The sequence below is a fragment of the Pelecanus crispus genome, chromosome 10 (assembly GCF_030463565.1).
Source record: "Pelecanus crispus isolate bPelCri1 chromosome 10, bPelCri1.pri, whole genome shotgun sequence".
NCBI classification, from domain to species: Eukaryota; Metazoa; Chordata; class Aves; order Pelecaniformes; family Pelecanidae; genus Pelecanus; species Pelecanus crispus.
Window position 1 is genome coordinate 27,810,008 of NC_134652.1, and position 72,089 is coordinate 27,882,096.

Consider the following 72,089-nt stretch of genomic DNA (forward strand, 5'->3'; position numbering starts at 1 on the left):
TCTTAAAGCTCTGCCACGTTAGGCATAGCTGAAAGTGGGTGGTAGATGTGTACGGAAAACAGAAGTCATTTTTGTGATAGAGCAGATTGCTAATGCCTTTCTCAATCAGTTCTGAATTTGTTGTGCAGCATATTGGTACCAATATACATTTTAGAGAAGAGGCAAAGTACAGATCCTGACCCCATAAGGTCCGCAGCAGTTTTTGCAAGATTAAGAATGCTAGCCGCAGTGGAAAAGCTTTAATAAATATGAATGAAACAAAAATAGTATGTTATCAGGAAAGCAGGTATCCTACTTTCAGCACAACTGTTTTGCAGTGTGTGTGTAAATATCAAATTTTACTATCTCTCAGAATTAAGACAGTGTAATTCACAATATCTAGAGGCTTTCTTTGTTCCCCAGAGCACGCTCTCAAAATCTGAGTGTCTTTAACCCACTATATAGCTAAATCCCTAGATTTTTAATTTTCTATTTGTTTTTAGTTCTTGTTTACACCTCTCTTGAAGCTTTTTGTCTTCAAAGGAAGTCTGTATCCACCTATGCATTCCCAAGGTGTTAACCCAGGGTTTTTTTAGATACTACCAGACTACTAAATTCAGCAAGTGACTGAGTTTCCTGGCTAGGAGTTATGTCAATCAACTTGAAATGTGCATTACAAATTAGTAAATGAATGCAAATTGATTCACTGTCAGATGATGTTTCTTGTCAGATTAACTCGTGCAGCTCCCCAGTCACAGTGATTCATGATAGTTGCATCTCTTACACTTTATTCCTTGATTTTGTTATTAGTGCTTCTCATGGTTCTGCAACATATGTAAGATATCAGTCCCTTGATATCTGAGTTCTGTACCTTGGTAAGCAATGAAGGAAATTTTGAATTCAGTGCATTTTCAAAAAGATAATGATGTAAGCACTGAACTGACTGCTACTTCTGTTTTAAAACAGTACTTGACCACAGAAGAGATCGCTCTAATCCCATTGGGCATGTAAGCTTTACACTTCCTAAGCAGATAGTACTTACCCAGACTGAAGGTCACAAGTACTTCATCCATTCAGGCTCCTACAGAAAAACTTCCAGCACGCACACCAAATTTTAATAAAATTTTATGAAATTCTTAATGAAATCACAGTGACAGAAATAATAATGACATGCTTCTATAATACTATTTTCCAAATGAATTTAGTATAGATTGTTTTGTCTCTTCCTATATAGTTTAACTTGCTTCTGAGTTATTTATGTTTTATCTTTCCCTTTATCATTTACCTAGACAAATATTTCATATAAGCAGTAAATTCGTAATCTATTTTATCATACTTCTAATATATACTGAAAGTGGAATGGAACTGAGATCCACTTTGAGTTGCTTGCTATCCAATGAACCAATTAGGTATTACATCCTTTAAGTAGATATGAGTATATAAGTAATTCAATATTAATCATCTGCATTTTAAAGCAGCCCACTTACGTTGAGGTATAAAATTACTCTTTTCTATATACTTGCTTGACCTAAGCAGATCATGGGATTTCATTTTCTCTTATATAATTGTCCATGAACTTACTAATTACTGACTTGTTAAATGAGATTTTGTAGTTTTTAAATTTTCATGTACCCTGTTGCTTTTGTATGCTGAGGTGGGAGTGAGATCAAAGGTATGAGGCTGGTAATGTAACAGCATTAACAAAGGTGGTAAGTCATTGTATCTCTTAGGGATGGTCACAATTTCACATACTCAAACCATCGATACGTGACGCACTATGTCCAAGAGCCACAAGAATTTTAAAATGTTTGATGGGTGTTTTTGAAGGTTTTGGGTAGTAATTACTACAGGTGTACAACTCAGTACTGAATGCACCTGAATTACTACTTTGTATAGAAAGCCTCTATTTGGTTTCTTAATGGATGAAGTAGCCATTAGAAAATCTATACCAATAATGTGGGTTTAAATTCCATCAAACTGCCATAGTATTGTAAGGCATTTTCAGCAGAAGAATCAGGCTTATATTCTGTGTCATTGTTTTATATTTAGAGTTATGAAAGTATTCTCATAACTCAGATTTGAACTTTCCCTCTTTGCTGGTCTGATGCTTCCTACTATGTCCTCATTCCCCTTTTAGCTCTGCATTGTTTCTCCTCTACCCCCACTTTTTCCTGCTGGTCTTTCTGTGTTCATTTTTCTCTCATTTTCCTCCCTTATTCTAGCCCACGGCCTTCTCGCCCTCCACCAACACAAGCATGGGGCCAGGGCAGTTGGTCACATGGAGGAAGACAAATCACAAGCCGAATGTTGTGGCAGCCCGCAAACTGCTGCCTGTCAGTCAGCACTGCCTGCTCCTGCCCGAGCTGATTGATTAGGTACGCTCTCAGTTCAAACTACCAACTCACAGTGCAACCGGCCAATACAGACTGGATGCAAGCCAGACGCTGCCGTTGTTTCAGACTTCCTGTTTCATGACAATGCGTTCAGGACCTTTAGACACTCCGCTAGCAGGAAATGTTTGCAGAAGATGCATTTTCAGCTGAGAAGACTTGCATGTGCCTCGTAAGATATCCATTGTCTACAACCCATATGAAGTCAGTGAAAATTGTATTTGCATCACAAGAATCCATATGTGAGTTATAATCTTAACACAGATCTCCTGGGCTTCTGCTTCTGTGCTTCCTTCTCCTGCCTTCCTACCAAAAGGCTTTTCTGGTGGTATTTTAGTAATTCCCATGCTGGTCATTTCAAGGAAACATAAGAGTAAAGAGGAAGCAATCATTTGCAGAATTAAGATCCTTTTTAACCCCTAGAATACTTTCTACAGAATCTTAGCTCTAAACATAAGAGAACAATTTATTTTGGGTAGATAATGCACATACAGAAGCAAGGTAAATTTCTAAGAAATAAAAGCCATGTTCTTGACTCATTTCTGACATTTTCTTCATCCTTTTCTTCTTGATGAGCTGACTGCAGCATGTTGTACACATTTGCAGACTGTGTTCAATTTGTCAAACACTTCTTTATCAAATGGTTATTTTTACGTAAAAAACAATGCAGCTCTCGTTATTCCAGAAGAAATAAACATGTCAAAATACTTAAGCACTATTAGAATAAAAGCATGGTCTGAATGTGTTTTTAAATGCAGATAGATTTTGACCGCATGCAGTGAATACTAAGGCCTGCACAATACATTTCCTTCTCACCACTTAGATTTGAACAAATATAACAACTCTTCTGATAGAAGTGGCTAAAGGGCTGAACCGTCACTGCAAGTCACATCACAATGATCTATATGTAGTTCAGAATACTAAATTGTAGCATTTGGCTTTAGAGCCAAATTATGCATAGTTGGTGGTTTGGGGTTTTTTTTCTTTTCTTTTTTTTTTTGTTTTTTCCTCCACTGCTCCAGAACTGCTGCCCTATGAATTTTCTCTGTGTTGGGAAGGAGGACCGCACAAACGTGCTGTTTCAGAATTTAATAACTGTGTTCAAGGCAAGTTTGAAGCTGTGTGTTGAGCATTTTTGATTTCTACACTCTGTAAGGTCCTGAGCTGCCAGTAGCAGACAGCACTGCCTGGAACCACTGTACCCAAAGACAGGCCTGGCTCCGTATGCTTGGGGAAGGTGGGATTGGGAAAGATTTGAATTCTCCAATGGGAAAGCATTTTGTTGGAAAATTTCTCATTTTATTGTCATCCACTTCAAGGTTACCTAACACAGAATATAAAAGGTGCTAGGAACAAGAGTTTTTTCTGTGACATTTTTACCTGGATTTTACTGAGCCTGTTATTTGCAGTGAACATTTGTGGATCCAAGTTTGGATTTTAAATTCAGCTTTCCCCAAAATCAGATTCTGATATCTTAGTTCAGGCCTGTCACTTTTGAAAAGTTAGATCCTACTTTGGGCTCAAAGGCTATTTCTGATATTTGGAAATACAAAGACGGTAATAACTTGATAGAGTAGGAAATAGTCTTATTAAGCGCTGTCTTGTTCTAGCAAACCATACTCCACTTGATCTAACGTTAGGCCAGCTGTTAATAATTTTACAAGCAGAGCGTGAAATAGCAGCTTGATACCTGACTAAATGGGAGCTACAACATTGCATGAGAACATTTAAATATACTACCCTTAGTGAGCAGATATTAATGCTATTTTAAGGAGTGCCAGTGAAGAGTCTTTGATATTGTGATCGGGATACTTGCTATTACATCCATAGTGACAGCTCCAATTGACAGGATTAAAAAGGCAAAATTAAAAAAGGAATTATTTCATGCCCTCAAGTGCAGATAAGAACTGTTACATCTCTGCTACGTGTCTTGGCTTAACAGTGGATTTTTTTTCTTATGGCTTTTCATACCCTGCACAATTCTTAAATTCTCTGTGTCATTTCACTTAGTCTTCTCTCTTACAGTTTCTTCTTTCCTGCCACGTCTTTTTATTCTCCTTACCCTCCCTGCCAAAACCTCCATTCTTTCGAAATGTCTCTTTTTTGTGACTTTTATACATTCTGTAGTCTGGAAATCTTTTTTGTCCTCATTATTTCTTTCTGCAGTGTTTTTTCTAATTCTTGTCCCATACTTTAAGGTGTTCGTCTATAAGATTACAGTGAGAGATAGTGACAAAAATCCCACCCTTCCCCCCCCCCCCCAAAAAAACCAACACAGAAAAATCCTGATATGTTTGAACATGCAGAGAGACTTATCACAAGCTAGAAAAAATCTTCATTCCTTTCTATGTAAATTTTTTGAGATGGTAAGTGTTGAGGCTAACGTGGATGCTTTTTGGCATCTTAATATGAGATTATTTTGAATAAGATTAAAATATGAGATTAAGAATAATTGTATTGACTTTGAAAAAGATACTTGGATGGGTAGTGTAAAGCAGTGTAATTAAATGAGATTTTTTTTTTCAAAATTCTAACATTTTCTAGCTGATAGTGTCACATTATCAAAACCATTGTGACTATTTTAATGAAAATACCTATTTACAGGAAATAAAAATAGCAGGCAGACGATGTTACATGGCACTTTCAGTCTAAGATCTTGGACCGCTGTGTAAATGACACTTTGATTTCCACCATTTAACAAATAGGTAAACTGAGGTGCAGTAAGGTTAAGTTTTCCAAAGCTGCTCAGCAGACTAGTGGTATAGTCTGGAGCTTCTGAATCCAAATGCCCTAAGGAAGTGTGCTGGCAATCCCTCCTAAGCAAACAGAAATTACTCTGACAAGTAAAAATAGTTGGGATTCATAAGGGCGATAGCTACAGCTAGGCCACATCTTTCAATGAAGGTTGTTTAAAATTTACAGACACATCTTGATTTTGGGTCCCTAAACAAAAGGACAAAGTAGGTACGTAAGACCAGTCAGAACCGTATATTCATGCAGTCAGGATGCACATTGATGGGAACTAGCTGGGGAAGGCTGAAGTAATGAGGGGAGGCTGGAAGAAGGGGCTTGAGAAATCCCAAACAGAATACCCTGTGACTGAGAGAGTATATACTTTTATTTGTTCCACTTAAGGAGCAGATCAAGTTGTTAGTTAAGACTCATACTAGACCAAGGACTCAGACAGTGGGTCTGGTAGGGAGGTACCACTTCAGCTTTTGGCCTTGCCATCACTGTTCCTGCCACTCATCTCAAGACTCTTGTGGTGCCTCTTTTGGCAAGACAAAACCCCCTGCAGAAGACATTAGGGCATGTTGAACTTTGTGGTCTTAGATCTGCTTCAGGTACTAATAGGTATCAAGCTACTGATAAAAGTACTTTTTAAACTGATGATTGTAAAACTTGTGATTGGAGATTGATTATGATATTAAAAGCCCTAAGAGGTTTAAATTCCTCTTACAAAAGGAATTATCTCTCTTCCAGTGCCTTGCAGTCATAGCTGCAATCACCATAGATGTCTGAGCTGGATCATCTTTGTTATGAGGAGGTGTTAGAGGGGGTACCTCTAAGGACATTTTTTGTGAGGGATCTGAACATTTGTAGCCGACTGCCCCATTGGCACCAAGTAGCCTGAATTTTCAGTCTCAGGTCACGCATCAGTCTGTTACAGCTTTGGAAAAGGACTGTGGATGCTTCCTAGGTGATGAACTTTACAGGTAGCTGGCTGCTTGGCTTATTTTCTGTGGCTGGTTATTTTAATGGTGCTGATATTTGATTTCATTGAATTGCTGTTATTGGGTAATTAATTTTGCTGGGATGCTTAGTGGATCCCTGAAGAGACATCTTTATTATTTTATATCCAAATAGATTATTTTATATTCCTTATTATTTATATTTGTAATGAAATCAGTAAACATGCATAATTTTTACTTTTCTGTATTGTTATAGTGTAAAAATTACAAGAAATTCGAAAATCAGTGCATGACTTCATAGCCTGTAATATGTAATTACTTTTGCAGCTCAGTTCTTGGCTGAATTTTTGTAAAACTCAAAGATTGAAATCGATGCTCAGACAGTGACTTTAATGATTTTTTTCAGATGAGCCAAAACTTTACCAGTGTTTTATGTCATTAAATAAGCAGTATGGTGCAAATTTTAGAATACCAATCTCTCCTGTATTTTTGGCATGCAAGCATCAGGTTAAAATGATTCACAAGACAAAATTATGGAATAAAAATACATCTGGGAAACATAACATAAGTTGTGGAATATTCCTCAAACAGTGAAACTCTGGTGTAGTAAGAAGCATTCCACTTTTTTTACTATTTTTTGCTTAGTTAAGGTAAGAATTCTTTCAGACTACATTACAAAACAAAGATGATTTCTGCCTGATCTGTAGATGGAGTAACAGATTTTTTTTTTTTTCTGCATACAGTGACATTTAGCCTTGCCATGTTTGCTTTCAATTGCTATTGGAAGTTTGACCAACAGGTCAGGTGCTGTAATATCCTGCTTCTGTATTCATTAATAAAGCAAAAGGTAAAATATGTACAAGGAGGACAGCCTTTGCATTGTGTGACCTGAAGTGAGATATGAAACTAGTCACAAAATAATTACGTCTCGACTTAACAGAATATAGAATGTTCTGTTTAAAGTTTGACACAGTTTCTAACCAAATATGGGTTTATATGGAAAATAATAATTTGCCTAAGAGAAAGTGACATGCAGGAAAATGTGTCTTAAGATCAAATTTTCATTCTAAAAAGTTGGAGAAATTTTCCAACGTGTTTCAAAACATTAAAATATTTGAAAGCACAGTTAAATACTTGAAATTAATCAAATAAACATGTCAACTGATCCAAACTTTTTTTTTTTTTTTCTTCCAAATGTGGTGTATGGTGTGGAGAAAAATCAGAATTGTAGGATAGGATTTTGGGTTTGATAGAACTAAATTTGCTGCCCAAACGTGTTAAGTAGTATTTTATAAATACTGTTTCATGGTATATTTTATAAATTTAAATTTAGCTTTAAAACATTTAATGAGGCAGGAAATTCTGTGTAATAGATTTTAAACGTGACCGAAAAATTAAGCCATTTGCTCATGGTCTGAAAAGTTGGTCACGGAACTCTCTTTGTGCGAGGAGCATCGGCTTTCCCTCTTAGCTCTTGTTCCAGTGTTCACATCAGCACTGTAAAGGCTAAGAGATACAAAACAACTGGAAAATGTATTTACTCAATGGGCCTTTGTGTTAAAAATCCCAAGAAATTGTGATATAATTCAGTTCCAGGTTTTTATTCTGTAATCACAGGTCTCTGCAACCATACAACGCCCTGGTGAATTTAGGAGGGCTACCTGTGTGTGAGGAAGTCTGCCTGCACCCAGCTGTGCAAAGCAGCTGTTTGGAATTGATGGTGTGTCTTTGCAGCATCTCCTCGTCTGTCCACATGCAATCCAAGTGGAATCCATGCACCTCTTTGTAGCCTTAGGAGGGGCAGTGGGATAGAATTGAGAGATGCCCAGCTGCCCTTTGTCATCTAATTGTCATCTAATGTCATCAAATATGTTTCTGTATTAGTGTAAAGCAACTTGCATTGTTTCAGCTCTTCTGCAACTGTAGAGTGATTTCTAGTCCTTAGGGCTGCAGTTCCAACACCTTATGGCAGTTCAGATTTAGCAGGAAGCGTGAAACAGTAGAGCTGTCCTCAGGAACCCTTGTGAACTGAACTAACTGCATACGTATGTATCGACTGAATGAAATTAGCTGGATGACAATAGAGCGGGTGGGTTGCAAAAAGCTTGAGCTAACAATGTGGACTGTTAGGAAACATGCTAATTTATTTACAGTAGGTTTACTATGATATATTGGTCTCCACTAGGGTTCAACTTCTTTTCTCTGTTGAAATTTTTCTAAATGTAATTTGAATAGACCTTTTTCTTAATCCTGTTTTATTTTATTAAACTATTTTCTCTTCCAATTCCTGGTTTGGTTTGGGGTAGGTTTTGGGGAGATTTTTTTAGATACCATATTCTTTACGTTATCCTTGCTTTGGGAAAATGTTTACGCATCACAGACTTGCTCATTTGCAAGCATTAGCTCTGCTGCATGTCTGTGTTTTACTTTATGCATTATTAAATATTTCAGTTCAAGAGCCTGTGTAATTGGCTTATTTATGCCAAGTCTTCTCTGATTTCTTTAGTTTTATTCATACTCCTTACTTGTTCCCAAACGTACCTATTCTCTTCTACATAAATATTGCCCATTTCAGAAGTAAAAGAATACCACTTCCGGGCACAACAATGTATTTATTAAGTCTACGTAAATTTAGTTCATTCTCTAATATGCAAGATTTTCATCCCTTTTTTTTTTCCTTATGGCATGCAGCTTACTGTGCATGGCTGGAATTCTGGTCATACCTTAGGAATGCTGGACCAGGTAAGCCTGCTTGTCACCTTTAGTGTATGCATACGAGCAGGACTACATCTATAAATAGCTAGACGCAAGCACAAATACCAAGTCTGGCATGACAAAAGAGTTAGGATGCTGGGCCAATAACAATTGTTGTACTAACGTTTGTGCAGGACAGCATTTGTGGGAGTTGTCAACTGCATTGAAAGAATGACATTCAGATGACCAAATGATGGTCCAGTAAGAACCTTGAAGTGGACCTGCCTATACCTTTTCTGTGTGCGAGCACGTCAGACAGATCAAAACCCCCCAAATTTTATTGTAGTTTAAAGGGGGATTCTTAATACCAGGAAAACCTTGAAATGGATAGGTGAGACAGAATACAGGGTTTATAAACCAATCTCATCCTGCCTAATGTGTGTTTATATGTATCCTTAATTCTAGGCTTGGTTTCAGTCACCTCAAGCTACATCCATGTTAACAGGTACTGTAGGGCAGTAGGAGTGGTTTTGTAGAGCAAAATACTTGATGCTGAGGCAATGACGTCCACCCATACACATTTCAGGGGGTTATTTTGGTCTAGCTCTAGTCTAGTCCTATGTACTGAATGCCCATTAGCTGTCAGAGCACATTAGAGGTGCTCCTGGAAAGTGTTTTCCAGTTTAATTTCATGTAAAAGGAATCCAACTTGCATGTTCTAAACCAGCTTTGTGATGTGAATCAATGCATGGTAAGTGTGGAAAATCAGGAAATTTGTTTTAAAAAAATGCACTTTTGAGCTAGTGAAATGCTTCTGTGGATACACTGTGGTAACGTTCTGAATTGCAACAGACTGTCCAATCCCTTGTGAAAATTGCTGTCCTCTAATGCATTACTATCTGCTCCCTGGGACGCCCAGCAAACTCTCTACTTCTGCATGTGAGCATCAGGTCCCCTGTTCCTTGTAATGATCCTCTTGTTCTCTTCCCCTGCCACCTCTCACAGCCTGTTTTAGCTGTCCAAGCTTAAGCAAGTTCCGTTCTTTACCAGGAAGAGAGCTGTCTCCCTCACCAGTGTTTCATCTGACCCAATCACTCTTTTTAAAGCACATACATAATTTGAGAATAAACAAATAAAGCAAGTAATGTCCATGATAATCTTACAGTACAAAGTATAATCTGAAAAGACAGACTGTTTAGCAGTATGGAAATAATTTGCCTGGCAATGTTGTAAATAGCATTAGAATTAGTGTAAGCACAGCAGAGGCAGGAGGGCCAGTGGTGACTCTCCAAATTTCAAGTTTGTGATGCTGGGCCACAAAGCTTAAAGAACTATAAAGACTTCGCTCATATGTTTATCTTTTTTTTTTTTTCCCGGATGATAAATTGTCTGTCAACTGGATGCGTTTCAACAAATTTGTTGATTGCAATTACTCAGCAAATGTTTGTTCATATATTTCAGGCAGTGAATTGCTGACAAACTGTTTTCTGTCAGTGGTCCTTTGAGTATTTGCTAGTCATTGTTTATATTTGCAATTTGAATTGTTTTGACTGCCTACACAGGTGACTTTTTTTCCCCCTGATTGAATATAGTTGTTGATAGGACCGGGTTTCCACATTGGCTCATTCAAGTTTCATTTTCTGTGAAAATATTGTTAACTTCATTTATGATCGTCGTTCTCTCTAAACTGAAGAAACTTGGCTGAATTCACAAAAGTGAATTCAAAAGCAAATATTTAAATACAGCTTAGTCCCTATAGGTGAGGTTTTGTTTGCTCGGCTCTTCAGTTACGTGAACAAGCTATTCCTATGAAATTTGTGTTGTGTCTTTCTTTTAAGAGGTTAGTATGTCGTATCGCATTGTTCTTAACCAAAGGGTGGTTACGTTACTTTTGGTGAATTGTAGAGCTTAATAACTGACTTTTCTGATTATGGACTCTCTAACTTTGTTCAGAATAAGACTTTCCATCTGTCTAAAATAGGAATGTGGAAGTCATGCGCTGAACAGTGAAGTCAGAATGGGTCAAATACACACACTGAATGGCTATCTAAACATCTACTGTGTGAATGCACATATTTTATATCAAACTTACACTTTTTTGGGCAAATCCTTGAGTTGTCAAGGAATTGTGGGTAATGAATTCGCAAATGGTTTCAATTCATTGAACTGAGCTGCTTTTTGGAAAATAATTTTATTTAAAAGCAAGCAAACAGGCCTTCTGATTGTTGTTGTAATAAGCAAGCAAATTATTCTTCTACAGTTCACTTAAAACTGTTCAGTTTTGGCAAAACGAGGCTTTCAGAAATTATTAATCTTGTCTACCAAATTTTTTGCATGTGTTTTAGAATATCATCATCATAAGACTGTTAACATTAGGTACGTTCTTTTTTGATTTTATTATTTTGAGCTTTCAAGTTTGAATACTCAATCCACATTCTTGATGTCTTTCCTTGCAAAGAGATTGAAATGTGCTTGTATTTCAGTGGAAAATGAGGTTCCCATGTAACTGCTTAGTATCAGATGTTGGGAATTGCCAGAGCTGAAAACTCTGTGTACCACTTGTGAGGTCCACTTCAAACACGTTCCAGAGAGAGTAGGCTCAAAACTTTGTACAGAAAACTTTTCACAGCAACCTCTTTTCACGCTTTTATCAGGGTTTCCACTGATAAATGTCTTAAAGCATTCTCTGTTCCTTCCAGTTTCTTCTTTCCTCACTAGATAAATCCACAGTTCTTTCTGTCCCATAACTAATAATTAAATTGCACTATAATATTTCCCATTTCCTTAGTTTCCCAGATGTATCTTCTGTTTATTTCTGTTTGCAAGTCATCAAGAACTAACATTCTTCACCCAAAATGAACTCTAGAAAGCCTCTGGTCTGAATAGAATAAGAGCAACTCAGACATAGAGCTAGTATCTGCCTTAAAGAAAAAGATTTTAGTGGGCTTTTTCCCTGTTGTGGTGTTTTTTGTTTGGGTTTGTTTTTTTTTTTTTTTAATCAAAGTTAATTTTCCTAGTACTTTCAGGGAGTGCATGCTGTCATTTTTCCCTGCTGGAAGAACAGGGATGTCAGATTAAGCCTTACTGTGATTTACGAATATGAAATAGGCAAGAGAAGAGATTCTCGCTCTTTTGCAGCTCCTGTTTACATCTGTGCCAATGAACAAGAGAGATAAAATGTCAATATGCCCTTAAGGAAATTTGTCCTGATTTCCATTGTATAATGATTAATTTAATTCTCTGCATGAGTCTAAATACACTGGAGTTAAATGAAAAGACCAATCCTGGAAATGTGCTGAGACACCAATATTATCACAGTAATAGTCATTTTCCCCTCTTCTTTTTCTAATTTGCTTAGAACTTTCTCAGGACTTTGAAGCACAGAAAATCCTCAACTATCTTTATGTTTTAAGAGGTGTCCTGTCTTCATTGAACTTCGCAATATTTTTAAGGTTCTGAAGTGAGCAAGCTTTTCCTTGTACCTTACTTACTCAGGTCAAGGTCTTGATGCAAATCAGTACCATAGATAGGGAAGGTTTGCCTCGCACTCTCGGATTTCAGAGCTAATCCAGTACTAATATGAATACCTTTATCTCTGTCTTCTGAATTTCCATCGAGTCATGCATTCAGTTCTGTAGCTGTTTTCTGTCCATGTCATACCACTGGCATGGTAAAATACCTATTTTGAGTCAATCCCTTCAACTGAAATAAACTGATGTACTCCACTGAAATAAGACCATTGCCCGCTGGTGTTCTGACTGTGTATTTCTCCTGAGTAAAAACAAAAAGTAAAAGGAAAGAATTCTAATTTTGCTTTATAAAGTATCCTGAATTTTCAAATTTTTATATAGTTCTTCTACTACATTATTTTTCTGATGCTTAAAAAACCTGAACATTTACAATCTATGGGTGGCAATAAAACCTTTGAGAAGTGTTTCTAGTAAAAGAACAGTAGCCTGTGAAATGTGCTGCTGTGGTGTGCAGTAAGTATAGTGGTTCACCTTGAACACTCCTTTTATTGAATACTTTGGGGCAAGGATGTCTGATTGTGTGTAAAAGCTTCTCATGTATGGTATGGAGACCTTGTGTGCTCCTTCCTTCGTGCCCTTTTCCTCCTCCTCTTTTTATTCAAGGATGCAGCTGCCAGACACAGAGCTGTGCTCCTGTACAGTCTTCCCAGGAGGCCTTGTGAAATCAAGTTGCTAGCTGTGTGCCAGCATGGCTTTTGTTCCTTCGAAGACAGAGCTAGGAGCCTGCTTCCACTGCCAAGAATGCAAGCAGACTATGCTGAAAAAGAAGAAGAAAAAAAAAAACCCCTCTATTTTATTCACTGCACTGTTTCATCTTTTTAAGTAGCTGGCATCTGCAGCTGGTTGTGGCAGGGAAAACCTACAAACATCGCACTTGATGTTAATAAATGTGTTTGCCATTAAGTGGCTGTTGTAATGCTTTGCTTGTTTGCCTTTCTGTGTGCACTTTCATCCTTCACTGTAACACTACTGCTGCCTTGTAATTTGTCTCAGACATTTACATTGCTGGTTGCAGGTATACAATCCTCTTAGATCAAGTAACTGCTCAGACACTTGATAAAAGGATCCGCTTAGGGTCTCTCCTATTCTGTCTGCCAAATTCAAGCACAGCCTTGATGCGTGGAATACAAACTGCCTTATAGTCATAGACGACATTTCACTTCTCCTTGACTCCTGAGTGAATGGTACAAACCATTAAGGAGTTTATGTGAGATCTTTAGTGCAGCCGCTGATTTTACCAGAGTCTAACAATGTCTCCTGTGACAGCTTTCTATCTCTCCAGAACAGCTGGAGCAGCTATTCCTAGAATCCTCTGAGTGAAGTCCATATTTCAAATAACTGAAAGAGGATCATATAACAGCACTCTCGCTGGGATGGCAGCCATTATCTCCTCTGGAGCATGCCTGCTGTAGAGAGAGAAGGCATCTCAAAACAACACATCTGCAGTTCTTTCAGCTATTGGGGAAATGTTTTCATATATATGGAAGGGACAGGACTCCTCCCCTCTCAAAACTACCCTCTCTTCTTTCTTCTCCGTGCAAACTGTGACAACATGATAAAGTCGGGCTTGTCTTAAAGACTGACTAATGAAAGTGCTTGCAACAGTTTGGACCCGATCTGTACATCGAAGAGGATGCAGGCTGCTCTCTGATGCTCTGCTTAAGCAGCCTGTCTCTTTTCAGCAAAACATACAAATGTATGCTTAACTCTTAGGGACTTTAGCAGGACTCAAGTATAAATTTGATAAGATTAAGTGCTGTACTGAACTGGGATGACTTCAGTGTGCAGGAGCCTGAATACAATGGTATGTATGAGACAAGGGGAGGGGAGATGAGTGGGAAGTCCTGCTCACCTTCTCTCCATTAGATCTGGGCAAAGGTTGTACACTATGAATTAACAAAAGGAGAGATGGGAAGATGTGGGTCCTTTAAAGACTGTCTTTTGCATCGGCTCAGAAATTTGGCCCTGCATGTAGTAGAAGGTATCATAGCAGGTAAGTGTAAGTGGAAGCGAATGTTCTTTGTCATAAAAGTGTCCTGCTTTTATTTGACGAAACACAAGACAGTAAGTTATGACAGTTCCATTGGTTGCCATCAGTAACCATAAGCTTAGTGTTTTGTAACTGTACTCCAGCTTATGGCAGCGTGCTTATAGGAAAAAAGAGAAGTTTGATGGTTGAAAGCAATATAACCAAGGTAACTGAAATTAAATTCCCTGTACTGGAAACTGAACACTTACTAGCATTCCAGCCTGTGAACTGTCTAACTTCCAGTGTTATGATAACCTCCTTAACATATGCTATTCCGGGCTGAAAGAAGATGTGCTGTTTGCAAAGGAATAAGCAGGTTTGCATTGCCCCCATGTGCATTCTGCTTTGGTAGTTTTTCTTCGGCTGAAGTCACTTGCTTTTTTGTCAGGCTGGCCTCCAAGGGGGAGAGAGAGAGACTTCCTGTGCCTTTCAATTCAGCAGCAGCAAAGAAGCTTTTCATAGTGGAGCACATGTAAGTTATATGCTAAAGAGTGAATGAGTAGCTAAAATACCTCCCCAGGAATTACTTAAATTAACTTAATGACCTATGGATTAATAGTTTAGCAATGTAGAACTATAACAAGCAGGAAACTTCTCAGACCCATGCAACAAAGGAGTATAAAAAGAGAGTAGTACTAGGAAAAAATAAGGCAGAGACTGCATCATATTGTAAGGGCCTGGGGACAGATTTACAGCCCAATGGGAAATCAGGAACCAAGGTAAAGAGGGAAGGAAATCCAGAGCAAAATGACATGCTATGGATCCAGGCTTGCCTTATATCCAGTTTCTCAGAAAACACCTGAAGACTAAGATGGATTCCTCAAAACTGCTTGCCTCCCTTACACCAGAGAGCAAACCAACAGCAAGGAACCTCTCTAACAAGTGTTGAAATGGCTCAGAGAGACCTGTTTGTCTCTCCCCATCTTTAGGATTCCTTGTAAAGCCAATCGTTCCGGGATGAGACAGAGGGGAGAGCTATCTCCAAGCTGCAACAGTGGTAAAGGGCCAAGGGGAGCTGACAATTAGGGATGCATAACAGGTGCGAAAGACTAACGTCCCCAGAAGAAGGGGTCATTAGTTGCTTTTGCTTTGTCTTGTCTCCAAGGCACACCTGAATTCAGCTCTCTGTTCCTATTATTTTCATTTGCACTGATATGTTCTTCTAGATGTTATAGGCAGTTCAGCTTTACTGTCTTGTCACCTGTCCTGTCTTGATGGCATGGCATGAAGGTTTACTTGTTCTTCAGGCTTATCCAAAGATCTGTAAATTGCAGCTAAATAACTAGAACTATTATTGCATATTCTGAGAGAAGGGAAAGAAGAATCTTGAGCAGTGTCCTCAGCCCTTCTCTGCACTTTAACCAGGCTTTGCTATCTGACATTTTCTGACTGAGAATTTTTACTGTTCTAATTCAGTGTTTCAAGACATGTGAGTGGTAGGAAGGATATGTTTTGTAAGGTGTAATTATCTCTTTTTAGCAGTGAGCTCCTCAATGCTGCTTTGATTGTGATACCTCCACATTGCCTGATTAAATCAAAGCCAGGTTAGAGCATTAGGATTAAGGACGTAAATTAATTGTAATTACATCAGAGCCAGCCAAATTAGCGAGTCATCAGTAATATAAGCAATGCTAAATGGCATCTAATTCTGTATAATAATTAATTGGGTTCTTCCACTAAATAAGACCCGACACATTGGTCCTTTATCAATCCACTAAAGGCTGGTTAGCCTTGGGCGCTTCTGACATGAAACAATTACAAAGGTTCTAAAAAAAACCAACATGTTTTTCCCCATTTTCATTTTAAGCTCCAACACTCTGCATCTACATGCTTTTCCTAGTTTTCTATTAATTAGGTCCTTCCACTCTTGGATTTCTCTTATTGTCTGTGCCCGTCATCCTGGACAGCTGATTGCTAAAATTATGCTGCCCACAGAGCTTGGAGAGAAATAGCCTAACAAGCTGGAAAGGGCAAGCAGAAAATGACCAGTGCTGGTCATTTGACCAGAACGGCCATTCACGGGAGGGCTGTTTTCTGAGGCAATGTCTAAGCCGGGTAAATAAAGGCAAAAAGAAGACCTTTCTGTAGGCGAATAAACATAAAGAAAGCAAGAAATTAATTAAATGGACATCCAGTTACAGACTAAGGAACTCATAATTTAGGTTAGATATCAAGCAATCCCCTCTTCTCCCCCTCCCCTTGACAGGGAGATATGTGAAAATTGGAATAAAACCTCAAGGGAACTGGTGGGATCATCAATATGTAGTCTTTTGAAACCAGTCTAGAAAAAAAACGAATAGCAGACATCCTGTAGAGTACAGTCTTAAATTTGCAGGTGGCTGGGCTTGCAGATCAATAGGTCTTTATCTTTTCTAATAGCAGCAGTTCTGTTCCATATCTATTCTAGAGATGCTGCTGTTGGATTCTTACCACTGGAAGTGATTTGTTTCTTGTTTGTGTGACATGCACACAAAATTAAATGCACTAGCTAGTCTCTCAGAACTGCATGGTTGCACTCCTGCTGCTCCAAAAGCTCTCCAATTACACATCCTGCAGAAAGAAAAACATAGTAACTGTTCTGAGACCTTGGATGTAGTCTGGCTAACCTTTGTTCAGGGCAGGACCTCAAGGGAAGCAAAGCAAACCCAAAACCACATTCGTATTCTTCAGGTCCATTGAGTTGCCAGGAACTTGCTTGGCATTGCTCCTAACAGTCGCAGAGTACTTGAATAGTGTTTACCATAATGGTGGGTGCTATTGTACTGTAAATATTAAATACCACAGATCTTCCTAAATTACTTGCTAGTTATATAATGGGTAAGTTGAATTCATATGTTTCCTTTTAAATTGCAACGTTTAGTATCAGTGCCACATTTAGTATCAGTGTTCTAGAAAAGTGGGTTTGGATATCAAACTCAGAATCCCATCCTTCCTGGGTGGTTTTGCTCAGAAGGAGGTTACCAGAGCAATCAAAGCTGAGACACAGAATTGTTATCTGTTCAGTTTTTCACTGTATTCATACTTAGCTATTTACAAATATAGCAAGAACTGTACAACTCTGAGTTTGTTTACTGTCTGCTTACTCTGAACAGTGCGTCATTTTTCTCTCACTGTATCTGGGTTTAGAGCCAGCCAGTGGGGTGGTGTCACCTGGTGAACTCAGAACTCTGGAACGAGCTTCCTGCCCCACTGCTGTCCTGCTGAATGCAGCGAAGCTCACAGTTCCCTCCGCCTGCTCACAGAAGTGCGTATCTCTGACGGAGATGATGCTTAAAAGGAAAGTAGACCTGTAGTGCAGAGATTCAAGGAAAGTAGAAAGAGAAGGATCTGGAATCATATAGTCTGTAGGGAACAGTGTCCGGAGACCACTTTTAGAGTGCTTGAGTTGGTATTTCTGAGAGAAGTAGACTGAGCAGATTTGTGACAAGTGCTGTGGAGTGTAGCACATTCTTCACCAGCTCTGCAAAGGCATAGGTTTTAGACAGATAGTCACTTTACAAACAACTGGAATGGTTACAGTTATTGCCTCCCACCTACAGCTTGCTTTTGTCTATCAGTCCTGTAAGGTGAGTTTACCCTTCGTGTCTGACTGCACTGAAGCAGATTAGGGAGCACTCACACATTCTTTTCTTCCAGATAAGCAGCAAGAGAAAGGATAAAAACCTGATTTAAACTGAGAAGTAATCAGGACAGCAAATTCAGCTCCAGAGAAGGACACCTGAATGTGCCCTTATGTGCATTTTTGAATGAGGTGCTATGTCAATAGACTTAACACAGTGTGCAAAGTTAACTGTCCGTATGACTTTATGGGTCAGGGACTTTGTGTTTTGCAGATATAAAACTAAAGGCCAGCATGCTTCTGTATGGCTCTTTATTGCCATATGTGCATCTAAGAGTGCCATCTCTAAAGATAAAAACGGTGCCTCTGACTTTTAATGTGAGTTATATAGCTGACTATCGCTATATGTCGTTCTGCTTCTCCACAGAATTTTTTCCTTACCTTTCAAAAAAGTTAACTAAGTTTTGATGGAAAAAGAAAATAGTACTGAAAAAATATTTCCTATAATAATGTATCCCTTGTCCAGCAACTGACATTTTCTGTTCGATGTCTGTATTTAAAGCTAACATTCAGTTGGTTTTATTTTAAAATATTTCTGATGTGTTTTATCTTTTTTTTCTTAGATTAGATTAACATAACCCAATGTCATTGTGCTTTTCCTGTAATATTCCCTGTGGAGAAGTCCTCTTCATGTTCACTTATGCTAGAGCAAGACAGGGTACCTTTGTAATACCTTTTACTAATTGTCAGATACCATGAATTCAGGAAAAATGGTAGCTGGGGTGAGACCTGCTCCTATTTGTTCTACACGATTTGCTCCAAGGATTGCTTGCTCCTGAATTCACCTAAGAGCATCCTACTTTTAAAACCTGCCAGTGCTAGTTCTGCATGAAGTAGAGCCAGTGTTATGGGATTTTTATGAATAAAATCCAGTGACATTCATAGCCTTGTAATCAATTACTTGGCCATTTGGCCAAAGATCTGTTGTACTGTAAATGTTTATACACTCAGCGTGCCTCAAGGCCTGCATAATCATTTGGCATACACCATTTGGTCCACAAGTGTAGCGTGGCCTTGCTTACAAAATGCATTCATGATGGCAATAGGTAGCAGCATACTGCAATGTTCACGGGGTAACAGAAATGGTAAATTTAGTCCTGAGTATGACAGAATAGGTGAGTAATCTGAGAATCTTTTAACCAAAATGTTTTCTACTGAAATGTATGTTCCTATGAAAACATATGTGAATGCATAGATATGGAAATACGTGAAAACACAGACACACCTATAATAGAAATTGCATTTTTATGCATTTTATAAAAAAATCTAAAAAGATTGATTACTGAAATTCATGTTAATTGAAACACTGAATGCCCTATGTTAAAATATGAGACATGTTATAGCATACATGTTCAGGAAACACAATATGAAAGGGTTAAAAATGTTCCTTGTTCAGCTGTGCTGCAGAGCACAAGAGTGAGAGGAAAGTGGAAAAAATCATCAATAAAGAAGATTCTATCTCTCAGTCAGATTTGTTAGTGCTCCTTTGGCTTGCTAGCTGCCTTCTTCATTTCCAGTGTTATGCTGCCACAAGAACTGTCTTACAACTACTTGCAAAATGAAGAAAAGATTTGTTATGTTTAAACTATCTCAGTGTGGCAAGCTCTCAAAATTTTCTGTCGCACAGTGTGAAGCTCCAAAATTGAAAGCAAAAATCTCTTGCTTTTTAAAACTCGTCTCTTGATTTTTTGGCACCTAACTGATGTTTATTGATATGTGGGGTTACCAATATTGCTCTCATCAGTCACAAAAGAAGCAGAGCAAACAAATTAGAGATAGAAAATGAAAAGAAAAGAAATGCATAAGCTAGTTTTTCTTTGCTTAATATAGATGTGGATCATCTAGGTGAAAATCTAGATCACTTCTCTGGGGATGAATTAGTAAGGTTGCCATAGACAACTTGATCAGAAAAGCTTAAAAACATTCTCACAGTGAGGAATCTTTCATGTTGAAATCAACTGCAAAACTTTTATTAGCAGTTCTGGCTCTGATTTGATAAAGCAGACCAGAGCTGCATCCCTCCCTTCCAGATGTTCACTGGTGGCAATGAAGCTGTCTGTAATATGTTATTCCTTGTGGCTGGTACAGTGTACAGTCAAGGGTAGTGATGCTTAGGAAGGGTTGGTTGGGGCAGGATGCCTGTACCAGGCATGATCCCTTGTGTCTGGGAAACTTCTGTGCTTTTTAGGTAGACTCTTATGCTTTTCATAAATTGGTTTAGGAGAGCAGGTCAACAACTTATTTTCCCAGAATTGGAAGAAAGCGAAGGTCTCTTAAAACAATTTGGTTTATACAGATGAGAATCAGAAATTTGAACACATTATTGACTTACCTGTGCCATCTTAGGAATGCTTTGCCCTCAGGTGCATCCTGATGGGTCAAATAAAGTAGGTAATTTCAAACAATTGCATTATAATGAAAAGAAATTCAGAAATTTTGAAATTAGTGTGAACTCAGCTGATTTGAAATATCATGCTCTCGAGAATTAACTCCTTTTGACATATCTTCCTGTTAGGGCCAGGTTGGAATTCAGCTGAGCTGAAGCACAAATGCTGTTTTCACAGACTGGTGGTGGTAGGAAGTACAGAATGGTTGAGTGTTTTGTCAGGATTTTTAACAGATTAAATAATCCTGCTAACAGGACACAGGGCAGGAACTGTCGGATGCAGAGAAAAAAATGTAAAGGTCTGAAAGTCAGATTTTTAAAGGTGTGATGTTTTCAAAGGCTGGATTTGCAGGACTTGGATTCAGCACTCTAACTTGCAAATGGCTGACAAAGTCAAAAACATAGGCCCAGAGCCTCAAGAGGCTTGAAATACCTGATACTGAACTTTGACAGAATTCATGCAATTCAGCTTAAAGGTACAATCCCTTCTCTACCACAGCCCAGGTGTCTTGTTCTTCCTAGATGTGCATAATGAACATGCTGCTTCTAATCATACCTGGAACTTCCTCCATCTTTTAAAGAATGGAACTACTAAATGTCTACCTTATGGTTAACCCATTCAAGATCTTCAGACTGCACTTTTCTCCACCTACATTAATAGCAGGTTGTTTATTAGAAGAACTGAACAAAACCAATGTGCACTGCTAGGAATGAATTCCAAGCAAAACAGGGAAATCATGCTCCCTTTCACTCAAAAACACACTGAAAGGAAGAGCTGATAGCTGTACCCTTTCATATAGTGGTTAAAAACTACTGGGTAAAATGGATGAAGAATTGGTGTCCTTCTGTGTTCTGTCAGGGGTTGTAGATGTTCTGAGTAGGTCAGACGAAACAGATTGAGGAAAAACATCTGATTTGTGATTTTTTTCTGGTACTTAGGTAGGAGATTAGGTAGTTTACCTGACAGTGTCTATGGCTTTTGACAGTGCTGTCAAAAAATAAGTATTTCTCTGCTTGCCCAGGGTTTACAGGAAAATTTGGTGCTTTTGAAATGTATTTGTCACCAGAGTTAGATTGGAATTGAGTTTTTTAAAATTTTATTTGGTCTTTACATATGCATCCAACAGAAGCAATTGACAACCTGCCCTTAAGTGGGGTTTTTATGTACTTCAGCTATTGATTTTTGTAGGTAGCAGGCATGTATGTGCTTACACCCTTTGAAAACCACACCTAGAACCTCTAAAAAACTGTCCTTAAAAGTACCAAAATTGCTTTGGGAAAGAGGATTCTTGTTCCTGGTGAAATAAATAAATTTAATCCCTGGGATTTACAGCATGTAAACACCTTCTACTTTACCTTTGCTAAATGCTTTATTCCTCCATTGGCACTTTCCTTTTGTACTGTGTCAAGGACTATGATTTAATCATGAATATTTTTGTTGTATGAGGAAAAGAATACTCGCTTGTCATTAGTTGCAGAACCTCAAGAAATCATCTCTACCTTGATAATGATTCTGCAGATAATGTAGAACCACTTTATGCTGGTAAAAAGTAAAGAAATTATAGTCTCTCTGGCAAAACGCCTACATAAAGTACAGCGTATGTCCAAGTTTCATGATAATTCCACTATAAAGAAGTAGAGCATCAACGCTTGAGTTTACTGTGTTTCAGTATATTTTATTCCAGTGTTAAATACCTGTCCTCCTGGCAGTAGAAGCCTGTTTCTTGACATCAAACTGTGCCTAGACTAGCACAAACAACTAGTACTGGGAGGAATAACAGTGGTGTCTTCTGATCCAACTGTAGGAGGCCTGGGCAAATTGCCACAGATTACATTTTAGCAAGCCAGGTAATAAAAAAAAATGTTTTTTCAGATCTGCTGTATCTGAACTTTAGCAGTTATTGTCCTGCTCTTAACAATGAAATGGAAAAGGCTTGTTATTCTAACATTTTCATTTCAGGCACCTGTCTTTTCATTACCATGGAAATTATAGCTATGAGCAGTACCATTTAAAAAAAAGGGAAATGCATCTTTCTGAGTTTCAAATGGCCCTTTAAATTGCACCACTTAAAGAAATTTCTCTCTTTGGTTCAACAGAAATTTATTTTATATATAAGCAAAGAGAGATACTACATTAATGTAAATAATTAACTATGCATATCTAAGACTACCTTACACTTACCCTCACTTTGAATCATCATCCACCTGGTTATCTTAAAAAGTTTTGTAACCCTAAGTGCATTTCACATCACCTGAGACGTTTAGGACATACTTTACAGGAGCTCAGGTGAAGTGACGTGCTCAGATTCATATAGGAGGTCAGTAGCAGAATAAAGAATAGAATCCTGCAGTCCTCATTCCTCGATCTCCTCTGTAGCCATTAAAATCTTTTACTTTGTGGTAATTTTATTTCACAAGACAGTATGTATGTGAAAACTTGAAATCCTAACTTTTCCAAATAAATTAATAAAATTATACTTAATAGTTATGATGTTAGAAGGGATGAATCATGGTTTGCCGACACTGTATTGTTGAGGTTTTTCCCCCCTCATTACTAACATTCTCTTGGGAAAGGCTTGCCTCATACATATTCAGATGTGCCACATCCCACACGGTCCTTCAATTTAAACCACTTTTTTCTTCTCTTCTTTCTGCACCATGCTTGTTTTGTACATAATTGTGTACAATAACAACTTTTAGAATTGTCCTTGGTAAATTGGGATTATAACAGAAGTGAAAGCTGAAGGGACATGTCTTATATATCTCTTCAAGCTTTCACTTTCTAGATAGGGTATCCCTCCTAAAAGGTAGTAGAACCTGGTCCAGTGGGAGTCTTTTGTTCTCTGCTGGAAAAGGAATTTGAAATGTTGTTTGTTACTATGTGCTATATGACTGTAACAAGATGAAATGTAAGAAAGAGGAAGTCCTACAAAAAGTCCTGTTGGATGCATTTTTGTTTCATGAGCTGTTGAAGTGAATGAGATGGGAGGGGAAGCTTTCAGATTGGAGGAAAGACGTTCATGTAGTGAAAGAGCTGGGATACATCTGGGGAGATTTGCTGCCTATTCCTGCTTCCTGTTATTGTAAACTTGGGCAAGTGACTTTATCTGTATATGCCTCTGCTGCTAGCGTGTAAAGTGGAGATAACCACTTCTTTTGTCTGTCTTGCCTGTTTTGTGTCTAAGCTTTCTGGGGAAGAGACACTTATGCTACGTGTTTTCTGAGGAGACACTCTTCAGTAGGGTCCTAATCTCATCCAGGTTCTCCTTCTCTGAATATTTCTAGTTGTGACAAAAATAATAAAAACTCTCCAAATTTCTGCAGGGCTACACATTGTGTTTCATAGCTGACTGTGTTCTACTGTTGTAAGGCCAGAAACAGAGAGTGTAGTACATTTGGAGGCTGTATAAGAATCCTGACACATTTGGTGCTTAATTTCTTTCCCTCATGACCTTCATTGTTTATGAAAACTAGGTGGAATCAGAGGGCTGCGTCCTATGTACATGCACACAACATCATTGCGCTCCCCAACTAGATTTTCCTCAAGTGTTACGTAGTTTTAGCAATCTTCCTGCTCCTCCTTATGATAAGGTGCATAGCCACCACTAACATTAATGAGAATGGCATGCATGCTCGGAAGAAAGAATCCATGCCTCTGGGCATATTTAATTGCTATCAGACCAGGACTTCTTCCACATAACATAGAGTATGCACAGAACATGGTAATAAAACTGAGAGGCAAAGGACTTGTTTAGGAAGGCGTGTACATTGCTCTGTGGGGAAGCTCTGCAGAACCTGGAAAGCTCTGCCGACATGGAGAGAAACATAGATGGCAGGCGGGAGGAAATGTCATATTTGGGGAGCACATAGGCTATAGTACATCTGTAACTGATAGTTTGGGTTTCCTTTGTAGTATACAATCAAGACATGCTGCTGAGAATGATTAGCTGTAGAAGCAAGATGCTAACATTTTTCTTTAAATGTCTTTTCATTCCTGCATGAGGCTTGGAGGTTGCTGCGCTGCCTCTTATTCTGACTTTTCAGTGACCTTGCATTAGGTTGTAGTGAACGGGAATAAACTGAGTGAAGGAAAGATTAAAAGGCGTATCATTATGTTTGAGGGAGTGGAAATTGAGTGCTGGGAAAGTGCAGAAGGGCCTAGTGCCTGTGCTCCAGTCCTAACTCTGACTTCCTCCGTAACTTGTTTGATTCGCATTAGATTCCACTTTTCAGAATAAAGCAAAATTTTACATTTTTGTTTTTAATTTTTCTATCCCACAAAGTACTAAGTAACTTTTCCCAAATGAGGACTGAATGTAAGCATTCTATTAGCAGCAAAAATTCAAGCAGTTCATTGACTTCAGGTGCTGAGGGAGATGGCTTCTTTGGCAATACTTATTTGGCTAAAATATTTTTCCGGATAAAAGGCAGAGTGTTGAACTAAAGAGTTAGGAACAGTCCTTATGGATGGTTACGTTATGGGACCTGTGTTCTGAGGGACGAGCATGCCCTGAGGTATTTTGCCATACCAAGTTTCTTCTGAAGCTATCTGGAGTTAAGGACTCACTAGATCAAAGGACTGAACCTTAAACAATAAAGTTGAATACAGAGAAATGAATATACCTTGATTTAAGCGACATTAAAGACTTCTCTCTCTGTCATTAGAAAGGTTGGATCACCTCTTACATCACAGGCACAAAGCTATCCTAACAGTAACATATTTACCTATAAAGAAAAACCAGGGACTTTTCAGCCATGCCGAGTGTTTCAGTCCCAGTATACTGCCCTGAGGTCTCCGTACAAGTAGGAAGAGGAAGACGCAACTGTGGCCCCTCTGCACAGTTGCAACTTGCAGCCCCTCTGAAAGCTGTAGGGCCAATGGCCATTGATACTGGTTAGAGAAACCTTTTGGAAGCTGTAATTTACACCATTTATGTTCAATGCACAGTTAATCTAGGAAGTGAAGGAAAACAAAGGCAATTTAAATCCATCCGTCCATGAAATAGGTCACCAAAGAGCTGGTTTAATATAGCACTAGTAAGAGCATAGTCATGATGAGATAATGCTGGAACGTGATCAAATGAATGTGTGTAATTTCATGTAAACAATGGAAGCGGCTTTTAGTGGAATTTCGTAAAGAACGACATCGGATCAACAATGAGCCAGTTTCTAGACCATTTAATGAATACACTGTGTTTAATATTGGGAATGGAAGTCTGCATATGCCTGTAGCTGATTTCTAATTAAAGAATAGAAGGTTTAGCTGAAGAGCAGAACTAAGAAACGTGCATTCAAAGCATTAGGAATAGCCTACTCATTTAGCGATGCATTATTATACTTCTTTCTCTTGAATATCTCTTTAGTTTTCTGAAGTTAAATATGATACATATGGGAAATAGATTGAAGTACATTAATTGCCTTATTCATCACATCATTAAAATTATAGGTCTTGCTGCAGACTAGCTGCAATATCTTATTGTGTTTCTGGTACACATCATTAATAAAAGCACTCCTGCTAGTGGTATGCAAAATGTACTTTCTAAATAACTGTACAGTGATTTGGGGCTCACTTATGCAACATATTGCTACAAACTATTGTAATACCCCTGGCACCCGCTTAAACTCATTGGGCTAGTGATGGAATTAATGAGGCTGGTGCTGCTGCAGTATGCTGAGCACGCTCAGCTCCTTCGCTGCTCTTTGTCTGCAGCGAGGCTCTTGTCTTTCAGAGCTGGCTGCCGCTCTGTCTCCAGGGCTGAGCCTAGGATCAGATAATGAACAGCATATCAGTGCAGCGGAGGGGGTAGGGGGTGATGGGAGAAGACTTATTATTCCTTCACTCTCAAACAAAACAAAATCATTGAACTGTCAGGGTCATTAAGGACCCTGGGGTTGTCATGGAAACGACCTTTGGGGGTTTATGGCTGTTAATGCATGAGTGACTGTCTGTATTATATGTGTGTGGAAGGGGTCACCGTTTTCTTGGTGGCTTCTAAAAAAAGCTGGATTGGATGGCTAATGTTCAGAAAGGAATCTCTGTGCTCCGTGGTGTGACTAACTATTTTGAATGTAGCAGACTTTGAAGGGGGAGGTGGGAATGAAAAGCTTTACTGACAAATATTTAGACAGAAACATAATTACTCTTGAATTTTGTTTCAGTAGCAATGCAACTTTATTTTCAAGTTTCAGGAAATAAAGTCAGATTCCCTCATCTTTTTAGGACATTAAAAAAAAAACAAACCAACCTGAAAGCAAATAATTTTGCTTCCAATTATTTCAGGGTAGCAATACAGGGCACTACCCAGGAACTGGCAATAAATTTTAGAGCTGTCGCGGCCAGAGAGAAAAAATGTTAATGTACACAGCTATATAAAATCTTTCTCGTCCTCCTACAGACTTCCTGTACAACCTTGGGCAAGTCATTTAACTGTTGGTCCTGTTAAAGTCAATGCAAACCATCAATTGACTTCCAATTTGTAATAATAATGTTTGTTGAAAATGAAGGATATTGGATTTTAAGCATATGGTTTTAAGGCTGTAAGTACCCAGAAAGAGAAGTTACGGTAAAAGTACACCAAACATCAATTTTGCCTAATTTTTTACACTCTCCACTGGAAGTCATCCTGGCATTTTGCTTTATCAGCCGCTCTCTTCTGGCTGATTAACAAATAGAAGGTTATACTTCAGTTTTCAGTAGAGACTACAGCACTTGTCTCTATATGAAGAGATAAAAGAAGGGGGAGGGGCAGACAAAGAGGCAGCAAAGCAGGGATAATATTAATGATTCCTTTTACAGGCAGTGAGGAAATACCAACCACCCAGAAGCCAGAAACACTAAGGACGAGGAACATTGGTAGCAATTTTTTTTAGTCACTTTCTTTAATTGTATGGCACTTAATATCTCTTCAGTTTGACTCTTCAGATCTTTATTCCTGCAAAAAGTTCTGTTTACAGTGTATTGACAAAGGAGCTGGACTCTCCCCACCACCACCCTCCCCCACCCCCCCAACTTGGTAGATAAATGAGTGTGATTATCAGGTTAAAACTGGAGGTAGAATTTTACTCAACCCGTGTTGTAGAGGAGGAAGCCTAAGTCTGGGCATACTGAATACAGTACCCTAGATTTCACAGGGTTTTTTTTTTTTGAGTTGTCTCAGGAAAATCACATCATCTTTCTTGACTCTCATCTATCTTCTGTAAAGCAGAAATATTCACACTTTTGCATTTCATACATACCTTGTGTTAAAGATCATAAGCTACTCGGGTAATACATCAGAAGGCCTGCATACATATCCCTGACAGTGTGGTCAACCGTAGGATGCTAAACACAGGCTCCTCATGGCCATATAAGCCATCTTCCCTCCTGTTTCTGCAGCCTCAGAAGTTTCTTAGAGTGGTTGGGCACAGCCAATATAATGACAAACTTGCTGACGATCATAGCCTTATTAGTTGTGTTGGTGTGCTTGGTGCGTTTCAGAAATTCTGCTTTCTTGTAAGTGCACTGGTTACAGCACCTCTTTGTTAAATAGATTAAGAAGGTGAAAGAATATCACTGAATCACTGAATGTCTGAGCTACAGTTGAACTGGAGTAGTTAAAAGCGGAACTGTTTTTATTTATGTTGATGGTTGTGTTGAAAATATTTAATTAAACTAAAGGAAAAACATGTTTGAAGAGTCTTACTAGACTTTCTTTCCCCAGACTCTTCAGGGATCTCTGTCTGTCAGCTGCTAGTGTGGGATTTGAGGCTTTCTGGCCAAAATTCTCTTCACCGTTGTCTTGCATTTTTATAACTCCTGAAGGAGTTATAACTACTGAAGGAAAAATAAATTGTGAAAGCTTGAGATGGAATTTAGTCAGGCTCAGTGTCAAATTTGTTTAAATGCAAAGCTTTGCGTTAGCCCAAATTCCCTTGAACTGCAGCAAATGCACACTGAAAGCTTGCAGGCTTTAAGAACTCTTGATTTGACATGCTAGCCACCTGTGATACTGGTCGTAATCTCTTCTTGATATCTCATCTCTCCTCCTTGTTTTTTGTCTTCTTTGTCTATTTTGGCTGCTCTTCCTGCTCCTCTGAGCATTTCTTGTCTCTACTTCTCCAGGATCTCTTCTCCCTTTGCACCACACCTCACCACTCTCTGCATATTTGGAAAGCTGGAGTATTAGGATAGGTTACTTTGCTCCTCTTTAAACTGAAAATAGCACATTAGCTAAGGAACGCATATGCAAGTCCATCTTGAGCACCTTATCATGGTTAGTTTGTTTTCTCACATCTTGTATTTAGTCAAAATTCTCACCGATCACCTGGATATCAAGGCTAACAGTATATTGGGGTTTTTTAAAATCTGGAATGTACAGTAAATGTCTGGATGTTTGTTGATCAAACATATTCCTAGCCTAAGACCAGTCTCTGAAATCAATTTTTGTGTGCTAAGTAGACTGAAAAAAAGTGTGTTGTACATAATTTTTATTAGATAACTCTTTTTTTACAGTTGTTGAGAGACTCTTAGTATTCAGAGACCATCAGAAATCACTTAGAATCTAGACTCCCTCCTAACATACTTTATTTATTATCTCTTATAAACATGGTTATAGAAATAAACACAGACATAAAGAATTAGAGAAATATTCCTTTGTCCACTCTTCTACAAGTTGCCATATATTTCAATGGACTAATTTTCTGCAGCCTCCTCCTGTTCCTGCTATTTTGGGTAAATGTGGTATCTTTCAACAGCTGAATAATTCAGAGTGTAGTATATTGCAAGGCTTGCTCTTGTCAGTAATATTTTCCACTCGGATTTTAGTTCAGTAAGAGAGTTTCAGTAAAGGACTCACCAAGGATAAAATTTGAATCAGGAGAAATTGGTTAGAGCCACAGCTACCACTGATGTAAAATGGGCTAGCTCCATCGATTTCCCCTGAACTGTGCTCATTCACAGCAGTTTAGGATCTTCATTTCTACTGCACTTTCCTGGCAGCCCAAGGGGAACTTAGCACAGGAGTACCATACAAACCGACCAGGATCAAAACAGTAGATGATACTCATTTTCTTCCTCAGTCTACAGGGATTACTTTTGTAATTACACCAGGTTCTGAAACACCCTTAGATTTGTTCAGTGCCAGGGAATCTGAATTTACATCAAATGCTGCATAATTCATATGGCATGGACAGCAATTATGAGTTAATTGAGGGGTGTAATGTTTAAAAAAAGACACATTATGAAGAACATTAGGAATGTCCAAATGAAAAAAGGCTCTTCAGCCCATTGAGGCCTATTTCTTTTAATACTGTTTTCTTTAAAATGGTACCGATTGATTTTTGAAGGACACAAGAGTACCCTAAGTTCCCTGCTTCTGCACCATTTCTTGGTCAGGCAGCATCTGAGACATTCTTTCTGGGATAAGTAATTCCAATGTCAGGTATGAAATTATTCCTTTCCATTTTACCCACTGTTTTAAAATGTGTGCTCAATTATCTCGCAGTAGTAGCCATAATCTTAAAATCAGATATATTTCAATTAATACAGGCCTCCTGATCCTTTCTCCCTTTCAGATTATAGGGATTAAGTACTATATCTATACTGTCATTGCTTCTGTTCTTACAGTCAACGGAGTCGTCACTTTTCTCTGTACCTTCTCACATGTTGTAATATCTACTTTTGTACAGCTGGCTGAGTTGTTCACTGGTAATCTGAACAGAGTTTCTGGCCTGTTTCCATGCCTTTGAATAATGAGGACATTTAGCACTGTTAAGAAAATGTTTGTGTTTTGCATTTCAAGTGTTACTGTGCTGACATGCACTGTAGGGGAAATCCACCTCACCCACACAAAGCCAATGTCATCAGGCTTTCAAATAGACTCTTAGTGGAGGCAGGGAGATGAAATTCAAACATCCCAATCTATAGGCAGGTCACAACGGGGCTATAACAAAGGATCTTGACATCTGTTACTTCATTCTTGACGCTGGAAAAAAAGGTTGGGGCCACTCTGTGCAACTGGGCTGGTCCCTAGGATTCCTTCCTTAAGTTGCCTCCCTACTGGCCCTGCCATGCCAATTGACTCAGGCCTGAAATGAAGTTCCCACTTGTAGCATGCAGGATGTCTGAATTTACATAGTTTGCCAGATCATAATATCCTATGCTGCTCTATTGTCTGCACAAGCTGATAGGAAGGGCCTTTGTTTTCATGTGAACCCTCTGAACCTACCATTTGAAAAAAACATCACTCTTAACTGAAAACAAGTGCATATCTCTTTTTAAAACTTAAGTATGTGGCAGAGAGTCAGTTTTTGTCCAAAAGAAGCAGAATTAGATGGACTGAGTCCATTTCAAAAATTACCTGTCACTTTTTAAAGAGAATTTTCCTTTATAAATTTAAATTTGAATTGAAAATGTTCACTGAAAAGCATATGGACCAAAAGTGTACTTTTCAATTAAAATATTGTTTGTTTGTTTGTTTTTTCAAAAGTCCATTTAAAAAATGTGATTTACCAAAAGCCTATGAAGTAATAGAATAGTTGAAACACAATATCATATTCAACAGAGAATTTATCTATTCAGCAGTGGATATGTACAATTGCAAGTACTTCCTATGATAATTTGAATTGCTTTTAATCTAAAATATATCAAATCAACAAGTCCACACTGAAAACCAGGGGTAATGTCTTCATCTATGTGAGAATAAATCAGTAACAAGGAAAACAAAGTGGCTAATATGAGTTACCTGGTGTAAACCGTTCCCCCCACTGCAGGTAGGCACTGTGCACATGCACAGTACAGTGTGAGGCAGAAAAAACCACAGTATCTGCTTCTGTCAGAAGAATTGTTGGATACACTTCGAAGACTCAGGAGCTGAGGATCAAAGGAGAGAGGAGGCACCTCAATTAGCTTAATTTGGTAGTATAACCACGTCACACAGATGGATAATTATTTCATCACTGTTAGTGATCCATGCATTGAAAAAGGCCAGTGCTAGCTGCCTGAAACACAAGTGGGTCAACTCTCACTTATCATCAGACTCTGAAGCGTAATTGCTTAGGACTGTTCATGGGGAGTTTCCCTCTCACCTTATTTCCGTACTTCTCAAAATCCTCTTCACTCATATTGTCCTGGAAAAAAAAAAAAAAAAGTTTAGGAGCCAATGTTTTTACTGTACTCTTCCTTTTTGAAGTCATTCATAGAAATTCTAAATGCCACCTATTTTAGTTCAAAGGCCCAAGGCATCCTGATGCCTACCTTTTTTCTCCCTAACATGAGTGGTTTCTTTCCCATTATTCCCTCCACTACAGTACCTATTTCTTATTGAGATTTTTATCTAAACTCAACCCTTGGTTCCCAGATTTCTCTAATAGCTTGTTTGAAGAGAAGGGAAATGTGGTAGTTCTAATCTTTCTGGCCTTCAGTACAGCATTTGATATGGTGCCACCTGGGAAATTATTGGTGAAGGCAGGCAAGATGGGGATTAGTGCAAGAACTGTAAAGCGGATGAGGCACTGTCTAAAAAGAACTGACAGAGGGTTGTGCTGAAAGGGGAAGTAAGGCTACAGGCAGGTAGGTCCTCAAGGACCACTCTTAGGACTAATCTTAATATTTTCATTAATGACCCGGGCACAGAAAATGGGCATGAGCTAAAGACAGTTGATGAGGAGTGCATAAGGGACGTATCACCTACAAGCAGGAGGACAAGAATGTCACAAAAGAACTGGATGCTGGTCTGTATTAATAGAGGTGGGATTTAATTTAATGTTCAAATTGTAAAGCAAGAATTCATACTATAATCTAGAAGCTATACAAATGGAAACAATGGGGGAATGAAAAATTCTGGGCCTTTTAGTTGGTCACAGTAGAACTATGAGTCACCAGTGCAGTACAGCTGTGGGAAAGGTGTGATGTGAGGGTGTGTCTGGTAAAATAATTCATATGGGCAAGCACTGATAGCATTGTAGCAAGTTCAAGTAAGATTTCTTTTGGAACGGTGAGTACCTTGGTCTCTTAAGCAAGAAGGATGATTTCAAGTTGTAATAGAAAAGGTTTGCTGTGATGAACACGGAAATGTATATCCTACTCCATAAAAGAGGGAAAAAAAACTTGATTTGTTTAGCCTAATTAAATGATTGCCCTTTCTGCTACAAGGAAAGGCCAGAAAAGAAAAAAGAACTATTTGTCTTTAAAGATAACACTGGTACAAATACAACTGGGCATCACACGTTTTAGAAATTGGAAAGACTGTTCTGAAGCAGTTGTCCTAGAATAGTAAAGGGGTTAAGAAACTTTGGTGGCTTTTAAATGAGGCTGGATAGCTAGATTGCTTTATGATTGTTTATAGAATCATCTCTGAAACAAAGTCCCTTCCTGTTTAAGATCATCCTACTAACACAAAGACAAATTGTGTAAGTCATCAGGAGGGTTAGCAAACTAAAACTTTGAATTTCTGTGTGGTTATACTCTCATTTACTAGATGGGACTTCAGTTCAATGGGAGTAAGTTAGACACATAATTTACAGCTATAGTTAAGGTATGGATCAAACAGAGATTCTGTCTTATGTGCCCTATCATATTGGTAAGAAAGCAAAGGGGAATGAGAGAAGGCATAAAGGTTAGATTCTGAGAAGTAATTTAGAATAAATATTTCAATTAGTACGCTAAATATATTTTTTTTTACTTGCATGACTTAGAATGTCAGTGAAAACATCATGCATGTGGACAGAACAAAAAAATTTCAGGGAAAGTATTCAGTAAGTATGAGAAAGTGGGAATTGTTTTCTTGTAATAAATGTAGTAGAGGGGTAATAGAATTTGTAAAATGGTACATATTTTGTTCTAAATACTGTTTTATTTCTTATACTTACATCTTCCAGCCCTTGTCAGGTCCTCTCTGGGCAGTCATTTTCTGGAGCTGACATGTTGATGCTTTCAGTCTTGTCTAGTACTGGAGGCCTGATAAGCCTGACTAGCCTGACTTGTTTAATAACTGTATTTGTTCAGCACCAGGCCATGATTCTTGCATCATAGATATTTTCCTTTTTCAGTTAATTTCAGTGAGGGATTTTGAACATTTCCCTTTAATTTTCCATGTATAGACTGTAATGAAGACTGAAAATGGTGGTGAGAAGTTAAGACAAACATAGGATTAGTGATAAAAGGTAGCTAATCATCTGTCCTAATTCAGTGGCTATAATAATGGTTTGTGAGATCTTGAAGAGTGGCAAGAATGGATAAGAGCCTTGAATGTCTTCAGCAAGGAAGGACTGGTGCAGGAAGCAATGATTTCAATGGACACTGATTTGGAGCTGTTAACAGCAGCAGTTTTTTAAGGAGTTTTGTATGTTGTTTGCTCTTATGCTAAGCCAGCATATCTTCCTGACCCTTTTTCTTTCCCTCTAAAACCATAGCATCTTCCTTTGGCCTCACAAAGCCATCAAGCAAATGCATGGGGGAATTCTAATAAAATATATGTGAATTGGTATCATTATCTAGAAATCTGCTTGCATTGAGTCCTACTCTGTATGCTGTTGTGAAGAACACAAAAGGGATTGTCCATGACAATAGGGAGTAAAGGCTGAGTCCCACGGAATAAAACCCTTCCTGTTTCCCGTGAGGATAACAGATGGACTCTTTTCTTTGGACTCACTTGCTGTTTTGAATCCAGGCAGCAGAGTTATCCGTCTGGCGGCAGTCCAGTCGGTAGCAGTAGGTCGGCTGTGAGGGGGAAACAGGGCACACTCCCTTACTGCACATAGGTAGCCGCGCTTGTTCGCTCAGAGCGAGAGACCAAGAGCAGCTCTGCTGTGTATGACAAAGCAGGTAGCCCCCTGAAGTCCAGGTCTCGGGAGGAGGACAAAATTGAGATCGTTGTCTTTACGAGTACCTTGGCTGAGTGCAAGTAGTGCAAGCGGACTGAAAAGGCAAAAACAGTATGAAAGGAAGAGGCTAGAGAAACAACCTCTTCAGTAGGAAGATAGATGTAGAATCTCATCAGCATTCCTGAGCTTAGTCCTCTCCCTAGGGCCTACGCTGGACTGCTCACGAGAAAGGAAGCTGTTCAACTAACCTATTTAATCCCTTCTTCTGGGTAGTTCAGAGAAAACTGTGTGGCCCAGGTGAGAAATAACAGAGTTTTGTAAGACTCTCTCTGGTCTGAGCTGACCAATCACTGAATGCTGAGTGCATAGTGTGGGATGGACCGGAGACACTGCTGTTTAAAAAACCCCTGCACTGGTGATATTTTTCATATTGTATTTGCTTTCAAGGCCTCAGAAGGGATACCCACATGCTTGCTATGTATAAATTACTGGGTTTAACTTAGCTAATAGAAGCAGTAGGAATGTGATCAGAGTAACGTTCCATCAAAAGTATTTCAGCTGATATATTAGCTTAGAAAAAAGGTAGATCAGGACATTATGCATTACTAGACCAGCATGCTAATATGGCTGTACTTCTTCTGGTACCCAGGCTAACTCACGCACAGCCAGCACAGATTATTTGGCACAGCATTGCAAGTTAATATACTGTAGCACCTTAAGGATCAGACCAGTCTTGAGCTATATAGATAGTGACTTCAGTGTGCATAAAATTCAGTAATAAATTCCTATTCATATGACTTTATTAGTTGAATCATGTGAAAGACATGCATTTGAGCAAGGGCAGGTGTCTGTTTTAGTTCTGCAGCACGTTGCCGTCAATATAAAACACAATACGATGGAAGTCAAAACTTCCCTGAGGATGATATCCAGCATCAGCGATTCGTTAACTCTGGCCTCATACTGGATGGGAACAGATTAATACACTAAGAACAAAGGTGCCAGATGTATAGCTTCTTGGCCATGTTTTAAAGTCCATGCATTAAAGGCCAGAGTTAAAGGCAAAGTTTGACATTAATTTCACAAGTCCCAGGAAAAGACTTCTGGCTAGTTTCCTTTATCTATAGTATAATTTAAAAAGACTTACGTAATTAAAAGCACTTTACATAAAACAATTTATGTAATTACTTTATAAGGACCAAATATTGTCCTCTTGGGGCAAATAATACAGGTTTCAAGCCTTGAAGAGACCAGGCAGATGCTTACCTTCACATATGTGAGCAAACATTGAGAACAAACAGAAACGTCAAACTCTTCAATACATTTCTTCAGGGCAGAAGCTGAGACCTGGTCATCCTCAACAAAAGTGTAAAGTTCCTCCTCTGAGAGCAAAGGCCAAACTTTCAATTAGGTGTGGAGCCATGGCCTGTGGCCTCACCTTATTAATGTAGTTTCTAAAGAAGGCAATTTGGAGTTGGTGGCAAGTTTGTATGCAGAGCAAATTATTATGCTCTGTCTAGCTACAGAATTCAACTCTGTTATCAAGTCTCTTCACTGAGAGCATTATTTCCTGTTTTTAGTGTGGTTCAAAATAATGTAAGCTTCAAATAACTAGGAAATAGAGTTTATGAGTAGGAATAAAGTAAATGGCTTGATACAAACATTGCTTTAATTCAAAATGAAGTAAATGCATAACTAAACTGTGATAATGTTTATTTTTTAGTTTTGAAATGTGTTTTAAAAGCTACTGGCTTTTCTCTACCTGAGCAGGCTGGTTGTATTTAAATCTGGTGCTTTAATATATGCCACTGTTAGTAGAGCTGTAATGAATGAGCAGTTCTGGGTACGCATCAATAAGACGTTGGGCTGGGAGATTCGTGAGACGAGGATGCTGAAAGATACATCGCTTCATGCTTCCGCCGTGCTGCTGAGCTCAGGCGTGGTTTGAAACTGTACAACAGCGCAGTGCCCTTATGGGGTCACGCGGCTCACGAGAACGTTAAAATAATCCAGTAACAGGCAGACTGCTAAAGTCCACAGTGCCAGCAAACAGGTGACAGGTTCATGTGTGATTTACATAGAGTATTAATTGATTAACCCTGAGAGCCCTGTGGGTGATTACTGCGCTGATGAGTAATTTCTCGTGCTGATTTGTAGGCCCTTCCTTTCCCCTGGCTCGCTCCCAAGTGCCCTAAGCATTATTCCTTTGACGTTCTTCCTACAGCCTAAAGATGTCCCAGCCCACTCGTGGTTTTGTGCTGCTAGTGACCTTCATGGTCTGGGCTGACTGCAGGCTCGCTGCATGAGAGGGCAGTCGGGGTCGAAGCCAGAGGTGTTGTAGCCAAGCCCTGAAGTGGCCTGGCCACAGGTCCTCCCACCATGGGCTCTCCTCCTTGTGTGTGTGAAGATTTACAAAACAGATGGGGAGTAGATCTCCTGGTTTTGTTCTCATGACAAGTAGCAGACCACTCCAATGATAGTACAAAACCACAAGCTTGTTCACATGAGCATTGTGAGGGTGTCCTGGTTTATCCCCAGCTGGCAACTAAGCCCCACACAGCCGCTCCCTCACTTCCCCCTGGTGGCATGGGGGAAAGAATCAGAAGGGTAAAAGTGAGAAAACCTGTGGGTTGAGATATAGACAGTTTAATAAGTAAAGCAAAAGCTGTGCATGCAAGCAAAGCAAAACAAGGAATTCATTCCCTACTTCCCATCGGCAGGCAGGTGCTCAGCTGCCTCCAGAAAGCAGGGCTCCATCACGCGTAATGGTTACTCGGGAACACAAACACCATCACTCCAAACGTCCCCCCCTTCTTTCTTCTTCCCCCAGCTTTCTGTGCTGAGCATGAGGCCATATGGTGTGGGATATCCCTGGGGTCAGCTGGGGTCAGCTGTCCCGGCTGTGTCCCCTCCCAGCTTCTTGTGCCCCCCAGCCTGGTCCCTGCTGGGGTGGGGTGAGAGGCAGAAGAGGCCTTGGCTCTGCGTAAGCACTGCTCGGCAGTGACTGAAACACCCCTGTGTTATCAACGCTGTCTTCAGCACAAATCCAAAACATGGCCCCATGCTAGCTACGATGAAGGAAATTCACTCTATCCCAGCCAAAACCAGCACAGAAGGTCTGAAGACTTCTATGAACAGATGCTATTTTATTGCGCCAGCTACTTTAGGCTGGCCCTGGTACCTGTCTGGTTTTTCTCTTTCGAAACACTAATTGGAAGTTAGTGTTTTCCACAAAATTCAAACGGAGAAACATTACAAATTACTTGTTTCTCAAGTTCCTGAAAATAAAGGTGATTGAGAGATTTGCCACTTAGTATGTCTTATTTCACAGCTTGATTTTAGAATGTCTTATGTGACAAAATGAGAAAAGGTTTGGAAAATGAAGGTATTATAGTAGAAAAAAACAGTGATTATTTTTCTTTGAATGATGTTTCCTTTAATTTCCTAAGGTATGCTGGATTGCCTGTTAATGAAACCAGATATTCAGTATAATCCAGATCTTGTTGTTATAACTCTAATGATTTACCCCGATAATTCACCCCCAGTATGTAATAGTGCTTATATATATATATATGGGTGGGTTAGAGCTAATTGCCACACAGTTCTTTTTATTAGGGCTGTAAAGGTTAGTAGCCCACACAAGTTTATGAAAAAAAATACACATTTACAAGCATGTTGATCTGATTAAGTCTGAGAACAGTCATTCTGAACATAAATACATGTAAATTGTAAATAAATATACGTAAAAAAAGAAAAGAGTGACTTTTTAAGGAATGTGTTCCATTGGTTTCTGTTGTGAAAAGGCAAATGTTTTTCAGTTCATAGTTTTATACAGATTTACTTGTGCTTTAATTTTTTATGGAGTAATATTCATCCCAAAAAGATTCAAGGTCACCAGATATGAGTTTTCATGTGTGTGTGGTTCCCTAGCAGCATGGATTGCACAGTTGTAATGCATTCTGCAGACTGTGATATCATCTGTGCTTGAAACTACCTATAAACTGAATTTCTGTTGAAGACATACCTGGGAAGGCCATAATAAGATAGTTGCATTCTTTATAAAACTGCTATTATATTACAAAATTAAGGTTATTGTAAACTCCTTTGGTGGGTTACCAGCTTGCAAGCTGAAGGCAACTCAGAAGTAGATCCTCTAAATTTGTGATAGATTTATTTTGCTGGATGTTTTACTGTCTTTAAGAACTCAGTTCAGTTAAAAAACTACTTAAATATACATGTGAATTCTATATACATTAAGAAAAAATTGCTTAAAATCAAGCACATTTTAATATATTTTTAGAGATGTAGTTTTTCATATTAAATGAAGACCTGTTAATGATATCTGGAATAATAATACCTGGAAGTGGATAAGGAAAACCTTATGTGACTGGGGTTTCTCTTATGATATCTATGTTTTCTTCTTTTTTAAAGAAACAATTATATTTGTGTACATTTTTAAAATTTTGTATGAGCAATTGGAAACCGAAAAAATGTAATAGACATCGAGATTTGAATGTGGTTTTTACATGCCAAATGTAACTGGGATTAGTGCAGCCTTGTATATTTATAGCACCATTGTGCTGATATATGTTGCACACTATTACACTCCTCAGTTTTGCATACTGATGGACTCATAAGTTTCTAATTAGTAAAAATAAGCCCTGAGGTGAAAGATTACAATATGAAGTGAAAGATTACAATATTTATTATTATAATTATTATTTCTTTATACTGTAATCCTTTTTCCTTGTCTCAAATTTTGACTTATACAACCCATTTGGATGTCCTTTGAGCAGAATTCACTCAAGTGTTTTTCTCTTTGTAGTTTGTGCTTCTTCCCATGTTTTTTGCCTTTGTTTCTGTTTCAGACTTTATTCTGGCAAAGGCGCATGTGTACATTTTATGTACAGAGAGAGCTTTCCTTTCTAAAATCCTGTTAAATGGTTCACAGTTTGTCTATGAACCTGGATTCTTCCTTTGGTCATTCTGAGGACGTTAGACAGTTTCAATCAGAAAAAAATGACCAGCGGCTTTTAAATCATTTTCATATGGGTGGTGTTCGTGTTCCTCTTCCAGCCCCTTCAGACTGGATAAGAAGGCTGAACATCCATGCCTGGGGAGTAGGGTGAGTGCGTTGGTCAGAACTGTGGGGCTCAGCCCCCGCTGCCTCACGGGCTGGCTGGCGAAGCAGACATCAGGACTGCCTGCATCACACCTGGGGACTAGCAGCTGGCGCAACAGCCCGTCTCTATGAGCGTGGTACTAAAGCTTAAATCCACCTTAGCTATATTCTCCCAGGCATCACAAACTGTGAGTTTTCCACTGCTCCTCTCCTTCACCATGTTAATACGTAAAGCAAGGATACCAGATTGGAGAAGACATGTTGCATTCCCTTCCTATCTCTCCTTTGGTAATTTCAGCCTGATCTTGCAGTAGCAGTTAGCTTTAGATTTTAAGTTCCTGAGGAAAAAGCATTAAAGTCCTTGTAATGCTGTACAGCATATCTTCACTTTTGGTTCTTAAAGCTTTCTACATCTCTGAATCTCAGTTTACTTGTTTAAACAAGTTTTAGGTTCTTGTATACAGACTAAAAAACATTTCTTGGCTGGAAATTTGTACATCAGCCCTTCGTTCATCTTCTAACATTTGGAGCCTTTACTGATTTCTGTGGGTGTTGGACTGGGCCCTATGTTATGTCTACCTTAGAGGCTGCAAGCTAGTGACAAGATACTAGAGTCAGTTTTATCAAGAAATATTAACTGCCACAACACATGCAAAGTTTAGCTGGAGACTAAGCAGTAGTGACTTCCAAAAGGTCTTCCATGTCAGCTGTGGGAGGGAGCCTCTGTTAAACCCACCTCGGTAGTGCCCAATGCAATTTCTTGTTCTTAAGGATTTAGTCAGCTTTGGGGCCTGGAAGTTTCTTGTCTAGCTTCAGAAGCTACAACAACAGCAGAGAGAACTCTGCTGAGACTGTCTGCAAATTCAGACAAATACTACCCCACGATGATCTGCTCACATTGTCAAGCTGTTGTTTTCACTGAAACCCAGAGCGACAGGAGCCTGTGAATATAGCTGAGATTCCCATATCCTCAAGTGGACCTGAGACTTGACTACCCAGCACTTTGTTGATTTATGTGAGATTATGATTGTGAGAATATGTCTGAGACAAAAGAGACCTGGAAATACTGCTGAGATTCAGTGGGACAGGAGCTGTAACTGTTAGGCAGCAGAGAAAAGATGGCTTTAGCAAAAGGGCCAGTTGGGTTTGTTACATTGCAGCACGTAACTGTCCCTGCAGTCATGAAGAATAGAGCATGTGTACTTGAGGCACTACATAGTTACAAGTAGTTTCTGCTATTTTACATACCTAGATTCAATTGTATAATTATTTGATTTATCTGCACATGTTCTCTCTGGAGAAAGTACCCAAACAATTGCTGTTGCTATTAATATTATTAGGATAAATCCTCAGAAATACTGAACATCTGCATCTTTCTTCAGGGAACACCTGAGTCTGCAGGTGTTCAGCATAGTAAAGGCTTCTTCATAACTTAGACTGCATCCTGGACTTAACCCTTTTATATTGCCAGAATTCAAAGATGTAGTTCTCCCCCAAGTCCCATATCACATTTGGAGAGAAGAATTTTGTAACACGGGATACATTGGCACTTCAGTTCCCAGGAAAATATGCTGCACATATTTAAACCGTCTACTGGTTACAGCATCACCAGGTGTCTTTCATCTCTCTACATCACCAGGTAAAGACTGGATTCTGAGGAACTCTTCACATTCAGAAGTGTTTTTTTTTTTTTCTCAGGAGGACATTTAAGATAGTCAGAAGAGCTTTATTTGAGGAAGAAGCACAGTGGCATTGATCAGAACTGCTTGATTAGTCATATTAGGTATTTAACATTAAACAGAGGCAGCCTATGGTTTTTATTATTGTTTTGAAAAGCTGCACTCTGGGAGGTGCTAACCAATAATTGGGCATGTGTGCAAACAAAACATATATCTAACTTGAGTTATTTGTATGACAGCAGTAGAAAGATTATCATCATAACATCCTTCACAGAATATTTCATATCAGGCAGCCATCCACAGCTGTAGTTCTCAATCTTTATTAGATCCATTATGCAAACACGGAAGGCTTCTTGAGTCAGCAGAACCTCAGCAAGCTGATATGTGTTGTTCATGCTGCCTTGCAAATCACTTGCCCTAATCACCTAAGAGTTGATTAAAGTGGAGGTTGATTGGTTAATTTGCTCTCAACCTTGGAGAACCCATGAAATTGATTATTATAGTAGTTATTTAAAATATGTGTTATGTCATTCATTCTTAGGGTTTAGCTGTATTCTAAAGACAAACAAGAATTTATGGATCATTATTTAAAAAAAAAAAGAAAAAGAGAACAAAAACTTCCCTGCTAGGCATTTGTCTATGTTGCTTCTAAATCAAATTTTCATTAATATTCCTACTTGTACACCGCATAACAGGGTTCCTCTGACTAATTCACAGAAGCCATGGAAAGTGTGGACATGAAGAGAATAAAGAACAAAAAATTATTATATCTATCTGTCTCATGTGTGCCTCAGTTTACGTTTCTAACATTTTCCTCTCTGTAAAGAGTTAAAAGCAATGAAGACTATTTGGAAAACCTCCCTCCTCCCCCACATAGAGTAATAGTAAAGATAATCTAGGAAAATACCTGATGTCCTGAGGGAAACGATGGGAAAGCTATTAATGGGGTGGAGTACTGCTATCCTTGTTCCAACTTTCTAGAAAAAATTTACAGTTTGCAGCCCTGCCCTGGTGATGAAAAGGGAGAAAGGGGGCTGAGTAGTTTCCCAGCACTGCCCTGAAAATGTCTGTGAATACTGACAGGGCTTCATGGTCTCACACGATATACCATATGTTTCTCCTAGCCAAAGATGGGAGTAGCCATAATGAAAAGAGGGTAATAATGCTTGAAAGATCAAGCATTTGGTAAAGGAAAAAATATTTATAGTCCTGCATGTTGTTTTATCCTTTTGCTCTAAGTGCTTTGCTGAATGAATAAATAATGCTTTGCTTATAAGGCAGCTCGTTTTTAATTATTTTAATAAAGTATTGACAGTCTCCCAGAGGAAAAAATCTTTACAGGTAGTAACACAGATGAGCTTATAAGCCAGAGCTGCAGCACAAAGATCTACTCCGGGCGCGAGTGGTCAAGGCAGCAGCACCACTCAGGAGAAGGATCAGGGTACAGCTAACATGGATAAGGAGAGTGTTGAAAGCACAGGTTGCCCTGTCACATCTGTTTCTTTCTCTCCTCCTTTGCAGAAAAGAAAGCATTATGTGTAGGTATTTGGTCTCTGCATGTAAAATTACTCTGGTTTCTCCTTGGCCAAGGTATCTTAGTAGAACTTAACAGAATTTACACTCTACTTTCACATGCAGGAATAATCAGATTTCAGTGTTTATGTGGAGCAGGCCTAGTACATGGTGTGGACAGCTAGCTTTCTCCTTTGTGTTTGATCAATTCCTCACCGACTTGCACGAGTGGGGCCAGAAGTTTGGGGCCTGCCCCACAGATCCCCAAAGCACTACCTCACATCTGAATGAAAGCCATTGATTGGGTCTTTGTCCCCTTTCTCCTTTGCTTTTTCACCAGCATGGTTGTGGTGCTGTGGTCTAATCACAGCTGATGGGATTTGGTTTGCTCAGGTTTTAGGTTTTTTTAATTTTATCAACTATATTAGTGCAAATCCTCAACTTCGACTGCAGGCTGTTCCCTGCTGGCTGCTGTAGTGTCTTATCCACAGTTTCACTTACCTTCACTAGTTTTCTGGGTGCGTTTATTGAGGCAATCCCTGTTATCTGGCTGCATTTATTGCAGTTGCTAAAAGCCATAAAAATGTAAGGATTGCATGTGTGCCTTCTTTTTATAGTTGCTGTCTTCATCTTTCTTTCTGCATACAGTGGATTAATTCTTCTGTACAATGCTGTGAGGAATTAGTGTGTGAAGTATCCCATCTGATAGATCTGCTAAATGCATTCATGAAGACATACACTACAGTTATAGAGGGTATGTCTTGGGTTGTGTCCTTACTGGTAAAAAATCGTGTTTGTGTATTTCCTAGTGACTAATTTCTGCCTGAGAAGAGATGTTTGTGGGAGACTGCCAACAACTGTTGTGCTAAAATTATACACAAAAAAAAGTGTTTGCATGCTTTACATCTTCTGCTCATTTCTTTGTTGGGTAAATAGGGTGCTATTCATAAGTGTATATTTTTTTTTTCTTTTCATGAATTATTCAAAAGAATAGAGGGGAAAAAAAAGGACTCACATGCAAATCCTTGGTCATTTTAGTCAACTTCTTGCAAACTGACACCTTCCAAGAGCTGCAAAATCTCAGAACCCCAGTTTTCTAAAGATCAAATCCAAACTGACTAACCTGCCAGGAGTGGTGATTTGCTACCTGTAGCTTTAAGCAAGTATAGCAGTACATTTTCATTCTGAACAGGTACCATCTTCACTGCTGTATACAGCATTTTCCAGCTGGGGTCCCCACTACCAGTTGATTAGAGGCTTTTCATGCTGCTAAAGGACAGTGAATTGCTGTAGATCAAATGCTAGCAATAAAGGCAGATGACCTCCTCTACTTACTGGGAGGAATTTGGAAGAGGAAAAGCATATATATTCCATAAACTGCCACATTCGACTGTCAGAAAAGAAATACAAATGTGTAATCACCTTTTAAATGGATATTTTTAAGCAGATATTTTTAATCACCTATTTTTGCAGATGGCTTTTTTTTTTATTATTCGATAGAACACACTAGCACAATCCAGATTTTTTGTTCATAATCTGGCACCTGAATCTCAATTAATACAGCTAACAGAGTGGGAGGAGAATAGACAGGACTTTAGTCTTGTGTTTTCTGTACATGAATTTACTTTCTGTTGTCCCTGCAAATATGGAAGCAAAGACTAATATTGCGAAGTTTTTTGATAATTTCCATTTTTGGGGGGTTTCCCAATGAAGGTATGACCTGTTTTCCGAGGATTGAAGCTCGACAAAAATGCTTATTTTCTTTACATACCTTTAGCAGATTCCCTGAAATAATGTATAGTCCATAGGTTGAAACTGCTTGAGCCCCCAGTTTTGCCCATATTTGGGCTCTGGAAGCAATGCTTCTGTAAAACCCCTTAGCCCTTTTGATGCTATGCAGGGGCTGCAGGATAAGAGCTCCCTGTAGAAGGTGTATTTTCAGGTAATGGTTTACATCTACTTTAAGAGCATTCATGCTGTCAAAGCATTATTAGCATAATTGAGAAGCATACCCATAGTTTATCTTAGTGCACAGTAAGCTAGCTAAAGAACAGAAAAAAGGGAATACCAAAGCGGTAGCACTTTACTGTATTTCTTCTCTTAACACACAGTAGCAGCTTTGCCTTCCAAAAATTGTACTGGAGCTACAGATTCATTAAAATATTTTCACGGTTGCTGGTAGAGAGTGGGGCCTGATGGTGCTAGGCACTGCGTAGAGAGAAGCAGACAGACCCAGCTCTCACTTGTAAAAAAGATAGATGAAAATATACAGAAGGAAGATACGTAACCAGCAAGTAGCGCACAGGTTAGTGCAAACAAATCTCAGGTGAGATCCGTGGCCTAGGGCTCAGTTTGGTTTTTGAGAAGCAGTTAGACAAAATGGAAAGGAAAGTGGATAGAGAGTTTAAAAGGAGAGAAGATTGCTCTAGGTATTCAGTCGTTGTGCATGACTGAGAGTGTGAAAGAGAAATGCATGGAAAGTAATTCAGTTATGTTTCATTCTTTCCTCTGTGTTCTGGGTGACTGCTTCAGGACAGAGTGTGTGAACACTTCTCATCTGCCTCAAGTACAAAATCCAACAACTATGGATGATGCTAACTAGCCTTATGCTAGCTGTATATACATATTAATTAATTAACATGTCACTTCTAATCATTGTTTAAAAAGGGTGTGTAGGTTAAATTATCAGAGTAGCTATCGCAAGAAAGTAACTTGTTCTGTTTTATTCATGTATGAAACGGAAGGATGCTTATCTAGTTGTTTACAATCATTAAATCAGTGATGCTTGTATCATGCTTTGAGGATACAAGATGAATGAATTCTGCTCACTCTAGTACTGTATGGAACCACAAAGCATGATTAACAGAGATGGGTTCGTCTTACGACCCCAGATCAGAATTTCCCTAACACCAAGATTCAGAAATTCTTCCCTTGGAACTGTCATTGCTGTTGGAACAGAATAGCATCCAGAGACCACTCGGGTGCCACCAGCTCTCCGCTTCGTAGGGACAGTGCTTTCAGGTCTTGGAGAAACACTCAGGCCCTACCGTTACAGCATTTATTGAGATTTTTGAACTATCAGTAATCAGAATGAAAACATATATTCTCAACGTCTTCTAAGAAAAAGAAATACAGAACAAGGGCTTTAGGAAAAAAAGTTTAATTTTTCATCACTTCCATGCATTTCAATTATATTTTTATTCACATTATTTAATAACACCTTGTGTTCTGAGGTATTTTTGAACTTGGTCAAAAATTAAAGTTTATTCAAAAGTCTGCAGCAAACAACAGTTTCAGTGACATTTTTCCATTTTTCATACACTGATCATTTTTAGCACGTTCTCACATTATTTAATAACTGGCCAGCTTGTACTGTCTCTAAACTCGCTAATCTGTTTATGTGGAATACAGTCCTGTCTCGGTTGGAGATACTATCCTCCACATTTTACAGAGCCAGCCCCTCATGGTTACCAACCTTTGAGGTTTTTCTTAATGCATAATATTTTCTTAAATCAATATCCAGAACCAGATTATCCTTGATATCACACAGAGGGTAGCTGGTCAAAAATTATTTGACATAATACATTTTTATATAGGAAAATGTCAGCTCATTTAAACATTTTGCTGAAGCACATCAATTTTGATGGCATTTCTTTAAAAGTTGGTAAACTACTAAAAGTATTTCATATAGACTTTTTAAAAAGTGTGGTTCACTTTGAAATGAGTATTTCTATCATTGATGTATAGAGAAAGATAAATAATTTTATCAAGTGAAAATGAGAATAAAATGCATTGAGTTTATAACACAAGCATTTTTCTTATGTTTCTGAAGTCTAACTATGACGACAGTTCCTATGAAATGAAGTACTAATAAATTATCGTAAGAAATCTAAGCAAAAATTTTCATAAAATGGAAAATCCAGATTTCACAGAGCTCTACTGGCGAACTTCATAGGCAACTCAGTGTGAGACTATGTGCTTGGACAGCAATAATCAGCTTCACAGACATGCACTGGAGAACAATTTGTTGTGTGGTGATTTTGGAGAAAAGGGATCCATGCCTTCTAATAGATCTTAAGTGAGAATGAATCAGCATTCTGTCCATTTCCAACACTGGAAAAAACGCAGATCTTGTACTGGAATGTGTAAGAGGATCATCTGTAAAATACGTGAAATAAACCTTGCATTTCACACCGTGCTGATAAAGGCTGGGCACTGCACCTCTAGGAAGGTGTGGAGTACTTAGAGCCGCTCCAGATGAAAGCAAGGGGAAAAGTTTTGAAAGACTGAAGGATTAGGTTGTGATGTCTGTAGAAGACTGACTGAAGACATGGATACAGTGTTCTGGTATGTAAATGTTATTTTAAAAGAGAAAGGGAATAATTTGTTTTTCAGAGAATAATTTGTTTTACTGTCTAGAAGGAGAAGTAATGGGCCTAAATGAAAGCAAAAGGGTTTTAGGCTGTAACTATGTTAGCAGGTAGTTAGGCACAATAGGAACTTGGCAGTAGATCTGAACAGTTTGTACTAAAGCCTTTATGTCTACACTAAGCACTTTGGTGTTTTCCTCTAGACTAAATTTAGTCTGGTCCCCTAGAGTGAACATCCCGACTATCCCTGAAGTTTGAAACTGCATGAAGAACGAATCATTGGCTCAAAACCCATATTTTCCCCAGAGGTGATTTGATGTGCACCTGTAGCAGATCTTTCAGATTAGCTTTCTCCAAATGGCTTATAATTTATAAGCACCCAAAATGCTCTGAGGACTGAAATAACACATGACATTGACTTGAAAACTGTACTACTGCTCTGAACCAAACCATTAACGTAAACAGCTTGCATTATGTTATACACATAATGCAAACTTTTGCTAGTGCTAGAGGCTTTGAATCAATGAATGAGATTGATGCCTTATAAGCAGTTAGATGTATTTGTCAGGAATTCCGTACGTATAGGTCTTTTTCCCAAGGTCCTTTCCACTACTGTTTTCTGTGCTTCCATTGTATAGACAACATGTTTTCTAGCCAGAAAGGGGGAAACTGGGATAGATAAACACTGTAATTGAAATGTGTAAGGGGTCACTGGCCTGAGTGCAGAATGAGATATGTTTAGCTCTGAAGATATGAATAAATTAAACCTACTGTAGATGATACAGCACTGGTGTTAGTATTTCTAAGCCAGTTTCATAACTTTCTCTTTTCAAAAAATGATGTTTTAGAAGTCTTGGTGAGATGCTTTTTTTCTTTTTTTATTCCTAACATCAAAATGGAAAATAGATTTCTTAGAGTTAACAAAAAAAAAGTTTAAGTTAAAATTGCAAAAAAATTCAGCCTACAGCAAGTATTTATGATAGCTTTATAAACCTATAAAAATGGTCTGCTGATTTCTAAACTCACTCTTTAATTGAGTGACATGAACTTTAATTAATTAAATGGTTGCTTTTATTTTTAGCTGAATTAGGATATTAAACCTGTTTCCTTTTTCAAGAAAATGAAACCAAATGGGGCACTATAAAATGCTAAAATCAATATATTATTATACTCATACTGCTTTTGATTTTTTGAAAGTTTCCGATTACCATTAAATGCTCAAAGAGTAGCTGCTGCCAGTCTGTGATAACAGGTGCACTGCAACCGAAACAAGACATAGCTTGCAGAATATCCAGCCAGTCCCAAAATAATATGATTCTTACCCAGAGGCTGGGAATGTCCTCTTGGATTTAGCTGGTACAAGGTTCCCATTTCAAAACATTAAGTCCCCCAAATTTTAGTTGCATTTACTTCTCAGGCTTTATTGACTCCCTTCAATACATTGCACTGTTTTAATTTCACCTTCCTCTCCTAATCTTTCCCCATTTCCCACTCATACATACCTAGACCAAGTTCGTTTTCAAATGAAGGTACAATTCTGCAAAAAATTTATACGTATATTCTAATCAGTTAGCCATGATTAATTTAATTCTATTAACCATTAGTTAATCTAATTTAATGATACTGTGACTGAATGATCATTTTGTATGAAGATTTTCTCAGTTTGGGTATATTTTCACTCAAAATAGTTGAATCCTTCCCAGTGGCACTAGGATACAATTTTGAAATTTGGGAAATTACTGGATTTTAATTTCTGATAGTGACTGTGTGATGTGCAGTCAAAGAAGGAAAATGCCATTAAATTTAGTGGCTGGCTTTATTTGTCTTTCCTAATGCCTTTCCAGAAGGAGGATGCTAGACTCTTTGCATTTCCATGTTGATATTGTTTTTAGTATTTCTTGGTTTCTGACCCAGTTGCTATCTGTTCCTCTTGGATGGGGAACTATAGTTCTGTGCACCGCTTCCTTGCATTCTCCTTTCCAGCGGTATGAAGTGTAGACATATTCTAATCTCCAGTGGGTTATAGCCATCTGATTTCAAGTTAATGTCTACTTATAATACAAAAGTCAGTAATATATGCATCTCTGCTGACCTAACATGACCTCACTACAGTCAGAACAGTTTTTAATGGCCAATGGGACCTTCCAGGTTATGTTTCTGGCTGCACTGGTATGTAAAAGAAAGTCCTATCATGATTTTTCATTGCTGTGCAGCTGATTACATTTTTCTGCAATAAGTGCCGTTTGGGGTAAGTATTATCAATTATATGCCCTAAGGCATACGACAAAAACTTGTTTCTCAGGTAGCTGTGATTTTTTCTTTTTAAATTGATTCTTTGTAGAGGCCTCTAGAAGAATGAAAGAAGTATTACTGATCACATTTCTAGGATATAAATAATGATCATCTGTGATAAAGTGTTACAAGATTGTAACAGTGAGAAGTCAGTTTGTGTCAAATACTGGGTTCTCATTTTGGTGTACGGAGAGTGAAACTGAACGCAGGTAGCTTTGTTTATCAACACAACTCTCAGTTTAGAGAAGCATGGGTCAAATTGGTGGAAAGCTGGGCTATATGTCCTTTTACACCACTCATCTTTCCCCCAAATCTTCACATAATCACTATAACCCTGATGTTACCACAGCTTTTGATTTGCACTTGGATTTATTTATGGGGTTTTGTTTATTACTAGAGTTTCTCCCCCAAGTAAAGAAAAAAAAAATTGTTCATTACAAGGTTTGAAGAGTTTTTCTCTGAATGAAATATCTATATGTAAGTGAAAATTTGACTTAACTTTTTGAATTATATTGGAAACTTTTGGAACTACTTACCATTTCATGTTTTAAATGTCTAACTCAGATGCTGTGAATTGTCATTTAGAAGTGCAGATATATTGCACAGGTAATTTAGGGACCAAATTTTAGGTTCTTAAAAGCACCTAAATAATCAGAAGTAGACACTGTGTCCCTGCTGTCACCGTCTATGAGAACAAGGGCCAGACAGGAGCTACTGTGAAGTGGAAAAGAGATTAATTACTGTGAGCTGGAAAATGGTTATGAAGTTAGTGAAGATACATTTTTACAGTAAATTTTTAATTTACATGCCATATTTTTAGTGTAAATGATTGCCATTTTCAAAATATGATATGCATTAAATGAAAGTTTAAATACACAGCTGCAGAATTAGCATAAAATCTGGGAAACAGACTTAACATTTATTCAGAAACACCACATATTTTTATTTTGAGTATGCTTGTGTATAGACTTACAAGGCATAGAAAAAAGCATATTTTGCTAAGTGTTCACTGTAACCGTCTTGACCAAGCTGTTGAAATTGTCACATTTTTTCTAATTTTATATTAAACTTAAGTTTATAGATGGTTTCTAAACTGTTAGCAAAATTCTTATAGAAGTTTTGATAAATGATTACTTTATTATTATAGATTTTTATAGAGTCCAACAGTTCAATAGATGGTGCAAAAACAACTCTTAAACATATGCCTTACTTTGATGCTATTTAAGTATGATCCTAAAGGTAAACTAGTTCTTTAAATACTGTGCTGAGTGGAGACTAATTGAAAAGCTGCACAAGACTCATGTAACAAAGACCAGGGGAAAAAAGAGACATATAAAGGTGATTTTTTTTTAAAGTTTTCCTAAACTGGTAGATTGCTCATCCCAACCAGAGCATGATTTATTCTGTTTGCTTTCAATCTGTATCCCAGGTGATTGACAGGCAGCGTCTACAGGAGAAGCATAAAGAACATCAGCTGAGCTAGATTTTTCATAATGGAGGGCATCAGACTGGAGCTATCTATATAACTGATGATCTGGAGCCAGAGAACAGTGTCATTGTCTTCTTACAGTCCTAAATAAATGCCACTGTTAAAGCAGGACCTAAGAAAAATAAATTTGGCTTTATTTTTGTCACATTGGAAAAACTGTGTCTCCTCCACTTAAAAAGATGCTGAAAAAAATCAGCTATTCCTTTGATCCAATACTTAAGGCTCACAGTGTTTTTAATCATCTATTTCCAGCCTATATACCTGGTTAGCAACCAGCTCCCCTTCACTTTCTGTCATATCCAATAACACTCACTTCTTTTCAGCTGCCATGGGCAACTTTTGAGGCTCTTTTTGTTGCTGGTTCTTGTCAGAAGCATAATGGTTTATGCCCAGAGAATGCTTTTCTCCTAGGACATGCTGCCTGAGAATATTAGCACCTGAAATAGTCCTTGGAGGTTTTGAGAAGACATATTCCTGTTCCCGAGATTCCTAAGCTTATTTTTGGGTTGCTGGTTCAGGTGAAGAGTTGCTTGCATACACTGTTCAATAGAGATTAATCATTTCCAGAGAAACAGCAAAAACCAAAATGCATTTGCTCCACGCACTCACGCTTTTCATAACAGATAAGCTTAAGAAAAAAAACCCAAAGATTTTTTCCAGCAAACCATTATTTTGGCTACTATATTGGAAAAAAACTACAGGAAAAAATGAAATAAAATCAGTTTAAGAGCAAATCTGACCCCAAATTCTACCTGTCAGTTAAGATCTCTGACACATATCACAATAATACAGGCCAACAGAAGAACTGAGGTGCTCTTCATTTCCGGGATGCTGCCTCTCAGAGTACACTTCAGTCTCGCCTGTCCATTTATATAAACAAAGCTTTTACCAAAAGTTAGTGGATATGAGGTTAAAAGCACATCATGACAACACTCCATTTCCTTCCTAATTTATAGGAACCTATGATACAGCAACTTTAACTGGCTCTTTTGAGACCATGAGAAATTAATGCCATTTCCTTGAGGCTTGTATAAGAAGACAATGTTACTTCTGAAGTATAATACTTCTTTTTTTTTACCTATGTTCGCTTTTTGATCAGGAAATCAGTGTGCTGCATCTCCACTCTTCCACTAAAAAACTCCTGGGACTCGTGTTTTGCAAATCACAAAACAAAATTGTTTTTGTAAAGACCACATATGACCCATGAATAAAACAGATGTTGGGACTGAGGCACAGGTGCAGCTCTCCTCCTCCACGCAAACACACAAGCCTAAGCATACAGACACACACCCGTACCGCGTGCTTTCCGTGTTATCATGTCACTGCACATCATCCCTGTCTTTTTGTACTCAGCCTATCAGATCCTGCAGCTCTCACTTGTACTTCAGCTGCTTCATGGAAATGCACTGTGGCATATCAGGAAGACTCTTATTTATTCTCCCATCAAAACAGTAGTAAGTCCCTTCCACTACTCCCCAAATATTGGATTAATGGTGCCCCAAAGATCTGATTAATGGTGAGAGTCAGCAGAGGTAAGCAAGGCAATCTTCCACTTTGGGTCAGAAATTTGGCTACTGGTATTTCTTAGGGACTTTTCCCTTTTTTCTTTCTCTTTCCCATGGAGAAATCTTACTCCTTTGGAGACAGATCAGGAAGATTCCCAGTGCTCAGCAGCTCTCAGGGGGGACAACTTGTAACACCTTTAACATTCCCTCCTTTTAAGGATGAAAAGGGATCCAGCTGCCCCCATGAAAGCTGGATTTGGCATTGGGCAAAGGCCAATGCAGAAAGCAGTGTTTCATGTCACTGCTTTCACATCCTGAGCAACAAACTGCCCCCTTCAGCAAAGCAGTTAAACACATGCTTATATCTTATTGACTTTCTAGCACTTAAACATATGCTTAACAGTTTGGCTGAATTGGGGTAGACTTAAGCAAATGATTAAGTGCTTTTCTGTATCAGGTGTCAATGGAAGGGGGAATATTTGCCTGCTCTGCTTTTAATCTTCAGTCTTACTCTTCAGGTGTTTACACAGACAATTTTGGGTCAAGCAACCTCTCTTTGAAATACTGTATCCTCATTCAGGTGTATGTATGTTTTTCATTAACCAGCATGAGGTATAGTGCACGAGACAGACTGCTTCTCACTTTCCTCCTCCTAGCACATTTCTCAGGTTGCTTCCATTGAGTTACTTTTTTATATATTGATTCTGCAAGAAAGTATTGACTGCTTGTTTCAATACTGCCCAGCATAGCTAGATGTAGCAATTTAGCTCTCTTAAGGCAGAAATGAGCAAACTCCCACTGAGACAGCCATCCATTGATTAACATCAAATACTCACAGCCTTTAATGTCATTCTGTACCTAGACTCCTATATTATTAGCCAGTGTCTGGTTCAGAAAACACAGGGATATAAATCCAATTCCATTTTTACCCCCTCCCAAGAGAAGGAGATTCAGAGATATAACACAATCCACCTGAAGCATAAATCTGCAACTGAAGCTTAGATGCACAGTATCAGACAACAATTTTCTAGTGCAAGCTGTTGAATTGCTTTCCACAGGTCTCTCTTTTATTTTCTCCATCATCATGCAAATGGCTGACTATTGGGTAATACAGCCTTCTTTTTACATCTGAATAAAAGCTTCATACTCTGTGCTTTGTCTCCTGGTGAGTATGGCAACCATAAGAGCATTTCTTTTCATGAGCTTACGCACCAATGTAACTGGAGGGCCTTTAGGAAGGGGCTAACCTTTGATATTTTTTAGAACAATATGAGACAGTTTGGCTATTCTGATTTGAACTGCACCTATTTACCACTACTAATCAGCAGGGAAAGCCACTAATGAACTAGCGGCAGATTCCCTAGCTCTAAAGCAGGTATTGCATAGCAGGGTTTCTGCTGTCTGTTAGTGAAATGCCACTGCATATTTCTAAATAACAAAGATTTTCATTGTGGCTGAGAGTTTACTTACTTTTTTCCTCATTAAATATTTGATTAATTGGACCTTTCCTGAACAGTGTCTCACTGCTGTATTTACCAGTGTAAGATCAACTTTTCCAGAAAGGACCTATACACCTGAGATTATTTTTACCATGAGGATCTTGGCAGCTTCAAATTTCACATGGCTTGTACACAGACAAGGAGCTACAGCTGGTAGCCCATGAGGCTGAGCTGTATTAGCCTTAAAAACTGTGATAACTGTTTGCGTGGGTGTATTTTTTCAAGGCCAAGAGTCAACACAATGAATAAGAATGTAGATTTGAACACTTTTTGAAAGGCTTGGGTTTAGTCCATTCTCTCCCCTTGGGGGTGACATGATTGCACTATATAAATACTTCACAGGAGTAAACATCATGGAGACAAAAGAGCTAACTAAATTAAGCTTGCCAGGAATTAAAATAGGTTGGACATTTGAAGAGGCTTTTACTACCTAAGGGAGAGGTCTTGGAATAGCCTTGTAGATGGAATAAAACTGATTAGATGTCTAATAAACTTTGTCAGAGGTTGATACCTTTATGAAAAGGGCAATATGAAGTAGGTGCTAGTATTGCAGAGAAACAGGATTTGATGGCCCAGGAAGTCATATTCATGAGCTTCATGTCCAGCATATAGGGTATTGAAGTGATACACAAGCAGCATAGCTTGCAATCATTGTTGGTTACAGAGGCAGTTAAAATAGCTATAATTTGATTAATAGGTGCTGAGTTGTCAGGCACTGTATTTAAATTATATATGAAATATGCGTATATAAAAAATACCCATTGCATACCTATACCGTTATATCCCAGTCACATACCGCACTGTATACAGGCACAGAAGTTTTGCCTGGATGCAGTAAATGCAGATCTAGACCCACAGCTTCACACTCATAACTGATAGCAGGTTCTGTACCTGCACCAGTGGGAGGAAGGGGAGAGCCAGTGGGAGGAGCAGGCCAAGCCGCCAGGTACAATTCCTGCAGCACGGGTAATGATGTGTGGAACGGGTAACGACCACAATGTGTGTGCACCTCTGGCTCGTTATCCAGCCTCCTAATGGTCTGGAGAGCCCATTGTAATGAACATATACAGAGGTTTCCCTGGACCAGCATTGTGGAAAGTATATGCAGTATGTGGTGCATGGTGGAAAAACGTTCTTGGGGTGGTTGGAGCTAGCTTAGGCGCATACAAAGATGTGAGGAGGGTGAGGCATTCCTCCTGCTGCTCTTGTGCCGCGACCAAATGAGTAGATGAAGGGCTCTGCATCATACATCTTGTCTCAGCTGCTGGCTTCCCAATCTGATTTTGCTTTTGATAATACTAAATAGGCTGGCCTGCTTAATTGACATGTAACCCCACACAGTCAAAAAGTTTAATGGAGCAATGGATCTAGGCAAATTTAGCCCTAGGTTGCTAATTTGATTCAATATCACTTTGTCATTAACTCCTCTGAGTTTTATGGATTTAAATAGTTTCTTTTCTTCTCCAAATGTGAGTAGTACAGAGACGTTAGTATTACATATTTGACTAATTTATTAATCAGCATGGCCAGATTTCAGCTGAATATCAGCTGAGAGCAAAAAAGCATAAACCAATCTCTCAGAAAATCTGTTTACTTTGCAGGGGACAAAATGTGACAGATCTTCTGTGAGGAAGATTTCCAGTGACATAGATTGAAGAAATACTTTCCTAACAGAGTATTTGCAGAGAATTCTAGCATTTAGGCATGTGCACACTGCCATCTTGCTTTACGAGCAGACACCGTGCGTGGATTCTGGCCGGAGACAGGCCTGGAAAGGGTTAATGCTCCCCCTGGCTGGGGGGAAGTCCACAGCTGCATCCCCTAAGCACAGGGATTTCCAGCCTCTGGGCTGACCCAGCTGTCAAGAATTAAGTAGTTCCTCAGCACTCTGTAAAAGGGAGGTGCTCCAAGGGGTCGGTTTGGCTCCTATTAGAGGTTAGATGCTTTGTGAGGGACAGCAGGGGAAAACATGAGCTAAAAAGAAAAACACCCTCCTTTTCTTGCTTTTCTCTCCCTTTATTAGATTCAAACTTTGCACAAAGTTCTTTCAGATTTTCCTTTTAAGCTTCTATATATGGGCAGATAGGGTGTATGTTTGAGTTAGCCTGTTAGCACTATTAAGCAAAGAGCTTTTTTTCTCATGTCTTGCTTCTATTAGGGAGTAAAAGGTTCCCAGCCAATTGTCCTCTTAAAAGCTGGGGAAGTTAGTCTCAGGTTTACCTTTGGTGACCATGACTTTCCATGAAACTTTGCGCTAGGGTGGTATAAAATTGAGTGCTCTTCCTGTCAAGTAAAGTTACTCTCCTTCTCTAAATGGTGTCAGGCATAATTTTCTAAAACTTGATTACGGAGAAACTGCTGCTCTATTATGCAATGTTTCATTAGAGGCAGTAAGTTATCTAAGAAACTACAAGAAAGTCTGAGGAGGGGGAGAACTTGGTAGTCATTTGAAAGATTAAATCTGTCTGATGAATTAAAAGCAGCTCTTGGGCTCCATGGAGAGGTTTATATAGTCTGTAACAAACTCTAGTAGTACAGAAGCTTTATCACTATTTGATCAAGGGTATTTTGAAAAAAGGCATTAGAAAGTAGTCCTGTTAGTTCCTTTTGTGCTCTGGCATTATTTGGCTGTGGTGTTTGTATCATGCTACCTGAACAAATAGCTTCAGCTGTGCTGAGTCTGGATCTTCCCAAATGGGCAATCACATAACTCAGTAGCTATGAAAGTAAGAATTTATTTGTTGGGGGTAACAGATTTGTATCAACTATGTGAACTTAATTATTTTATAAGAAATAGTGGGCAACCATATGCTAGGGAATAGTAAGGATACCCTCAAGCAACTCTGTTTACACAAGTCTGTTTTTCCTGTTCTGTCAGGGGTTTTTTTTGTTGCAATAAGAAGTACATATCTTATACTTGTTTTGAGACAAGACTTTTACTTTGGGGCAAAAGAGGATGTCTACGCCCCCTCCCCATCTTCATATATCCTGATGTTTTACTGCTTGATGTCTATATTCACTTTGCTATTATATTCATCTAGATGAATGTGGAAAGTTTTTCTTGGATTCAGTGTGTTTTTTGCTTTATCCTGTGCAGCATAGACATCATAATACTGCAACTATGGTCTTGCTTTCTTTTGCTGGGTAAATGTTTGATACCAGAAGTCCATTTTGATTGTACAGCAGGTTCAGGAGGAAAACAGCATTTGACAGAATACTTTTTACAAACATCTTAAATAAGCAGCCAAAAGGGGCGAGGGAAACTCTGCAAACCGCAGAAGTTACTAAGCCACTGACGTATGGGAAGTGGCTCCTCCTTGCACAGCCCATGTGCAAGCTGTTCATTGCCTTGGAACCCTCGCATTTGCCTGCAGCTTGCTAGCTGGTCCTTGTTCATATCAACATCCTTTTATTGAACTTGGTAAAACAGCAAGGGTATGGTAATATTTCCAGAGGACAGTATCTACTCATGAAAGTCAGGCAGCACTTGACAGCATTTTGTCTCTCTTGCTTATGATTCAATTAATGTTTTTTTTTTTTCTTACTCTATAGACATTTATCCTTCCATACTTTAAGGATACAATAAAACAGGGGGTTTTGGTGGTTTGGTGGGGTTTTTTTTATGTTTCTTTATAAGGTGTGAAGAGGTCTTTTATTGAAAAGAACCTCAGAGCACCCCACAAAGCCACAGGACCTAGTTTTAGAAGGCCAGGCTGAGTATGTATCTCATGCGTTACTAGGCTGTAAGCTGTAACAGGCAGCAATGTATCAGAAACATATGAGGTGGAAGGGTCATCAGGATTTGCTGGACTACTCATGTTAAATGTTAGGTCTACTATAGCTGTTACTTACCAGCTTAAACTACCACCTTTTGTATGTTTAATTAGTAAAGAATGACAATTCCTTTCTTCACCACAGGACAATGAAATATATTTTATAAGGAAAACAGCAGCTGCAGGGTGTGGGCATGGTTATTATAAAATAATCATGCCCGCAGGGATCAGGGAGGCATTTGGTTCTGCCTCGTGCCTCATAAGAACCGTAGGGTGCAATTGCTGTGCGATGGTAGCCTCCCTGTCATTTTATATTATTTAACAAATTCCACTACGTTGTCTTCAAGATCTGCCTTGCAGTTATCGTAAAGAAACTCAAATATCTGCCATACTGACTGCATCACCAGTTCACCTCCTATTTGAGTTTACTGCTGCCATCAAAATAGCATGGGACTGTTGTCCGTGATTCAGGAGGGGAAAATATTGTATAGTTGTGCAATTTAATGCCCCGATCCTGTTAGGAGGGCAGTCCTACATTTCACGAGGCACATAAGTTGAAAAGATCATAGACTAATTCATTAGCACCTTAATCTGAAGGACTGTCAGTTGTCCAATTCACACAATACCTAATTTACACAGGAAGTGATTACAGCGCTCCCTTCTAGTATTAGATTATAATCTCACCTCTTGTATTTCATAGACCATTGTGCTTTACATGGTTATATGTAGTCAGTTGAGTAATTTGTTTACTTGAACTTGTACTTGAGCAGTATGTCTGTTCAAGAAAGGCTTCCTGTCTTCATTTGAACATTTCAAGTGAGTCTTTTTTTGGCCATGATAGTTTGTTCTAATGGTAAATCTTCACCAGTGGTTAAGTTTTTTGACTTTTAGTCAACTAAATATTGACATTCCCATCTTCTAGCTCTGTAAAGCAGCCTCTTTGCCTTTACCAAAGCCTTTGCAATGAGTCCACTCTTCAGTCTTGAATCACTTTGTTGTTCTTTTCATGTCTTTGTCCTCAGACCTATTATTCTCATCTCAAGTTAATTATTTCATTTTGATTTTATAGCATCTGTCAAACACTCTAGGCATTTTCCATAAATTAAATCTGCAAGCTTCAACTGAAAGCCTAGCATAAACAATGTAGAACAATCCCATCAAATAATCATCACGCTCAAAACTGCATATCACTATTTCTTGCCTCAATATATCAGCTAGCATAATGAGGCTTATGTTAATGGCTATTTTCCTCTACATGCGGTACAGAAAGGAAAAATGTGAATAAAATCTCTTCCTTGCATTGTGATGATTATTCTGAAGTTTGGGAGTCTTTATATTGACTGCAGTCATTTTTATAGTAGATAAAATCCTTACAAAGCTATTTGAGAGTAAAATTTCAACTATTAGTAGTGAAGTTGTTTTGTTTGTCGAATAATAAGAATGAGTGTCCTAGAAGTTGTATTATATATCTGTCCCTAAAGGTGATGAAGTACTGACAATGCAAACTTCATTTACATCACAAATTTACCTTAACCCTATTAAATTATTATTTAGGAAAATACTTATGCTGCCATAATGATTTTAGTGAATTTCTGTGTGTTGGTAGATGATTCAGAACTAGAAAAATCTGTCTGAATTAAATAAAGTGCCTAATAAATAGTCTGACGAGTTTGTGTACCTTAGTATTTCTAAGTTATTGCAAATCTTACTTATGGTTTAATGAGGTGGGGTATGATTAATGTATAGCCTTTAGTATGGTAGTCAACACTACAGGATCTGAATGCTTCTCAGATGTTGGTGACTTTTACTCAAAGAGGAAACAGCAGAACATTGTCCTGATTTCATAGGACTTGAGGCAATTTGCAGAGAAATTACAGCATTGGCAGAAGCAGAACTTCTGGGTGATCAAGTCCACTCCGCTGCTATTACAGCAGCAGCAGCATAAAACCCTGTTCACAGACTTATCAAACTCTATCTTTAAATCAACTCTTTTGCTGCATTAGAAAACTTCATTTTTCTAGTTACTGAAACATCTAACTTTCTGCCAAAGCTTTTCTGTCTAGTTTACTACTGCTTGTTCTTATACCAGCTTTGTACTTAAGCATTGAAAGGTCTGCTGTTGACCAGTTTGACTCCTTTGATATGTTTATAGACCAAAATCATAGCTGTTAATTTTTAAAAAAACAAACAAGCCAAGCTCTCTTCAACTGCCTTGAAAGACAGGATCTTCCAAGTCATTTCCTAGTCATTTCCTACAACATTTCTGCATACTCTTTGCATGTGAATTAATCTTTGTTGAACTCAGATGATGCAGCAAAACAGAGTAAGTTGTACCTATACTGCATACTTTGCACAATGCAATTTATACTTCCCCACTTCTGCTGGAAATACTAAGACTATTATATCCCAGATACATCTACCTTTTTCATAAAAATGTATCATTAATTTCTTCCCAGTTTCTGAGAGACCTATTTAAAATATACAGTGTCTTTCTAGTCTTCGTGTTCCAGTTTGGAATACTTCAGCTTATAATGGTAATTAATAATAGTCCTTAAATGTATGAGTTTGTGACTTGTTTATTTTCGCATGTAAATAGTATGATATAGCTTGGAATTAGACCTTGAGCTTCATAACGTTCATCTTGTACTTTGACCACAGGACTGATTTTCCACTTGCTGCAGTCTATAAATGAGATATTTTGCCTGAGGTCAAGAAAATGTTACATCTGAAATGATAGCCAGCTAGAATGACTCAATTTCTTAAATAGTAAAAGTCATTCTGCATTATCATTCTCTTATTGCAAATATACATTATGTAAACTTACTAAGGAATGGATTTTGCCCCAAAAGACATGTTCACTGCAAGGAAATGACAACAAGCTAAAATAAACCCCAGAGCTAAGTAAGAAAGTAGGTTTTAATTTTCAGAATATTTATTTTTATGCTGTTTATACTAGCATTTAGTCCAGTTTGACTTGATTCATTAAGTCCTTTGTAGTCACTTCCTGTCACATTTTAATCCATGTTTTACACATTAAAGTAATGAACTTTCAGTGGTACATAATAATAGATCATAGCTATGATCTGAGTCTCATTTGTGGTACAGAGACTGCCATTAAAATGCAGTTCTAAGCATAGAGCTTTTATTTACTTTCGCCAAGCTAAACTAGTCCTTTTCTTTTTTTTTAAAAAAAAAGGAGGGGGGGGCAGGAATAAAGTGCTGAAGATACTAATTTGCAAAAAAAGAGGTTCTTTGGGAAAAATGCATTAAATTATTATATGTCCTCATTAAAAAAAAAGAAGATAGAGACAATTAGGAGAAAACGGCATTCCATATGTGATCTCAGGTCTACAGTACAGATACACTGACTGCATATATCTAATATCTGTATCCATAACTCATTGCCTAAATTGAGGTATTTTAGGTCCTATTTCTTCCACTGCTGAATTGTTACATTGCCTTGAATAAATCCTTTAACTCTCATGTTCTATTTACCTATTACTTGTCTGTCTTTAGAGAAGGGCCTGTGCAGAGAACAGTGTAAGAGGGCCTGATCTGTACTGAAAGCTCCAGCATCTACTAAAAAATAAAAAATATGTTGTGAGAAAGGAATGAAAACTATGCTTTCTGAAGGAAAGCAATGCTCCTGAAATACGAGGTGAGAAGAGGCTTCAGAATAAAACTGCTGCAAAAGGGTCTGCAGAAATCATGCATTTGTTTTCTTTTAAAGAAAAGAATACATTTAAATAATTGTTTCCATCTCCAAGGATTGTGTGTTACTGCCGACCTTTCTGGGGAAGTCACCTGTCTCTGAAGTGCAGCCATCTGTTTAAGATTGTGTTGCAACATTAAACTATCAAGTAGGAAAGGAAATCGAGTAAAACAGCAACTGCAGCTGGAACAGTGGAAAAATATAAGTAAGCAGAATTAACTCAGGACTTGGAATTTTAGTCTGTTTACCATGGTAGATAGTCTAAGTTCTTATTAAAAAAGAACAGTTAAAATGTGAAGAAAGGTCTCAGCTTTCATGCTGTATCTGAGAGTCAGATGGTCCAATTATTACCCTATTGTGAACACTCTCTAGAGGTTGCTATAGACACACTTAATTTTACTCCTTTAAGTGCCTTAGGAGTTTCTCTGAACATCGCACCCTGGCTCATGAAGGAGCATAGTACTAAACCCCTTCTATTCTGCTTTCTTCCCTCCCATGTTTTTGGACTACATTGTAAGAAACTCTGTGTGGCTTCTTAACTCAAACACAACAGCACACCAGGTAAATCTCATGTTTCACTACAAAGGGAAATGGAAGATCTTGTAATTAGGGCATTGAATGAGGCTCGGGAGACTTGGCTAAATTGGTGTATGACCTTTGCAAGTCCTTTAGTCTCTCTGTGACTTGCTTTCTAAACTGTAGGATCTAGTATTAGCTATCTACTCACTGGGGAATTTGAAGCATAGGTGCAGTGCGTGGCTATTGCTGAAGAGTAAAATAGCATGGTCCAAAGCATTTGACTGGTACAGTTTAACATGTACCACTGCACCCTGAACTCTGAACATAACAAAAATTAAAACCTTCACTCTGTAAATTTTGCTCTCATGTTGATGAAGTGATTTGTTTGCTTGTGGTAAGGCAAATCTTTCTCCCCTCTCTATTTTCCAAGGCGGAACTTCCATTTCCTTGGGCTGGTCTGCAGTAAAAAGAATTGCTATTAATCTGACAAGTTGTTTCCAACTGCTGCAAGCATGTCATTAAAAGGATCTTCTTAACCCACACATCAGTCGTCTTGACATCTGTCATACAGCTTAGATCATATATATCTTTTTCTCCCCTATGAGAAAGAGTCATACTGTAAACATTCTTTCGTTACTTTTAGTCTCATGTCAAAAGGAATCATATACTTATTTTCGGCATGTCCAGCTTCACCTACTAATGATAACTACAATTCTACAAACACATTCCCTGATTATCCTTTCTTTGCATCCCTTTCCTGGTTACTGACAAGCTTCAGAAAGACAGATGTAGACTTTGCATGAAATCAGCTGTACGTATTGCTAACAGATTGCTGGACAATCTGATAATGAAGCCAGTTAGCTCTTATCACTCTATTTCTATTCTTTGCTTGCACTGATAGCTGGGACTCTCTTAAATGGTCTGTGGCTGGGCTCTTCAAACTGCTGCTGCTGCTTATTCTTACTTCTTTTTCTCTTCTGGTCTTTTTCTTGCAAAACCTCTATTTATGTAACTAATTGCACTATTCCCTTCTTTTGGTTGCCCTCATCTTTGATGCTGTTTCTACATTGTAAATAGCTATTTCTGTTTTCCACTTCTACGGGTGCACTTTCATGTTAACAACTAAAACCTGGCATCATGCTTGACTGTAATTCAGATGTCAGTTTGGATTGAAGCCATTCCTTGGAGGATGTGTGTTTGAAGTGGCAGGTATTAAGTGACTGATAATAAAAATAAGCATTTATTTTGTCAGAACCTCAGCAGATCATTTATTGGAGAGCATATTCTAATAAGCGCCACCCACACCTACCAGATGTGTTATTGAGGATTAGGCCAGATCCCTATTGTTTGACACCCAAAGCAACTTGGAGGAGGGAAAGAAGGGGAACATTGCAGAACTTTAATCAATAAGATAGTGGACTGCAGATTTGCAAAATGGGTCAGAGACCTATGGCACCCATATTAAAATACCAGACTTTGTTCTCCGAGCCATATAAGTCAACCGTAGCTATTTATCTAGACTGCATCCTCTGCTTCACTTTTTGGCTGTGTTTGTCTTAGTATGCGTAATGTAATTGGTAGAATGTCATGATCTGATTGAGAGATGTGGGCTACATGTTGTCATATCCTTAGAAATCCTTGGCCCCCAGGATTACTGCTGACTTGTCATTTCCATGTTCCTCAGCACCATAAATGTATATTTTCCTAAAGCTCCAAATGTGGAGGCAGCCTTGTCTTCGGTGCATATGCGTAGCTGGGATTTGCACAGGTTTTCTATCAAAATTATTTAAATATATACATAGGCAGGTTCTAAACAATAAAGTGTTGTTATCCTTTTTCTTGCCTCAACTTACTCATTGGTTTTTAATATTATTTGGACAAATCTTAGACCCTTTTGAGGAATTCAAGATTTCCCCCTCTCTACTTTTTCACTTTCAGAACATGGAATTTCTTCCTGCTGCCATTTTTCATGGTCTCTTCTTCTCACTGCGATAACTCCAAAGTGATATTGTCCTTTGAAATTGCTTTCCCCCTCTGGCAGGGGCTTACTGATCATCTTTTGTAAGTGTGAGAATTCCCCATCCAATGACCAGCTGAACATCCGTGTTCTTCCTAGTGCTGTCTAGCTATGGAAAGGACTGGATCCTAGATGTTTTTTTCTGTCATATATGACATTATCAAGTTATAATAATTCTCCGCTATTGGCCTTCTCTCTCTATCTCTCAGAAACAAAGCCTGACTTGGAATTAAAAGACAAAAAAATATTCTGAATGAATTTATAATTTAAAAATAAATAGTATGAGTGTGTTGTTGCCAAGTGGAATTTGGAATCGATACATAAAATATTTCTTGTTAAACATAAAACAGAAACAGCAATGAAACTTCACTTAGACCATAATAAAATGTAGGAATGACAATTCTTTAGGGTTTACTAAAAATATTTTCTTTTTTTTTCATGATTCTGTTTTCCACTGTGAATTGTGAATTTCAGGAAACTGATGAGAACAAGGTCACAGTTTTCATTATATTCCCTGTTGAATATACGCAAACTTAACTCTACATGAATTTCAGTCAGTAATGTTGTAACTGGTTGCCCAAAAGCTCAGTTGTGTTCTTAAATTTTCTGGTGTTTCATAAAAATTAGTAAAGCTTCCAGTGAAATCAGTGAGAAATTCAAACCAGGATTGAAGCTTTGGAAGCATGTTATGTTTTTTCTTATTTTGTATTCCAGTAATAGCAAGGCACAAGATGCAAATTAGATTAGATGTTCACCTCATATTCTGTACACTGGGGCAGTCAAACATCCTCTGGAATCCTGTCAGAGTTCCCAGTTGTGGGATTCTTCAGCTTGTCATCCATGGCAACAAAAGCATCCTACTCCCTCATTTTCCTCAAATGTACAGCATGCTACAGCAAGGTGGTGTGTCTTGACTTTTCCAACAATGAGGGAAAGAAAAATAAACCTGAGGATAATGTTAACCTTGATGATTATGAGGGATTAATATCTTTAGGAGTCAAAGATGTGAGAATGTCTAGAACTGAGTTTTAAAAGTTACAGTATTGCTAGATGTCCTCTAATGAAAAAGGACAACCACACTGGACTGATCATCTTGTTTTTACATTGGATCCACCCTCCAACCTCTTAATCAAATTTGCATGTTTAGATTGGAAGCATTTTGGGACAGACTCCAATCTCTTTACTTGCCTGTGAGGCACCTAATGCACTTCAGGCACCCAGTAAAAACAATAACACTGAGATTCAATATCCTTCTTTTTATATTTCCAGAAACACATGAGCCAGAATTAGAAATCTGAGCCTATCAAAATTTATAGGGTGACGTTTGGATAAGGATTTTTGAACACTTACTAAATAATTCCATTAAGTAACACTCTATTCTGACTGAAATCTCATTTAGTCAATATTGTCATTAATGACACTTGGTAAAAAAAATAGTAAGATCTGTTCCTAAGCTGATTGTGTTTGAGTTTACATGTTTTGATGAAGAATATACAGACAATTTATACATATATTTTAATTCTTTCCAAGCCTAGTGTTGCTGACACCTTTTGTCTCTGTCCTTACCAAATGCTCTACATGCATAATACATTCCATATTTTACATGTAATCGAAAAAAAAAGAAGCAGAGAAAGAAAACCAGAAACATTATTTTGCTGAGGTAAAAATGTGTGAACAGAATGCTGTCTGCAGTTACAGTTTCTCTGGTTTTGAAAAGGTTTTAGGAAAGCTAGAGAAGTAGAGGTGTGTGAAAGGATGATCAAAGGTCTGGAAGAACTTTCAAAAAAAAAAAAGATTAAATAGACCAGGATTCTTCAGTTTGGAAAAGCAATCAGTGAGAGGGGATGTGACAGAGGTCTATTAAATCCCAACCAGTGTGCAGAAGTGACTGGAAAATTGTCCTTTACTGTCTCTTCTAATACAGGAACTAACTGGCCTCAAGTAATGGCAGGGTCAAAACAGCAAGACGATGTTTCTTACTGTAAGAGATATGACAGAGAGGCTTCATTGTAGGATACTTGGGACATTAAAGTTTACATCACTTTAAAAAGTCATGTAGATACATTACTGGAAGAACACTCTGGTTTGTACTACTTAAGCACAGAAATATTTCCTCTAGTTCAGAAAGTCCTCAAATTGCAAAACTCGCTGAATGCCAAGAGATTATATCACAGAGATATCACTGTGTGTTTACCCTGCAAAGGCATTTGACTTTGGCCACTCTGGCAGGCAGGACAGTGGGCTCAGTGGATGGTATGGTATGTCTCAGAGACAGATGGAGTGACAGAGAGACGTGGACTCCTGCCCCTCTCACTTAAACTAGTGTAATACAACTGAGTAAGTGAAACCACTAAGAGGTAAACTCTGTGTGAGAGGAACCATGAACCTCATAACAGATTAGCTCTGCAAAACAGTAGATCTCCAAAATGTTGTCCACATAAGTTAATGATCTCCGTCATTACAGGTGACTTGAAAAGTATAGTAGGGAAGGGCTCTGCTTATGAGCGGTATTGGGTTTTATATGTAAGATAAATGTGTGTGTATCAGTTTATTATAATCTGTCTAAATGAAACTCTGCAATGACCAATAGTTTTATTTTCTGCAGTGATCTTCACTGGTGCATATGTAAAAAAATTGGATTAGATGATCCTTGCTTCACATTTATCTTCCTGTGTATTTTATGGTTATAACAGTCAAGGGCAATAGCACCAGAGATTGTGTAATATTTTGAGGAAGTGGGGAGAAATGTAGAAAATATATTAGGATTTGGACTGGAGCTCCTGCAGCGAGCAATGACTAAGATCCCATGAATATTTCCCGTTGGTCCAGCAGCTGCAGAAATTAGTAAGGTTTTCCCCACCCATTTATTTTAAGCCTTCACAGTGCCATCCCTTCCCCATGAACTGTATTTAAAATGTAAATAAAAAGAAGGCTTTTAGGAGATTTAATTATTTCCCTTGGTATTTAAATTATTCAATTATAACTAAAGCTATTAAAATACAGTTAATTAAAATGGTTAGATTGTTTTCCTTTGCACTGATCACAGCATTGCCCTACTTCTCCCTCTAGCTGTTTAATTCCTATTAAAAATGATAATGCTTTGCTTTATTCATAAATGCAGTAACCTTACGTACATTCTTCAAGTGATCTCTTTGGTACAAACTGTGCTGGTTTTCTTCTTTTCTAGCAGTGAAGCGGAAATTCTGCTGTAGTCTTTGGAGGTTTAATCAGCAGTAAGAGGACTCAGAATTTAAACATTAGCATTACCAAGTTGCAAGAAATAGCACAGCTCCCAGTAAAAAGCATTGGTTTTATTTTGATGCAATATAATCATTCTGTCATTAGGGACAGTAGGAGAACCCTGGAGGTTAATAAAAGGTAGAACCTAAATAAAGGTTTCATAACTCACAATATAAAATTACCAGATCTACACTTTTAAATATTTTATCTGAATAGTTTCACAACACTCTTTTGGGAATAGCAATCTAGCTGAAGTGTGGAGGGGTAAGTGCTTTAAAAAACATGAAGGATGCCAAGGCAAGTTCATCTCATCTCATCTTTATCTACACAGATAAGGAGAAAAATCTACCCCTCTGGTTTTTGGCATTACAATTAAAACGTTACAACCCTCCTTTGTCCCCCAAGGTTATAGAGACCTTTCTTGTAAGGTGCTTGTTGTCTGCTTTAGGAGGCAAAGTTAAGTTATAGTGAAGTGAGATCTTGATAGCCTCATACTCTCACTGAATGACAGGGTTTTCTAAGGTAAAGTCCAAAAGAAGCTGCTTTTAGCTGTTTACGTAGCTTTGCATGGATTTGTGTAGTACAAGACAAATGTCTGTGGAGGCACAAAGGATGTTATGCAGCTATCGTAACAACAGTGGCATCAAGTCAAGATGAGTATGATGGGCCAGGAAGGTCAGACCTTGATGTATCTTTGATCACCAACGTATTGAAGTGCTATACATATAAGGCTACATCCACAACATTGATTTTTTTCCCTGCCTTGTTGGGGAAGGCTCACAGGGAGGGATGCAGATATGTTTGTTTAGGAAGGAAAAGCCCTAAGTAATTTAGCATTGTTTCATCTCTACCATGAGGGAGAGCACACAGCCTGGGAATATAACAGTTTATATGATTTACATTTGTAGGCCATTGCTGAAATTCCAGCTCCGCTGGAGCAGATAGCAGAATTCCTTTGGATTTCATATTGGCCACTCTCTTGCTTATTTTCATATCATATCAGTTTTACAAGAAGACACTTTCTCTTCCATGTTTCTCAAGGGCACTGAAGTCTGTAGATATTGCTACAACCCACAAGCCTAATAAAGACCATTTGCCATATACAGGACTGCCTGAAATAACAATGCTGTTGGGGAACTATGCAACAATTCAGTCTGTCTCCTGCTGTGTGACAGAACATGTAACGCATGGGGCAATGGTAATGAGAGTGCTACAGGCTGCTCAGCATATGTATGAATTGGATGGGAGGGCTAAAAGGCTAATTTGGGGCTTCCTGATGTAGCACATTGGTAGGAAAAGAGTGCGTATAATACAGTCAGTTTAGTTTCAGCTGAACAAACTTAGGACGAGCTCAATTTATTACAGTTGGTGGAAGGGTGATGAAAATTCAGGGGTTCTTGCTGATTATTTTAGTTCTGTTATCTACAGTAGGTATTACTTGATTATGAACCGTTATCGACCATAACAGGAGTGTAAGTGGAGAAACATGGTCAATAACTTAGAGAACAAGCAGGAGTTTGGCTAGAATTAAAAAACCTCTGGTATTTCAGCCCATGTCAAACTTTGAAATTTTAACCTGAGAAAGAAATGTTTGTTTCCTACAGTCCTACCTGTTTTTCTGTTGTATGACTTTTTTTCAAACTAAGAGAGTGATCTTAGTGGAATTTAGCAAGGATGGGAGCATTTACTTAGTCTAACTCTGTATCTCTCTTTCTATGAGACTTAGATTTTCACACAGTGAAATTATTCATCTGCCACTTATATGAGGGCTTCAGACATTTTTCCTAGGTACCCTTGCATGTGTCTGAGTCTTTGGGGAGTCTTAAAAAACAATTGTTACTGGGACTTATTCGAAGTGTCCAGGTCCAGTGTTCAAGACTTAGCAATACAGGGATTTTCTACCATCTCAAATAAAAAACACTGTTAACAGCTTTAAAGGAAGTTTTTTTCTTAGTTGAAAATTGAATTTTCAGTAAAAGATATTAGAAGGTTTTATGCTCTGTAATGTTACGTTATACTAAATCATTTAACTAGGTACCTCTGGTTCTGTTTCCATTTTGTCCTCCTTGTAATTGAAGTTCTCAACCAAGGACTCTGAATTTGTATAATGGTTCAGTGAGTACTATCAAACAAACCAGTGATTGAGAAATATACTACAGAACATGGCTGTTCACTTATTCATTCAGTGGAGCCTCCTACAGAGGCAACATCTGCTTATTGAGTTCTGATGAGGTGTGTGGATGGAAAAGTAGATATTGCTTCTAAGGTGTTTTTCTATTCATGCAATCCTTTTCTGCGAGATTTCATAAGGGATTCCCTCTCCTTCCTTAGCTAGACCATTACAGTTACAGTTGTCATCAGTGCTCAAGTTTTCTGTCCCCTGATTTAGTTAGCATGACTGATTCAGCTGGGCCTGTGCTGGTGGAAATCCTTCACCCTACAAATATGCCTAGCTCTTTCTTGTATTATGTATTCTGTAGCACATCTCCTTTACAGAAAGAATAGGAGAAGCAATTTAAATATATTTTTTTTTCCAAACAAGAAATTATAATTGTTATGCTGAGGGTTTATCACAGAACTTTGTTTATGGACTTTTTATATGATTATGATTTCATTTGTCAAGTAGATGGTTGGGTTGATACTGTTCTCGAGAAATCAGTTTTGCACCGGCATAAAACCATGTATTTAAAATGGTACATTCCTGTTTTGTACTAAGAATGGGCTTCTCATAGTTCTCTGTTTGCTCTGTTATTATTTTTACATGTCTGTTACTAGACGTGGGAAAGACTCTACATGGAATTCAAATAAGGAAATTTTAGTTACTGCTCTAAGGAAGTTTTAGAAACCGCTCTACCGCTCTATTTTGTGAGCTGTTTAAATGGCATAAGTAAATCAAGTCTAACTTTTCTTGCAAAGCCAAAAAGTCCACAACACTTCATTTGTGAAATGCAACATTAAAGTACAAAAGACAGAGGGTGACTGATATGACGTGAAATAGTAAAAGTATTAGACCAAGCCAAGTTTTAAGCTTCATATTGCATTCGCACCTTTTGCATTCTTTTAAGTACTCCTAGTACAAGCAGCCAGTCCTTTGGTGCTCTATTGTCACACTGTCTCTTTTTATTAGTTCCTGTTATGACTAAGAAAAATTTGCTTCACAAAGAATTCTGGGTGGTAGTGCAGGTTAAATCACTGGCTAATGAAAAAGCCTGGCCAATTCATTTTGAAGTTATTGTTTCTTGATCAATTTGCTACTGACAGAGGGTAAAAGCAAGATAGAGCTTCAAATTCTATCCTGAAATTGAGTCAATATTAATTATAATCTCATCCACAAATCTCATATTTGGGGTGGGTTTAGGAAGTACCACAATTTTGCGTCAACTATAAAACAATCCTCATTTGTGAAAGATTTTCAAGCATTTCTAATGGTATAGGACGTAATTCCTAGGATCTTGTTTATATCATTACTTTTTTATGGTCCTGAGTTCATCAGGGTTTTTTTGATTTTTAGAAAGCTGATGTGAAGCTATGCAGGTGCAGAATAACTGCTTCCTGGAGATGGCAATATTTTATTGCAGGTGACTGATTCCCTGTTACATTGGTCTTTTGTGGTAAAAACAATCAAAGTGAATCAATCAAAAAAAGATCTTAAAATCTGGAATGGAGAACAGTTTTCCTCCGGTTGAAAGTACACACCGTAAGAGCTCCAGTGTTAAATTGCATGAAAGGAGAATAAAGATCAGAGCACCCATTCGAATGTATGCTGCAAAAACTGAGCACACCCTGCAACTCGTCTTATTTAATCCTGGGAAGCGTAAGGACTGCACATCAGTTATAACTGCAGCTTATCCTGACTCTTAGGATGCATTCATCCCATGTATGCTCTTTGACATCTGTCATATGGTTATGTAAAAGTTTCCGATGACATGCCTGACTGCTAATCTTGGATCAGGGTCAATTCCAGTCATCGTTCCATGCAGCGAGAGTAGGGTTGCTCTTCCCTTTGTGCATCCCCAAGCCTTGTATCATTCATGTATGTGGTGCCATCATTCTCTTCTTGAATACTGCTCTGTAATATCTTTTTTTTGTCTCGTGCGGCATACATATGTATTTAATATCATTGCTTTGTCATGTGACTCTATGACCTGATTATTTGGATTACAAATCAAATAAAGTATGTGATAAGATATCCAGAGTGAATGAGCCATTAGAAAGTCTTTACAGGTAAAAAATTATGTCAAAATCTTAAAAACTACCCCTCAGTAATCAAACTAAATTTTTCAAAATTCAGTATGTCAAATAAAAGTTTGTGACACACCATTTAGTATTTGTCACATTTCAGATATTTTCATGAGTCCAACTGATACTCATTTTTCTCCTAAATCTTATTTTTTTTTAGGAAAACCTGTTCAGAATCTGATATTATTTGTATGTAACAGAAGTTAGTGGTTAGAATTCTGAACTCTGGACAAATTCTTATATCATAAGCACAATAGCAGTCTGAACACAGTGCTGTAGGAATACATCAGTTTTTTCTTTGGCTATTTGTTTGTTTAAATATTACAAACTTTGACTTTTAAGGATTCCCCAGTATTCATTTTCAGGAACAAGTGCCTTTATTTTTCCTACAGTTTTAAAAGAAACATGACAGAAGAGTTATGGAGGGTGAATTCCTAATTCAGAATCAGGTTTATTCCAAGCAGCTGATACTAAGTGACATGGTTACTTAATCAAGGATGCTTGTGACCCATATGTCCAGTCAAAATGAAAAGTGACTGAGATGAAAAGAATTGTTCACAGAAATTATGTAATGAATAATTAATAGAGTCTAGAACATGGAAATCTGTACAAAAGTGATTCAGTGATAGAAGTAGCACAGAAAAAAGCCTGACCCACGCACCATACCACATTTCTAGAGAGCCTTGATGATGCCACATTAAGAAAAGCTAGTAGTGTTAACAGATGTTCACTCTCATACCAAATCCAAGTCAGAAGGAAGCCTGGAGCAGGTGTTATTTTTCTCCTCCCTTGCTACAAGTCCAGGTCGAACCACTGGCATTTGACGTGAATTCAAACTAGGGACCTGCAAAGTTAAAAGTATGAATGTGTACGTGAGGTGAACTGAAACAGCCAGCATTCTTTGCAGGTACTTGTATAAAACTTATATTCATGTGGACAGTCAGTGACTGTATCATTCAGTTACTGTGTCATTCTTTGATAAATGCAAGTGTAAAGCTGACCAAA